We start from the raw sequence: 72,089 nt of genomic DNA on the forward strand, positions 1-72,089 counted from the left end.
GCTGATGCGGATTAGCATGCTTAGCGTAACATGCTTGGCATTTGGCGGAAGCCACTAATCACTTTAATTCATAATTTTTTCACACTACCTAATAAGCTACTCCCTGATATCATCATATTCAGAAAAACACAAGCAAGCGCCGCATGGAATACTGTATTATATCTTCAGTGTCGGCAGTGAATACGTGAAATTCTTTCGGTTCATATATCTGCAGCGATTTTGCTGAATTTGCAAGGTACTATCCATTGATCGGCATTGTCCTCCTTGTCACGATCTGAAACCACCTCAGAGTGTACCATGCATATCTTGTTGACAGGAAGATTCTCACTTTGATCGTGTGGATGCTGAAAACCGTAGCTGGCTTGAGCTCGACAACATCATTTCTATTAATCCATTTGTGTGGTGCTGATCATATGTGGTTAATCTGTAACTGTGATTGGTTATGATGTGGGTGACCGTCGTTTTCTCTCCCCGGTGGCAGTGCTGCGTGGTTGCTGTCACATTTTGTTTGTTTTCAGGGACCGGCGGTGCCGTCCGATAGACCGGATCCACAGCATTTAATTTTTTCGCACGCACATGTGGATTGCCTCTCTGACTGCAAATGAAGATATGTCTGGAAATCAAATGATAGTACTCCCTTCGGTTTTTTTAGTTCGCATATAAGATTTGACTGAAGTCAAGCCTCGTAAAGTTTGACCAGCTTTGTAGAAAAAAGTGTCAACATTCATAATCTGAAATCAATACCACTAGATGTGTCATGACTTAAAGTTTCATATTATATAACTTTAGCATGGCAGGTGTTGATATTTTTTCATATAAATACGGTCAAACTTTGTGAAGTTTGACTTTAGAGAATTTTAATATGCAGAGTAAAAAGGACCGGGGAGTATCAGTTTCAGGGATAGGTGGATTAAAATGCAAGGACTGCCGAGCCGGCCAAATTATAGTTTAGCAGAGTAGTTTATCAGAGGCTAGCTAATCGTTTGCTTGATCGGTTGGTGGCCAACCGACGGCATGCAGATTTGTCGAGGGTGTGGAGTTGAACAAATGGAGGTAGCCAGGGACCATCTTAGCTAGTATAGGAGCCGGATTAGCTAGCTAACCTTCATTGAGTAATTCAAAATGTTTGTAGCAGCACTCGGTCTAACTGTCCCAAAGTGACAGAGCACCACCCCATTTAACATTTACTTCTTTCTGATTCTCGTTTTCTTTTTCTTTGAAAGATTGCTAACAACGCGCGATGCCGTAGCCAAGTAAGAATGAAAATGGGCCGGCCTGCTCTAGCATATTCAGTTCAGAGATATGGAGCCGACCAAATGACCCAGCAACGGCCGGTCTCACGTCCCGCTGAACAACATGATACAAGTATATGACCCATTCAAATGCTAGGTTTATACTTCATACCAGAACAAGGATAAGTTACACAACAATGACACTTCGAATATCATCATTTAGCAACCGATATTTTAGAGTAGCAAATTTGAATATCTAGAGTTTATTCATTTAACGAAAGAAAGCATAGATCCAACGCCGTTTTAATTTCTAACATGAATCCTTTAATATCATGAGTTAGTTTTTTTATAGCAACTATAAGCACAAACGAACAACCTTGTCAAGGCATGCTATTGTAAGGACATATTACAACCCTAGACAACAAATCTAGGTCGCCCCGACAGGACAGTGGCGACCGGCTTTCCGGCATCAGTTTCCATAGAGCCAACGTAAAGGACCCATTGACCTTGAATTTTTTGATCGGCCGCGTCCCAATAGGTACCATTCCCGTAGCCAGCCGCCACATGTTGTGCTGCTTGGTTGGTTAGTGGAACTACATACTCCTTTTCAGTTGGAAATGTGCTCAGAGAAAATCTGTACTCAAAAAAACATGCAAAGCCCTTGTTGGAAATGTGCTCAGAGAAAGAGAGAGGGGCGGTCAGCGGCAACCCGTGTGGCACGCAATGCCACAATGGAATGGTGGCTGATGGGATGTACCGCCCACTCTCCCACTACCCAATGTTCGTCTGACGATGGCGACGGTGACGCCGGCGATCCATCCATGTATATCCGGGTGGACTGCACAGCCACCGGCGGAGACGTCAAACCGATTGCCTGTACCATCGACAAGCAGAAGCCTCCATGCATTTAGGCGAAACATGAAAGAGACAAAGATGAGAGCTACGTACGGCAGATCATATCCACCAGCAAAAAGGTGGCAGCAGTGGCTAGCCGCTTTGGCATTTTGGGTTCATTCCTAGCAAGGCACGTATGAGTATCACCAGAAAAAGTGATGTTTTCGGTGGCCAAGTGCAGGTGACAGCACTGCATGCCCACTATAGCTAGATGTCACATCTTTCTCCAGAGAAAGCTAGCCAGATCTTATCCTTTTCAGCCACTGCGTCTACCCTTCCTAGCATAGCGCATGGTGCAATAATCAAAGTTTTGATTCTATATATCCATGTGTAGACCAAATACAACTTCTAAGGAGAGGAGCGCAGAGCACGGGAAAGAAACACGTTCATACCGATCTTTCCCAAAAGGCACAGGAAAAACGAAAAAAAGAGAGGATTGTGGCGCGAACGAGTGGGCACGCGGATTTCAGACCGCATGATTGCCGATTACGGCCCTGTTTGGTTCATAAGTTCTAGGACTTTTCTTAGTCCCAACTTATAAGTCGTAAGTCCCTAAAAAGTCCCTACCTGTTTGGTTCCTGTGACTTATAAGTCTCTATAAGACCATATTACAACTATAAGTCCCTATAAGTCCCTCCTTGAGAGTCTTATTTCATAAATCCCAAATGCCCACTTTAAGTCCCTATAAGTCCCTCCTGTTTGGTTTAGATGGGACTTATAGGGACTTATTTAAGTCCCTAGACCAATAAGTCCCTGGAAACAAACACCCTCTGCGTCGTGATTCGTAAAGTGGGTTGGTCTTCTGAATGTGTTTTGGGCATAATTATTGCAATAGGGTTCATGCATGCAGCTTTTGGCATACACTTACATGCTTCATCCACCCCTTCCTCCATTATTTTTCCTTTTCAGTTTCGAATTTCTATCTATTGTATCTTTTGAACCGGAAGTCCGATTTATGTTCGTTTGCATACGTGTGTTCCTTGCGATGAGAGCTTTGAACAAGACCACTCTTGAATAAGTTATGACAAGATTTAAAAAGTTCACCAAATTTATAAACTATTAAAACTGGATAAAAGTAGAGGATGAAATTCACCAAGTTACAAGTACTACAACTTAAACACTACACTATAAGCCCCAAACCCCAAAACCTAAAAGCAAATGGAACTTGGTAAAACTTAGTTTTATGATTTTTTTTAAAAAGTTGTCAAAATGTATTCAAAAGATATAAAAATAAAACTTAAATTTGAGAGTCCTTGTCTCAAGAAAAACAAATATAAGAAAGTAGGTGGATGGAGCGTGCAACTCTTCCAAACGCTTGCATGCATAGACCCCCTATAATAATTATGCCCTAAACACATGCACTTCCGAATCTTGACGCAAATGCGGGGCTGACATAGTACATTTCCCCTGCCCGTGCCTGTCCACACAAATTTCTTAGAGAAAAAATAGTAGGCTACATACGCATGGAGACCAACCTAAGCATCTAAAAACCATCATCAAAGGTCTATACTGTGCAACTTATTTAATGTCGGTTTTGCCTTTTTCTACTAATTAATTGCAAACATATCTTTTCAGATGAAACCGCACATGTATAATATTAAAGTATTAAATAGAAATATCTATAAATATATTTGTAGTCCAACCTATAAATGCTTAACTTTGACCCTCTATGTTCAAAATGACATATCATAAGATTCCCTGAAGAAATTCTCTTTTCGTTACAAAACTCACCGGGTCCAAAAGGCGAAAATAAAAAACTACATATGTATATGCCCACTAGTACTGTGTGGTGCACGCATCTCAGAGTACGTCGCCAGCTATCTATGTGCCATGTGTGTGCTGCAAAATGCCCATGAAACAGACATTGCAAGAACGATCGAGACAAACCCGAGCATATATCTCTTCCATTTCGTTATCCAAAAGTGCAAATGCTATCATCTTTTATATAGAGATAGAGCAACCACACATACAAAAGGCGAAAGTATAGTATATTCTCCTCCCGTTCCTAGCATTGTCATACTCAACTTTAGATTGACATAGATAGATATTATTCCCCGGATGAAGCAACTTGGCACGTAAAATATATGCATGAGATTGACACCGTAATTCTGCATCTACCCTTTCAACAAATGGCGTTTGATCGATTTGATTAGTCCAAGTGCTTCCACCACTACAAATAAACAACAGATGAAGACCTTAAATAACTGAGATTGATGCTCCGTGATTAACAAGATAACAGATCAATGAATATTTATTTGTTTTTTTATGCTTCCACGATTCCAGTTTCCAAACACTTTGTTTATGTACACTTGTGCATCGATGCCATACATATTCACTTTTTGCTAGCTCGATTCTTTTGTCAAATTAAATGAAGTTTAAATAACCAATATTTCTGATGACGTATTAAAAAATTTAGAGAGTAGCTTTCGCTCGATTCCCACTCTTATTGCTTTGGTTGATTAAAAATTACGTACTAGCTAGGTTGATGGATGGATCGGTCTCACCTAGCACACGTACTGTTACTGTACTTGCTGGTTGTACGATAGAGATGGGGTTGGATCTCATCTCGTGTGGATGATGATTGACGCCGGAGAGGGTGGAGGGCCATCGAGCATGCATGCAGCAGCACGCGTGCTGCACGTGATGGAATAATGCCTGCCTGATGGGATGTAGGGCTCTCCCCCACTGAAAACGGTCTGCCGGCGACGCTGTCAACCGAGATATATGTGGACGCACCGGCAGAGACCGACGGATCACCTACGATCGAAGAGGGTAAAGGTCATTGACTCGAACTCGATCGACTGAGGAAAGGGTAAAGGTTGTCAGAATCGGGATTCTGTTTTACGATTCTACAACTTTACGATCCAAAGTAACCTCTTTGATTCTACGATTTTAGTCTCTAAAATCTACGTTTCTATGATCCTAATAGTGAAGGTTCTATAATTTGCGGTCCTAGCAACGAAGCTCTGACCCGATTCAGAATCACAATTCTAACAACCTTACTACTATGCATATATGTACGCACCATTAGCAAAAATAGCGAAATGCATGTGTCAGTGTGGGTGGTGGGTTGGTGCAGGTGGCAACACTGCGTGCCCACTTAAGCAAGATTATATAATTGTTTTCCCATTTAGGTTAGGAAAAGGTGGCTAGCCAGATACTCCCTCCATTCCATTTAGGGAAAGGTGTATTATAGAGAAAATATTGTTGATGCTTGGTCTTTTCGTTACACCGCCATGCTTTCACAACTTGGTTTCGGTTCCTTCTCTGAAGATGCGGACAGCTGAAGAAACTTGCTCCGCCGCTAAATGTCTCATTGCTTCAAAAAACGTTTGCAAGCCTAAAATCGCTGGTGGTGTAGGCATTAAATTTTGCTTCTCCTAAACAACTGTCTCCTCATGAAATTTGCTTTCAAACTTCTTCAAAAGCCCGACTTGCCTTGGGTTAACTGGCTCTTTCAACACTACTCCCTTGACTTTGCCAACAAACCCCACAACCCCTCCTTCCTCTGGAAAATTGTGAACGACCAAATTCAACCCCTGCAAAAAATCTCCCTTGTCCTTACTAACAGCGGCACTTCCACCTACTTCTGGCTCGATACCTAGCTCCTTCCTACTCCGCTCGCCGACACCTACCCCCTCACATTTTCTCCCACTGCACTTCACCCTCAGTTCTGGTGTCTCGGATCATGCATTTTAGTTTACTAGCTAACGTGCGGAATCGCGTAACCACTGTGGCTTCTGTCGAACTTGCTTCTGTTTTGTCTTTGTTGCGGGATGATCAAGTCAACGACGCGCCCGACGATAGGTTCCTTACCCATGGCTCCGCGTTCTCCTCGAGGTTCGCCTACTCGTTGCTCTCCTCCGACCACGAGATTGATCTCAATGAAGGGCATATCTGGAGCTCCAAGGCACCCATCAAGGTCAAGATCTTCGGTTGGCTTCTGTGGCATGACAGGGTGAGTACGAAGGCCAACTTGCTACGTAAAACCATCTCCTCGGACTGCTCTTGCCCTCGGTGCTCCCACGCAAGGGAGGACGCGACTCACCTCGCCATCCTTTGCCCCTATGCAACACGGATTTGGTCCATTTTGGGCCTCCAGACTCCTCGCTCCATCGACCATATTTGGGACAATCCTACGCCGGTTGGCCTCGATATAAACATTTGGCCTACCGTTGCCCTCGCTATCCTGTGAAAGTTGTGGGACTCTACGAACGCTCTTGTTTTTCGTAACGAGCTTCACTCCCCCCTTGATACCCTTTGTAACATTGTTTTGGACTTTACTCTTCGAGTCTTTAGATTTAAGGACCCTGTCAGTAGGGAGGCACCCGTGTCTTGGCGCCTTTGCTTGTCCTCACATTGTAATTTATGATGTAACTCGCCCCTTGGGCATTTGAGTAATATATTCAGGTGAGAATCCTCTCCCCCGGTGATTGTTAAAAAAAAGTATGTACTCCTACTATAGTATCTAGTGGCAAAAAGGCTTCGGTCCTTGACACGCACGTACTACATATGTACGCACCATTAGCAAAAGTGGCAAAATGCATGTGTCAGTGGGGGTGGTGGGTTGGTGCAGATGACAACACTGCGTGCCCACCTAACTAAGCAAGATTATATCATTGTTGTCCCATTTAGGAAAAGGTGGCTAGCCACGTACTCCCTCCATTCCATTTAGGAAAAGGTGTATTATAGAGATTTTTTTGCGAAAATAGAGAAAATATTGTTGATGCTTGGTCTTTTCGTTACACCGCGATGCTTGCACAACTTGATTTCAGTTCCTTCTCTGAAGATGTGGACACGTGATTTCAGTGGCAATCGACAGCCGATCCGCAGAACACGCACGCGGGAGAGGCCGGGTCAGTGCATGCATGCACGTCTGTGCCACGCGCTGGAATAGTACTGTGCCATGCAGGCATGCAGCTGCTGATGGGATGTACAGCCCTCTCCCACTGAAGCTGTCGATGGCGACGCTGGCAATACATCAGGGCATCCGGCGGTGCCGATGACCGAACGCCGGCCGGGGAAGCCGCACATTTTTGTCTTTTCTTTTTTGATGAGTTTGCTTAAAGGTGTACCACCATGCATGCATGGGAATAATTAAATAAAAAGGAGCCACGTATCATGCAGATCAGTCGACTGAGAAAAAGGTGTAGTACTGCTGGCTGGCTGTATTGGGTTTGTTTCTTGACACGTATACCATCAGCAAAAGCGCTACACTTTAGCTGTTTTTGGTGCTTCACTCTTGCATATCGGTAGTTGTGGGTAGGTGTAGCTGGCTAGCGCAACCACCATGGATATCATCTTTTCCTAGGCAAAGCAAGCCAGATATTGCCCTTCTCGACACCATCACGCAAGGTAACTAAACATGGCAATCTTGTGCAAGGGGCTGTGTGCATTATTTATTTCATTAATTAAATGCACACCTTATAGTCTACCAAAGATCAACTCGTTGTTTTGATTACTGATAAGAAGATTTCTAAAATGCAACTCCGGTCAGCAATTCCTCTTGTAACGGTACACTTACAAGATCCCAATAGAATCACACGTTGTGAATTGTACTTTAATTTCCGAAAAAGTTTCACAAGTATGATATGATTTGATTGTTTTGCAAAGATATTTACAATAGAAGCTTTGGAAATATGTAAAGAGGAAAGGCCATGTATGTAAAGTCTCTGGTTGGCGTGCGCCTAGAATATGTGAACAAGCTACGTGTTGTGTGTGTGTTTTTGTCTGTTTGAGATTGCTTTTACCACACTTATGCACCATGCAACATACAATGGTACGAACGATCGAGACAAACCTAGGCATATGTGCTTGTTCCATTTGTTCTCCAAAAGTGTTGCAGATAGCGTCTTCTCAGTATAAAAAGCAAAAAAGATATTCTCCTTTCGTTTGTAGATATTGCCCTACTGCCCTACATGGCTTTAGATAGGTAATTTTCCCCCATTGGGCCAACTTGGCTCTTAAAGTATATTAGATCAATGCCTTTTGCATCTCCCTTTCAACAAACCGCATTTGATTTGATTGATTAACTCATGTGCTGCCACCACTCCGAGTAAACAACAAATCAAAACCTTAATGAAGATGCGAAGTGCATATCAAGATAACAGATGAATATGGAGTGTGGCGATTTGGCACATGGGACTTGGGAGGGTGCGCTCCTGGTTTTTAAAATGTGTTTTAAACATATTTTGAAATGTCAAAAAAATTGAAACAAAAACTTGGTGCATACATCTCGATATACATGCTCACAAAGTCGTTTCGCGAAAAACCGACAACTTATGTGCCGCGTGTAAAAAGACAAAATCCTGTGTTAATAAATGCTTTTCAGAAGACAACATTTTGTCTTTTTACACACGCCACAAAAAATGTCGGTTTTCTCCGAAACTTGACGTACACACATATAATGTCAAGATGTATGCGCCAATTTTTTGTTTGGATTTTTTTCACACTTTGAAATATTTTTTTTCACGTGCAGGAGCACGCGCTCCCGAGAGCACCAACGGATTTCCGATGAATATGTCATTTGTTTATGCATGCCTTATTCCAAGCACTTTGTTTATGTACACTTGTTTCGGTTTTTGTTACTTAGGTGCGTCACATATATTCCTTCCCTCCTACTCAATTCATTTGCCATTTAAATGTAGTAGTTCAACAATTAATGAAACCCATAATCGATCACTTGTTCAAACTAACCAGCAAATGACAACTACCCAACTGATAAATTTAACCATTGATTAAGAATTTCATTGTTGAGATTGATAGTTATAATACGTGACTAAGCGATAACTGTAGTATGGAAAATTTAAATCATATTCTTATTATGGTTTGTACAAGCAACAGCCGGGACATACTCTAGAGTGGCATGAATTTAAATCATATCCTTAATCAGTAAAAGTGCTCCCCACTTTTGTTGTCCCATTTTTGCCGTGGCACGCATTTGTATGATCAGTGTGTGTTGGTGCATGTGACAGCACTGCATACGCACTAACTACTTAAGCAAGTAATCTGTTCCGGCCCCATGCATCTAGGGAAAGGTAGCAAGCATGGTAGTGTTCCTCAAAAGGGCAGTTTGAGTTGCTACGGTGTGCTCATATGATCCAAGCAAAATCGCCATTCATGAAAGTTGCTACCTTTCGCCAAAAAGTTTCACATGTATGATTTAAATTTATCGACTGTTTTGCACAAGAAATTATAATCAAATCTTTAAAAGAAATGAAGAGAAAATGCTACACTCCTACCTGGATGATGTGTGCGCGTAGGAATATGTGCACCAACTACGTGTCAACTGTGTTGCAAGATCCCCCATGAGACGGACAAGAGTATGATCGATCAGGACAAACCCAAGCATATGTGCCTCTTCTATTTCTTTCTCCGAAAGTGCAGCGGATAACATCTTTTAGTATAAAAAGTAAAAAAAGATATTCTCCTTTCGTTTCTAAATGATGTCCCGTTGCACTAAATAACTTTAGATAGGTAGACATGTATTATTCTCCGGATGGGCAACTTGACCCGTAAAGTATATGAGATCGATGCCTTGCATCTTCCTTTCCCAACAATAAGATAGGTAGACTTATTTTATTTGATTGATTAACTATGTGCTGCCACCACTCCAAGTAAGCAACAAGAGATCAAACCCTTAATTAAGATGTGACGCACTATCAAGATAACCAAGGAATATTTCAGTTGTTTATGTGTGTCTTATTCTAATCACTTTATTTATGTAGACTTGTTTTGGTTGCTTGATGCGTCACAAAATTTCCTACCCTCGTACTCAATTCCTTTGTCCTATAAATTTAGTTGTTTAATAGTTAATTAAACCCATTACTTCATCCAACTGTTAGTTAACTAGCCAAGTGATAATATTTTTTATTCATTTAATGTATCAAACTACCAATGTATTTCGTCCAATCGTTAAGTAACTAAACCCATTAGTAAATTAACTAAACTATTAAACATAGTAAAAAAGATATTATTTGCACTAACCAACAAATACCAGCTGCCCAACTAATAAATTTAGCCATTGATTAAGATTGTCATTGTCGACATGGGTAGTTATAGTCTGTGACTAAGCAATTACTGTAGTATGGAGATTTAAATCATATCCTTATTATAATTTATACAAGCAACATCCCTAACATAGTTTAGAGTGGCATGCATTTTTATTAATTATCACCACGTATGAGTGTGCTAGCAGTAAGCTATTGCTAAATTGATGAATTAGACAAAAAGAAGCTTTGATTGTTTTGAACTTTTTCCATCCCACAACCAGGGTTTGGAATGAAATATTAATCAAATTAATATTGTGTCCAGTATGCAACTTTGGATATATTTTTATGTTTTCAATCACACTCCAGCCTAACATGATTATGAAGTATTCTATAGATAAATTTACATAGACAACCTTTGTGTGTCCAATTAATCCGAATATTCATAATGGATAAACAATCAAAGTTCACAAACTTCTCAAATTAATTTCTACATGATTTTTAATGCACCAATTAAAGTAAATATTTTTAAAAATCAATAATTATTTGTAATACAACTACTGAACCATTTCAATCTAGATGGTTGGAAGATTGTTATCACGATAGAATCTAGGAATTGAAGCATATACTCCTATAAGAAAAGTATCTTCACCCGATATCTGTTGTTGTCCATAATATGCAATATATTTAAAAGGTAGGAAGAGTCAGATGTAGGTGCTCATTTTAATCCACATCATGTTTGTTTTCCCTTAATTACTATGCATAGTACCTATTTAGTGCATACTGGTCAGCAGGAACACAAGGACCAACACAAAGTGTTATCGAGATAACTGTTTTTTAAAGGAGGTTGAATCCTTGGCCACTACATCATTGTGATACACATGAACATTGTTATTCATTATTAATCAGAGTACACCGTAAAGGCAAGTACGACAGAAACATTACAAGAAAAAATGAATAAGACACCTATGACTAAGTCGACATTCTTTCGCAGCAACGTCTTCAAGGAGGGGTACATGTCCTGACGCTGTCATCACCACATCCGACATGGATACATGAATAACCGACCAAATTGTCCGATTCAAATTTCCAATACAGTGGGTGGTGATGATGGTCGATGCTTATGCGGCTGGACACCATGAAATCTTTTTTTTGTTAGCATTACTTGAAAAGCAATATGTATTGACTTAAATGCGTGATATCTCCTTACTTAATCTCTACATGACGAAATAAGACTTTACTACTATGTGCAACCCAAATTAATCTTGTCCTTGGACAATTGCCAAAAGCTCCGCAAGCCTTTTGCGTGAAGAAAAGACACATATGTGTGCATGTATAAGATATTTATCCATCGATGATAGCGTTAATCGTTGGACCATGTCCTAATCATGCACTAGCATTAGTGGCATTGTTAACTTGATCCTAAACCCTATCTAAGCCTTAATCTAATCCCTCTGTTGGCCAATGATATGATGCCGACCCTTGCTTTGGATATCAATTAACGTCTTGGCTCTTGCACTACGTCCACTGGCATGTGGGCCCCATTGTTCTGATCTTTTTGTTGAAAGAGGAGTTTTAACTCGTGATGGGGTGAGCCAAGTTGACCCACTGTGTCCCAATAAGATTCATCAAACGGGATAAATAAATCAACATATGTGTAACACTAGAAGCAAGCTAGTAGTCAAACAACCACATGTGTGTACCTAGTCATAGATACATGTATCTTCACGGAAAGGAGAAACATCTTTAGGGAGTACTATCATAGATGGTCCCATGTTAGTTTCTAGGCAGCAATATGATTTACCGTTTTAGCCAGGCTGCCAAATTTATGGCATGTCAACACTCTTTTGTCAACTTTATTTCGTTTTTCCTGCCAACATTGATTAAAGAGGGGTAGCCAATTGCTAGCTAAAGTTTCGATGGGTTAGCTTATACTCGAATCAACAAATTGATTCACCTTGCAAGAATATAGATGGGCTTGTGTGGCATCTCCCAAGATAAAATAAAATAAAATATAGGGTCATCTAGATCTTGACAGGAGCTACTTAGCAGATATTGCAGTAAATCCGGGCTCATCTAAATTTGTGGCAGCACAGTTCACCGCCAGTTAATTGACAACAATAAAGTCCCAATCCCATCATTGAGTAGTTTATCCCGCTAGTTTTCACATGATAGCTACAAAAAAGTTGGGCCAAGAGCTGACCGATCGACGACACTGTACCGATGATGTATGATCAATCGGTCGACAATAACCTTCCATACCATGTATAGATTGATTGTTTGTTGACACATACTTAAGTAACATCAACAAAAGTGTTGTATGTACGTACTTTTGTCGTTTAATTTCCATGGGTGTAGGTTACACTACTGCATGCGCACTTGCTACCTATCATGTTTTTCGATCTAGTTAGGGAAAGTTACTAGCTAGATCGATATTCTTTTCCGGCACTATCATGTTTCTGGTCCCTCCGGTTCCACAACAAGTGAATTTTAAAAAATTGGTGTAGTTCTGACATGTCATTTCTACTGCGGTGTACGCATATCAAATTCTAAAAAATGGCAATGTTTTAAATTTTTGACTAGGGTTATCTCAATAATGGCACTTATTTATAGACTAAAGGAAGTACACTATGGCAATCTCCACTACTTATAGAAGGGCAAGTTTATTGGATCCAAATAATCTCCTCCGTCGAGAGGCCTTGATCTACCGCTCAATATCACTCTAATGATGTATGATGTGCTTAAAACATTTAGTGCCCACTGTACCATAATTATTGGCCCGTAATTATTACTACCATAATTACTACCTAGCAGCATTTGGATTAATTTCTTGAGACGAATGTACCATTAGCGGAAGTGTTCCCTCCACTTAGAGGTTTTCGGTCAGTGACAATATCTGTATGTCTGTGTAGTTGTGCAGGTTGGTGCAGGTGACAGCACTACATGCGCACTAGCTACCAGATTAAGCAAGATATCATCCTTTTTTTGTTTTCCCTTCTAGAAAAAGGTAGCTAGCCAGATATTGTAGTATATGCCCTTTCCACAAAATAGCCAAACATGGAAGCGATCCTGAAAGGGTGTGCATGCGCATTATTTTATATATATTACTAAAATGTACTTACTCCTTGGTCCCTCAAAGTCCAATTCTTTGTTTCATCGTTGACATTATCTTCGAAACGCAACTTTGGTCATCAATTTGTGTTGGTACAATATAGTAACATGTTATTTTTGTGGGATATTCACGAAGGTAGTACTTTTTTTCAAAAAGTTTCACATGTACGATTTAAATCGATAGTTCTGCAAAAGTACTCATGGTCAATTTGTTTAAAAAAGTGAAGAGGAAAAGGGTTGTGTGCTTACATGGATGGTGCGCACACCTTGGAATATGCGCACCATCTACGTGTCATGTCTGCTGCAAGATGCCCCATGAAACGGACAAGGTTATGATCTATCAGAACAAACCTGAGCATATGTGCCTCTTCCGTTTCTTTCTCCGAAAGTGTGGCGGATAGTGTCTCTTCAATATAAAAGGGAAAAAATATACCCTCCTTTTGTTTCTAAATACTGCCCTACATAACTATATATATGAATTATTCTGCAGACGGGGCAACTTGACCCGTGAAGTATATGCGATCGAGGCTTTTGTACCTCCATTCCCAACAAATCACATTGATTGATCCCAGTGCCAGCACCACCCCCAAGTAAACAACAGATCAAATTCTTAATTAAGATGCCAAGTACATAGCAAGATATTGAAGGATTGAATATGAAAAGCTTTTTTAGATCAAAAGGCCTACCTGACTGCATGGTCAAAAACATTAGGGACAAAATCTGGGGTAATCTCTCAAAACTTAATGACCACATAGAAAGATGAGTTTTGCTACACCTACGTGAGGTTACGTCATGAGGGGGTTACGTGCTGATTTGGCAATGCTTAATTGGACCTTAGTGGGGGCGCAGGGCCCACCCTGAAATTCAGGGGTGTTGTGTTTGGTTAGATGAAGAGAGGTTTTGTAAGCGTATGGAAATATTGAGCATTGTACGGGCCAGAGTTATGCATTTGCCAAACCATCTGATCAGGCCACAGATAAGTTACCAAAGCCTTAAGAAAACAATCATTATACATTATAATTATGAATATCTTAAACATGTTAGAAGCGAAGCAAAACAAAATCATGGGCATTCTAATAAGCAAGTTGAGTTCATTGAGTTTTTCACTTATGTCAATGACCACAAAAAGGGTGTAATTAAGAATGTTATTTTGATGCATTTGTCTCGTTGTTGCACCATACTTTCACAACTTAGTTTTTTTTACCATGCAGGAGGACTGCGTGTATAATTAAGTTAGAGAGAAAAAATACAACCGACCACTAGTCCACATGATCCAGCTTACAACAACATCCAAATGACCATATACTCAAGACTAAAGAAACATACCAAGCCTACAATAAAAGACCAAAACTAGAAGCAGTAGCTAGTGAAGAACAAAACAATCCATGCTCGCTTCTGCCCATAGCTTGGCATCAGCAATAACTTGATCAAAGATCTTCATGTTTTGATTGGCATCCATAGCATGGCACGCTTCTCTACCACACTTTCATAGTCACATACCACGCTTGTTATAGACTGAATTGCTAGCCATTTTTGCCACAAATGTGATGATCAATTCGATCACCACAAAAACGGTGCCATGCTACACTTATTATGACACAAAAGTGTGACAAAACGTGAAGGGCGACCAAATATGCCCTTAATAATTGAAGAACAGGTAGAGATGGCTTGGAAGCGTGGTCTGATCTCAATGGCGGTCGATCCAGAGAACACGCGCGGGAGAAGAGGAAGGTCGGGTCAGCATGCAGCATCAACGCCATCACGTGTGTCGCGCGATCAAATAGTGAGCCCTGCTGTTGGGACGTACTGCTACTAGTGCAGCCCTCTGCCACTGAAACTGTCGACGGTGATCGACGCTGGCAATGTATATCCGGTTGGTACCATGACGTGACGGGTGCGTACGTGGATCGAACGTGTACCTATGGCCGTACCCCGGCCGGGCAAGCCACACATTTTCCCGGTTGCATTTTCTGGATCATGCAGGTCAGTCGGCTGAGGAAAAAGTGTGCTTTTTAGCTAGACGTAGAGTAATTGGGTTAGTTTCTTGACACGTACCATCGGTGAAAGCGCTCCACTTTTGCCGTTTTCGATCGGTGCTCCACTCGTGCATGCTTACCGGTGTGGGCAAGTGCAGGCGACACCACTGCATGCGCACTAGCTTGGTATGTTATTTTGATGCATTTGTCTCGTTGTTGCACCATACTTTCACAACTTAGTTTTTTTTACCATGCAGGAGGACTGCGTGTATAATTAAGTTAGAGAGAAAAAATACAACCGACCACTAGTCCACATGATCCAGCTTACAACAACATCCAAATGACCATATACTCAAGACTAAAGAAACATACCAAGCCTACAATAAAAGACCAAAACTAGAAGCAGTAGCTAGTGAAGAACAAAACAATCCATGCTCGCTTCTGCCCATAGCTTGGCATCAGCAATAACTTGATCAAAGATCTTCATGTTTTGATTGGCATCCATAGCATGGCACGCTTCTCTACCACACTTTCATAGTCACATACCACGCTTGTTATAGACTGAATTGCTAGCCATTTTTGCCACAAATGTGATGATCAATTCGATCACCACAAAAACGGTGCCATGCTACACTTATTATGACACAAAAGTGTGACAAAACGTGGAGGGCGACCAAATATGCCCTTAATAATTGAAGAACAGGTAGAGATGGCTTGGAAGCGTGGTCTGATCTCAATGGCGGTCGATCCAGAGAACACGCGCGGGAGAAGAGGAAGGTCGGGTCAGCATGCAGCATCAACGCCATCACGTGTGTCGCGCGATCAAATAGTGAGCCCTGCTGTTGGGACGTACTGCTACTAGTGCAGCCCTCTGCCACTGAAACTGTCGACGGTGATCGACGCTGGCAATGTATATCCGGTTGGTACCATGACGTGACGGGTGCGTACGTGGATCGAACGTGTACCTATGGCCGTACCCCGGCCGGGCAAGCCACACATTTTCCCGGTTGCATTTTCTGGATCATGCAGGTCAGTCGGCTGAGGAAAAAGTGTGCTTTTTAGCTAGACGTAGAGTAATTGGGTTAGTTTCTTGACACGTACCATCGGTGAAAGCGCTCCACTTTTGCCGTTTTCGATCGGTGCTCCACTCGTGCATGCTTACCGGTGTGGGCAAGTGCAGGCGACACCACTGCATGCGCACTAGCTTGGTATGTTATTTTGATGCATTTGTCTCGTTGTTGCACCATACTTTCACAACTTAGTTTTTTTTACCATGCAGGAGGACTGCGTGTATAATTAAGTTAGAGAGAAAAAATACAACCGACCACTAGTCCACATGATCCAGCTTACAACAACATCCAAATGACCATATACTCAAGACTAAAGAAACATACCAAGCCTACAATAAAAGACCAAAACTAGAAGCAGTAGCTAGTGAAGAACAAAACAATCCATGCTCGCTTCTGCCCATAGCTTGGCATCAGCAATAACTTGATCAAAGATCTTCATGTTTTGATTGGCATCCATAGCATGGCACGCTTCTCTACCACACTTTCATAGTCACATACCACGCTTGTTATAGACTGAATTGCTAGCCATTTTTGCCACAAATGTGATGATCAATTCGATCACCACAAAAACGGTGCCATGCTACACTTATTATGACACAAAAGTGTGACAAAACGTGGAGGGCGACCAAATATGCCCTTAATAATTGAAGAACAGGTAGAGATGGCTTGGAAGCGTGGTCTGATCTCAATGGCGGTCGATCCAGAGAACACGCGCGGGAGAAGAGGAAGGTCGGGTCAGCATGCAGCATCAACGCCATCACGTGTGTCGCGCGATCAAATAGTGAGCCCTGCTGTTGGGACGTACTGCTACTAGTGCAGCCCTCTGCCACTGAAACTGTCGACGGTGATCGACGCTGGCAATGTATATCCGGTTGGTACCATGACGTGACGGGCGCGTACGTGGATCGAACGTGTACCTATGGCCGTACCCCGGCCGGGCAAGCCACACATTTTCCCGGTTGCATTTTCTGGATCATGCAGGTCAGTCGGCTGAGGAAAAAGTGTGCTTTTTAGCTAGACGTAGAGTAATTGGGTTAGTTTCTTGACACGTACCATCGGTGAAAGCGCTCCACTTTTGCCGTTTTCGATCGGTGCTCCACTCGTGCATGCTTACCGGTGTGGGCAAGTGCAGGCGACACCACTGCATGCGCACTAGCTTGGTATGTTATTTTGATGCATTTGTCTCGTTGTTGCACCATACTTTCACAACTTAGTTTTTTTTACCATGCAGGAGGACTGCGTGTATAATTAAGTTAGAGAGAAAAAATACAACCGACCACTAGTCCACATGATCCAGCTTACAACAACATCCAAATGACCATATACTCAAGACTAAAGAAACATACCAAGCCTACAATAAAAGACCAAAACTAGAAGCAGTAGCTAGTGAAGAACAAAACAATCCATGCTCGCTTCTGCCCATAGCTTGGCATCAGCAATAACTTGATCAAAGATCTTCATGTTTTGATTGGCATCCATAGCATGGCACGCTTCTCTACCACACTTTCATAGTCACATACCACGCTTGTTATAGACTGAATTGCTAGCCATTTTTGCCACAAATGTGATGATCAATTCGATCACCACAAAAACGGTGCCATGCTACACTTATTATGACACAAAAGTGTGACAAAACGTGGAGGGCGACCAAATATGCCCTTAATAATTGAAGAACAGGTGGAGATGGCTTGGAAGCGTGGTCTGATCTCAATGGCGGTCGATCCAGAGAACACGCGCGGGAGAAGAGGAAGGTCGGGTCAGCATGCAGCATCAACGCCATCACGTGTGTCGCGCGATCAAATAGTGAGCCCTGCTGTTGGGACGTACTGCTACTAGTGCAGCCCTCTGCCACTGAAACTGTCGACGGTGATCGACGCTGGCAATGTATATCCGGTTGGTACCATGACGTGACGGGCGCGTACGTGGATCGAACGTGTACCTATGGCCGTACCCCGGCCGGGCAAGCCACACATTTTCCCGGTTGCATTTTCTGGATCATGCAGGTCAGTCGGCTGAGGAAAAAGCGTGCTTTTTAGCTAGACGTAGAGTAATTGGGTTAGTTTCTTGACACGTACCATCGGTGAAAGCGCTCCACTTTTGCCGTTTTCGATCGGTGCTCCACTCGTGCATGCTTACCGGTGTGGGCAAGTGCAGGCGACACCACTGCATGCGCACTAGCTCGGCTACCATGGATATCACCTGGAGTACTTTCTTGTAAATAGCAATCCAAATATTATGCTTTTCCGCCACTATGACGCAGCGTAACCAGACATGGCAATGATCTTCAAAGGGCTGTGTACGTGCACTATTTTACTACTGAATACACTCCTAGGTTTCCCAAAGCTTACTTGCTTGTACCGAACAAAATCGCATGCCATCAAAGTTAATTTTTTCCCGAGAAGTTTCACATGAAACATGTAGGCAGGTTGAGTCGCAAAGATATTTACAATTGAAGCTTTAAAAATAAGTGAATAGTGACCACTTATGTAAAGTACTTACCTGGATGGCGCACACCTGGAATACGTGCACCAGCTGCGTGTTAAGTGTGCTGGTGGATGCCCCATGAAACGGACAAGGGTATGATCAATCCAGAAAAACCCAAGCATATGTGCGCTTTTTCTTCAAATGTGCAGCGAATAGCGTCTTCTCGATACAAAAAAGCGAAAAAGATATTCTCATTTCGTTTGTAAATATTGCCCTACTGGCCGACAAAACTTTAGACAGGTAGACATGTATTTTCCTTTGAAAATGGGGCAACTTGACCTGTAAAATGTATGAGATCGATGCCTCTTGCATCTCCCTTTCCTAACTAATCATATTTTATTTGATTGATTAACAGGCGATGCTGCCGCCACTCCAAGCAAGCAACAACAATTCAAAATATTAACTAAGATCCCAAGTACGTTGCAAGATAACAAAGGAATATATGAGCTATCTGTGCTCCAAGCACTTTGTTTTATGTCTACTTGTTTCCAGTTTGTTGCTCGCATGCGTCACGTATATTCCTTTCTCCTACTCAATTCCCCTAGCCTTAACATACAATTAAATAATTAATTAATCCATTTATCCTGCTCAATTCCTTTGGCCTTAAGATACAATTAAATAATTAATTAATTTGTGTCTCCTAGTCAAGTCCTCTGGCCTTTAGATACAGCTAAATAATTAATTAAACCATTAAGTTTCTAGCCATTTCATGATTGTATATATGTATGTTCCCACTAATTAGTTGTTCAACAAGAGGTGGATGGACAACCGAGGAAGTTAGTTTAACTGTTCATATAGTAACAGCATCGTAGCGGTGGGTTGCTATAGTTCGTAATTAACTAAGCAATTACTTTAGTAGTATCAGAAAATTAAAATCGTCTCATTATTTTGCTACTAAAGTAACATCCATATATGTACAATTACATGGAATGTATTTTTTTCTTAATTATCATCATGTATGGTTGTGCTAGCAAGTTGAAAAATTTACACAAATTTTGGGCATCCGAGAGGAATATTCATAAGACGGTAAGTACACAGACTTCAAATTAATATATACATGACTTTTAATGCACTGATTCAATTAAATATTAAAAGATACACCTATAACCAATGGTAATACAACTAGTGAACCAACATGTCAATCTAGATGGTTGGAATTATTTCCGTGATGGAATCTATTGGGGGTCCGAAGCATATACTAACACTAGCAAAAATATCTTCACCCAATGTCCGTTGTTGTCCATACTCTACAATATTTTATAAGTCTAAGAAGAGTCGCTAAGACGCGAGTACGATTTTAAATTTTGCATCATCATTGTTTTTCCCCTTAATGACTATGCACACCTAATTTAGTGCAGAGTAGTTAAGAAGAACACACGGATCAACACAAGTCATCAAGAGACACATGAAGAACCCGTCCAATTGTCTAAATTCCTTCAAGATGGGTAGTTATGCATGAGCGATGATGATCGATGCATAAGCGCCATAAAATGTTTGCTCCTGACCTTTTTTATTCTTCTTCTACATAACTCGTAAGCAATATGCAATCATTAATATTGCTTGCTGATGAACCATAAGCTTTCTTAATCGGGTTGGCGCGGTGTGCCATGATTTGGTACTATGTGCAATCCAATTTAATTTCCTCCTTCGACAAGGGAGAGAAGATACTTATGTGTGCATGCATGAGACCATATCCAAATCATGTGGTATTAATGGCATTGTTAACTTCATCCTAAACCCTATCTAACCTTAATTTAACTGGCCAATCCCTTTGTTGGCCAATATATGATGTTGACCTTTGTTTGGAATACCAATTATCTTGTTACCTCTTGTGCTACGTCCACTGGCATGTGGGCCCCATGGTTCTGGTCTTTTCGTTGAAAGAGGAGTTTTCACTCATGATGGGGTGTGGCAAGTTCACCCAATAGGATGCATCGAACGGGATAAACAAAGTGAGATATGCATAGTATATTAGAAACAGGCTAGTTTCCAAACAACAGGATGTGTGTACCTGGTCATAGATGCATGTATCTTCACACAAAGGAAAATTGTTTGGGGTGGAGGTGGAAGGGTACTATCATAGATTGTCTCGTATTAGTTTTTAGGCCGCGATATGATTTGCTGTTGTAGCTAGGTTACCAAATTTTTCGCAATGCCAATGCTCCTTTTCCAATTTTAGTCCATTTTTCTTACCAACATTGGTTAATCATGGGCAGCCAAAACATGAACCAAAAAATAGCTAGCCAAAGTTTTAAAGCTTTATAGTCAGAACTTTATAAGCTTGGCTCTCTCTATGTTGAAAACAACAGCCTGTAAGGTTCGAGGGAGTATAGGAAAACACCAACACCTACCCATGATTCCAAAAGGTGCAAAAGAGAAATCTTGTATGGTGTGAGCGCTTCGGAATATGTTCACCAGCTACGTGTCATGTATGCTGCAAAATGCCCACGAAAAGGACAAAGCATGACCAATCAAAGCAGATCCAAAGAGTATTATCTCTTCCATTCTTTTTCTCCGAAAGTGCAAAAGATAGTGACTTTTCTGTATAAAAACTAAAATAAAATCTTCTTCTTTTCTAAGTCCTGCCATATGTAACTTTAGATAGACATATATTTTGTGTGTGGGGCAACTTGACCGTAAAGTATATGAGATCGGTGCCTTTTGATTACTCGTATTTAATTAATCCAGGTGTTGTCACCACTCCAATATGAGCAACAGATCAAGGCGTCAATTAACTCAGCAATCGATGTGCAGAATCGATGCGATGTAATTACAGATTAATGAATGTTTAACCCTGAAAAAAGATCGGTGAACATAATTTATTTTGGTTGATTAGTTCCTTATTCCAAGTATGTACACTTGTTTCGGTTTTGTTGCATGTGTACGTCTGCATATGTATTCATTTTCTCTTGCTCAATCCTTTGGTAAAATAGATGTATTTTAAGTAACCATGAACTGCCACAAGTTGGTCTAATCTGTTAGGTAGCTAACCAGCAACTAATTGCAAATTTCTTGTTGGTAGCTAACCAGGCTCGCCGTTTGGTGTTTACCATCCAACTGTCATCTGTGCTTCCTAGCTGATGTTAATTGTATGCCATTGTGCATAGTGCGCACATCTGCAAAAGAAATTGCTTGCACAAATTTAAATCTTGGCGTGTAGCACACAAGTGGCAGGATGGCCAACTGAGAAATTAACCATTGTTTGCAATGTCGCTGTCACAATGGACCAGTAAACATATAACTACTTATTCTAATTTAATAAAATTTAGAAGTCTATCATTGCATGGATCTGTGGTTGCTAAATTCATTTTTAGAAGAAAAAACTCACTGCTATCTAGACTAATGAATTAGGCAGAAAGTTTTGTCTGTTTCCGGTTTATCGTTTAATCTACCGTTTCGCAAAAAGCATATATGTACGCACTCCTGCCAGCAAGTTATCTTCGGAGATGATGTCTGTTGATGTCTACCGTGTATGTATTCAAAGGTAACAAAACTGGTCTTTGGGATGCCGGCAGTATCATATCTTACAAGTTCATATCATCTGATTTGTTTTTCATTGCCAAAGCATACATAATTTAACCGCCTATCAACAACACAACAACCTATGAGGAGGTTTATTATTGAGACGGACGAGCAACCCATCCAAATAGTTCCATTCCAATCTCCAATGAGATAACGGTGGCGGTGGTGATAACGACGATGACAATGGCGATTAATATAATCAACAGACGGTAAATTACATGCCATGAAATATGAGCCACATCCTTTTCTTCTCCTCCATTACCCTGGGTTACCAAATATAGCAAACTTTGCTTCCTTAATCTTGCTCATTTGTTAACGATAAGGGCGTGACTAGATCTCAGTCAATTGAGATTTAATCAAGTTTCAATTGAGTGACAGAACATACAAAAATAAACTAAACAAAATTTTACACAAATCTCCATGTAAGATCTAATGGATATAGCATCGACTGAGACTATTGGCTAAGTCTCAGTCAACTGAAATTTATAGCAATCTCGTAATAATAATATGTCTTGATTAAGTCTGAGTTTGCGGCATACCATGTTTGGTTTTACCGCGACTCCTAGCCAAACATCTCTTCATTTGACGTTGCACAAAAACTCTACACGGCTCCGCGTTAAGACAAGGGGAGCACAATTGAAGATTACCGTCGAGGAACACAAAAACGAATATATATACATGCATGCATGAGATCCATATCGATCCATCAATCCTGCCGACTAATTTGTTGGATCATATGTTAAGGACGCATGTAGTGTCAATAGTTAACTTGGTCCTAAGCCTGATCTAACGGGTTAACGAAGCCACTGTTGGGCAGTGATATGATGTCGACACATGCTTGCTCATGCGTCCATTCCGACCACTTGCATGTGGGTAGTGGCGAGGGAAGGAGCTGTAGACATCTTTTTCTGTTGAAGGGGATAGTTTGACTCATGATGAGTGGATGCAAGTTGACCTGCCGAATGCCAATAGGATATACAGTGTGCCTCGAATGGGTTAAACAACAAATGCCGAGACAATGGAATAACGAAATGAAATTTACAATACTACCACTCATAAGTTTTGGTTACTACTCCCTCTGTACGAAAATACTTGTCATCAAAATGAATAAAAGGAAAAAAAATTGATGACAAGTATTTCCAGACGGAAGGAGTACAATAATTGCAAATGGAAAATTCTTCTGAGGAGGGTTACATGGTCCCATTCGTGACAGTTTAGTTGCACTGTTTGTGAAAGAAAATTATGACCATCCTTGTAGAGGACGCGGCTCGTTTGACGTACGGCCCACACACTGACGTGTGGGCCCGGACCCACCCGTTAGCGGCCCAACGGCAAGGGATCTGGCTCCCCTTGTAGAAGGCACGACTTTTCTTCGAAAAATCCAACAAGAGCACTGACTAGTTGTTTTGAAATTAGAAACATGTACTTCCCCAGTTCCAAATTTTTTGTCTTAAATTGTATAAATACGGATGTATCAATTCATGTTTAAGTATTAAATATATATGTATCTAAAAAAATTTAAGGCAAGAATTTTGGGACGGAGGTAGTTTATACAACAAAAACAATGAACATACTAGGCAGAAACTGTGCAGGTCGTACTCACTCACACCCCCGTTCAGAGTGCGATGTATCGTTGTTCTTCTTTGCTGGATGATATATCTTGACGAGCTCTAACCCGGACATGTTGTCACGTACGTGGATGATTTAATTAGCAAGAAATACTGTTCTCGTTAACAATAATAATACTGTTGTCGTTTAATTTGGAAAACACCGTCAGTCTAGATCGCACAAAAGAAAAGGAAAAAAAAAGAGTTTATTTAGTAGTATTGCCTCCGTCGTCCCTGATTTAATTGGCTGCATCGTATGTTGTTGGCCATAGATTTTACTAGCAAATTAGAAGTTACATTCACAAAACAAAAACAAAGAAATGCAAGACCGGACTCATGTTCAATAGTAGAAGTTTTGAATGGTGTAGTTCTATTGACATATAACATCTTTTTTGGTAATTAAATTTTGATGACACGGATAAAGAGGGTAATAACAAACCCGGACGACGCAAGTAGACTTACCAGTCTTCCCTCGGATCCTAGTTTAGTGGGGTGGGCGGTGTGTGGGTGGTAAAAAATAGTAGCCGCCCCCTGCTGCTGCCTGCTGGCCCGCCGGATGGATCCTGGCAGGAGGTAGCTGACAGATCGGCCAAAGCCAAAGCCAAAGGCAAAGCGCAAGTAAATCTGCCACAGTGCGCTACTAGTACGTATTATTATTGAATATAAATCAAGTCCCAGTCCCATCATGGACTAGTTAATCATGCAGGCGGGCAGGCAGCTCAGGTCAGTGTATGTAGTTAATTATTAATCCTAAAAGATCCAGCAACAGCGGCGGGCGAGGGAGGACTAGTAGTACTAGTACAAGGGCAGCAGTACTTTAGCCGCATTTCACACTCACGTCCTCATTCCCTCTCCGCTGGATCGATCAGCCCAGCGGCCCCCTCCTCCTCAGGCTCACGCGTCGGCGTCGTCTTCCTCCGCGCTCGGAATCCCCATCCCCGGCTGGTGCCCTGAATCCCCCGGCCGCAGCCCCTGTCCTGCAACGCGGCCTGCAACCGCCCGCTGATCCCCGCTACGCTACGGTACGGTACGGCAACCCCCTTCCACCTCCCCGCTCGCTTACGCCTCGATCCGCCTTCGCCTCCTCCGCACCGTGGACTCATGCGAAACGCGCAACGGAACGGGGGCTCGTCGTGCCGGCCGGGTTCCTTCATCCAATCCCCTCCCCTCCCCTCCCCTCCTGCTCCTTCATCCGCGACCACGGCAAGCAAGCCAATCGTCTGTTGATTTGGTGCGGGTATCGATTGATCCCCGTGACGGACGGATTCGGTTGGATTGGTGGCACTTGCTCTGTTTTATTTAGTTTTATTTAAAAACTACTACTGCTGTGGTGTGGGGTTTGCTCGTGGATGACCACTGGTAATACGCTTTCTCGGATAATGTTTCCTCGCGGATATGAACAAATATTGGTTGGTCCGGTGTGATAGATCGGTGGTGGGCCTCCATCACTTGGCTCCATGTCTATTTCAGCTCTTTGTTTCCGTCCATGGGGGATTTGTTTCTGGATGAGCACTAATAATACGCTTTAATGTTTTCCATTCAGACATAAATGATACCGTATGCATGATCCAATCATGGATTGCTGGATGGGTGGCTGGCCCTACGCTCCTCCATCACTTGGCCTCCCCTGTTTCTAGTCTAGCTATTTGTTTCTGGATATATTAATTGAACACTGATACACTTCGATGTTTTGGGACCTTTTTGGTACGGATATACTATGATCCAATGATAGATAGATAGATAGATAGATAGATTGGTGGGTGGTGGACCTTTGATCCTCCATTCAGTTGAAATCCCCTCTGCTTTCTTTCTACCTAGCTTTTTGTTTTCGTCTTCTGCACGGATTTATTTATCCGTGCTCTGAATTTGATTCATTCCCTCGCTACATCATCAGTCCGGCTTCTTAGCTTGATCTTCAACCATGGCAAATCGCGCGCAGCAAGGGCCGACTGCCACTCCTGTGTACATAGTGCAGCTTTTGCTCATGTTTTTTATGCTGGATTGTGCGTTGCAGCCCTATCTCTTGGTTTGACTTCCGCCCGATTATGTGGTTGACCGAATTGGGTATGTTTCAGTTAGGCATTCAGGGGACAGTGCGTGTCTTTCAGAATTCAGACATGTGTGTTGTGCTCTTGTACAGATTCTGCTGAGGGTTTTCACTTCTCAGTGCCCGCTTTACCGTTGCAGCCTCCATGTACACTCAATCTTACTGTTCGTCGTTTCACTGGACCAGATGTTAAGTATTACTCACTGATGTATTTTGTCTAACTTCTGTGCAGATTGTGGTCTGAATCTATCTTCTCCCTTTCTGTGGGCGAGTCCTGCTCTGGGGTATGCATGACACCCCCGGTGGCCCTTCGGAACGAGCTACAGGGGGTCTCCAGTTCAGCAAGGGCTGATCTGTTCCGAGGCGCCAGCTGCAACATCGAGAGTGAGGTGCTGGCAACTTTGGCGAATGGCCAGGACCCACATGCTTCAGGAACAAACACCGGCTTCAGAGTCAGACACATTAGGCTCCCCAGCGGGGATACCTACTCCGGTACATTGTTGGGAAGCACGCCGGAGGGTTCAGGGCGGTATACCTGGTCAGATGGTACTATTTATGATGGCGAGTGGAGGACGGGGATGAGGCATGGGCAAGGAAAGACGCTGTGGCCTTCCGGGGCCAGCTATGAGGGCGAGTATGCCGGTGGGTACATATATGGTGAAGGCACGTACACTGGACAGGATAACATCGTCTACAAGGGACGGTGGAAGCTGAACCGTAAGCATGGTCTCGGATGCCAGACGTATCCTAATGGAGACATGTTCCAAGGTTCTTGGATTCAGGGAGAAATACAAGGTCACGGAAAGTACACATGGGAAAATGGGAACACGTACACCGGCAATATGAAAAATGGCAAGATGTCTGGAAAGGGAACATTTACTTGGAAAAACGGTGATTCGTACGAAGGCAACTGGTTAGATGGCATGATGCACGGGTATGGTATCTATACATGGAGTGATTGTGGGTACTATGTCGGAACCTGGACCAGGGGATTGAAGGATGGGAAAGGTACATTATATCCTAGTGGTTGCAGAGTGCCTGCTGGTGATGAGCTGTATATAAAAAACCTGAGGAATAGAGGTGTGCTGCCTGACCCTAGAAGGCAGAATCATGGTTCACGCATACTTCACTCTTCGTCAGTTGACATGGGAAATATGAAGGTTGGCATAAATCGGGACTCTGCCTCGTCTAGAAGGAACTCAAGTGATTCAAGAAATGTGTCCTTGGAAAGAAGGTGGAGTCTTGAGGTAGCTATTGAGAAATTCATCGGAAATGAAAATAGTGAAACCTCTGAAAACATTGATGATTCTGAGTTGCCTATACTTGAAAGGGAATACATGCAAGGTGTTCTAATCAGCGAGGTAGTACTTGACAGGAGTTTTTCGGGCTCATCCAAGAAGGCAAAGCGCCGGCAGAAGAAGACGGTGAGAGAGACTAAAAAACCCGGAGAGGCAATAATTAAGGGTCATAGAAGCTATGATCTAATGCTAAGCTTGCAGCTTGGAATCAGGTAATGCCTCCAGTGCTGCTCCTCTCATTGAATGTATGATTTGAAGCGTTGATAAATAGCTTGCTTTTCATGTACTGCCTGGTAAATGAGTCTAGTCATCTACCTTGTAATTGCATTTATAGTGCGATTCTAGCAAAAGTTTGACAACAAATTATTATTTCTCTGCTGAAAAGTAACAGTGGAAGACTTCGCTGTGCTAGCTGGTCGTCCTTACCAGATCTCTAGTCCAGCAGCTTTTATTGCCTCTTAGGAACTGATGGAACATGTGCATTTTAAATTGATAACAGAGCATGATGTTGAAACATCTGGCATTCACATGTATATGTTCTGTAATGTTCATTTTGCTATTGTGTTTAGGTACACAGTTGGAAAGATAACACCCATTCAAAAACGTGAAGTTCGTGCTTCAGATTTTGGTCCAAGAGCAAGTTTCTGGATGAACTTCCCAAAGGAAGGATCACGACTTACTCCTTCGCATCCTGCAGAGGATTTTAAATGGAAGGACTATTGTCCCATGGTTTTCAGGTTCGTCATACTGATTGACCTTTCATGCCTGTATGTATGTCTGAGTGAGATGCTGATTCATGTAGTCTTTTGAATTTTTGTTTACTTACCTAACATAATTTTGTTATTTGGACTTCTAAATCACGTCGTGAAGTTATTTCTGCTCATTATTTTTCTAATTCGTAATCTTCTTTCTGCTGCATTCATCAACTATAATCATTTATGTAGAAACTTGAGAGAGATGTTCAAGATTGATGCTGCCGATTATATGATCTCCATATGTGGAAATTCTGCACTTAGGGAGCTATCTTCTCCTGGAAAGAGTGGAAGTGTATTCTTCCTATCACAAGATGATCGGTTCATGATTAAGACTCTCCGGAAATCTGAAGTGCAGGTACCTTTTTCTATCTGGACCTCTCATTATATAAGCTTGTTCAGTGATTTACTGATTTATATATCATGCAGTGCTAGTGTGATTTGAATGTTTGATGACTGATTCTGCAGGTTCTTTTACGAATGCTTCCAAACTATTATAATCATGTCCATACTTACGAGAACACACTCATAACTAAGTTTTTTGGCCTGCACAGGGTAAAACCTTCTAGTGGTCAAAAGGTAATAATCATCAACTAATGCACACCTCTTTTGAGGTTTTTCGTGTTCACATTCCTATTTATGGAGTAACAATCCTTGTTTATTGTTTGCAACTTTGCAGTTCCGTTTTGTTGTAATGGGAAATATGTTCTGCACAGAATTAAGAATTCACCGGAGATTTGATTTGAAAGGTTCATCCTTAGGCCGTTCTACTGACAAAATTGAAATCGATGAGAACACAACTCTGAAAGATTTGGATCTGAACTATTCCTTTTATCTGGAACCTTCTTGGCGAGAGGCTCTACTTAAGTGAGTGCGGTTACTCTGAAAATCGTCTTTTCTTACTAAGATATGGTTTTGTGGCATAACTGCATTGTATTTGGTGATGTGTTTCCCGTTGCGTTGTTGTTCAGCTAGTATATAATAAATATAGATGTTGAAATTAAGTGTACTGTTACTTGCTGAAATATGTCATCACCTTGTTAGCAAAAGATAGAGATGATAAATATAAAAAATATTATGAAGATATTTCTCTTAAATATGCAGTTAACGTCCAGTACAGTGTGTGTTGTAGTCATTTTTCAGATTTCTGTGCAGAATTTTTGCCTAAAAGTAATTTTGCACCAATTGACCAAGAAATGTGCAATGTTTCTGCTCTCATTTTGTATCATAGCATTATTGTGTTTGCTTTTCTCCCTGAGAGCACTTATGTAGTATGATCAAGTTTCACCTTATTATAGTGTTTCATGCGTTGTCGTTCTTCTTCTTTTCAGGCAGATAAAGACCGATAGCGAATTTCTGAAGTCACAACGGATAATGGATTACAGTCTACTGCTTGGTGTCCATTACAGAGCTCCTCAGCATCTACGAACACGTGCTTCATATCGTCGAACCATGACAGCAGAGAGATTGACAGTTCTTTCAGAGGAAGGTAAAACACACCTTTACCTGCCGGTTAATGGGTTCTATCAACATGTTACTACTTCTATGGGATATATGTTATTTTTTTAAGTTCCAGTGATCTTCTTTGCGGGTATAATAACATTGCAGCTATTCATAGTACTAACCCATTTGCTTTAGAGTAGATCCGCCAGTGGGTGTCATAGTGTCACTACCCGATCATAGCATGTTTTGTGCCCATTCGTCGTGTCACTGGGTTTTTCAGCAGGCCGTCACTGATGTTCTGGATGAGAGTGCTTTCATTGAGCTGTGCATGTGGTTCATGATCCATAAAAAATAACCCAACAGACCTGTGCGCGAACTTTGTACCCGTTGTCCGTGGATAGATCTCGTTGAGTCAGGTTGCTGTCAGTTGTGTCTTCCAAGGGATACATGCTGAGACGCACAAATTAATTTGATACTTGCTCCTTCATGTGATATGCCATGTTCTTTTTCTTTTTTCTGTTGTATATTTACCGCCTGCAGTTCTATGTTCAATTCTTGTTAATGATATGACCGGGAGAACATATTTTCATCGTCCACAATGATCTTTCTTGTACAGATGCCCAGGAGGATGATGCTTTTAACTACCCAGAAGGATTGGTTCTGGTTCAAAGAGCAAACGACGAGAACAGTGTGGTCGTTGGGCCTCATATAAGGGGAAGCCGATTGCGGTCGTCGGCTGCTGGATTTGGGGAAGTGGATCTCCTGCTTCCTGGCACAGCTAGGTGAGGGTCATTTCTATCACTACTCCTGTAACAGATATGGCTCTGAACCAACACACACAGAGTGGGAGCTTTTGGTGACTGGGCACCTCCCTTTTTTTTGGCAGGGTTCAGATCCAGCTGGGCGTGAACATGCCCGCGAGGGCGGAGCAGATCCCCAAGGAGGACGACAGCAAGTCGTTCTACGAGGTGTACGACGTGGTGCTCTACCTGGGCATCATCGACATCCTGCAGGAGTACAACATCACCAAGAAGATCGAGCACGCCGTCAAGTCGATGCAGTACGACTCGGTCTCCATCTCCGCGGTCGACCCCGAGTTCTACTCGGAGCGCTTCCTCAAGTTCATCCAGACCGTCTTCCCCGAGAACTCGTAGCGCCTCGGCCAACCATCACTCCGGCGAACGCTCCAACCCCAGGCATGGCATGATCTTCCACCACTGGCGGGCCTGTGTACAGAACGAGGAATGAGGGCATCCGCAGAGAGTCTTCTGGAGGGCTGGATTATTTTCAAGCATAAGCACAAACCATGTCTTTATTCTGGGAATAAAGGTGGCATGGCTGGGTTATGGAGGATGGAGAATCCACCGACGTCCCGCTGTGGAAGAGCATCTGAGCATCTGACTTTCTGCGCGAATATATGTGTCCGTCGAGATCAGGAGCAATGTGCTGGGCATCTGGAAGATGTCGGGAATAGATTCTTGGTCTACTAGGAACACACCTGTATAAAGAACCACTACCCAAAGATGAAAACTGAATTTCCAACACGATTGCTGCCACTGGAAATGCTCTACCGTTCTTGCAAGAGGATGCACAGGGTTTGGACTCCAGACTGCCTCCCTACATGCTTCCTTGCCACGACGGCAGGAAGAACTTGAGCTGTTGTGTAAGCACCCAAAACTAAATAACAGGGCAAGATATGGAAGCAGATTTGTAGCACCCGGGTGCTCCACACCCCTATATGGACATTAATTTTTTTTTAAAAAAATACCGCTCCACACCCCTATACGAACATTAAATTAAAAAAATACCGGGAAATTAAAAAAATCTGAGATTTTGGGATAGAGAACCTGGGGTCCCGATCTACTTCCACGTGAAATTTCGTTAAAAAATCCATGAAACATGTTGGTGGCAAGAAAAAACAAAAAATTCCAATGTATAGAACAAAACTGTGGATGGATTTTTGTTCGGACAATATTTTCTTCGCCATGTATACATTTCCTAGTATTTTTTCGCAAAATTTCACACGGGAGTAGGTTGAGAACCCACGTTTCATATCCCCAAATGTTAGATTTTTTCCATTTTTCTTGTTTTTTAGATTAATATTCGTATAAGGGTGTGTATTTTCCAGCAAGATATGACCTACATCGGCAATCTCTAAAACAGAGCTCCGCCCTGCCATGTCATCGTAGGAGCAATGGACTCAAAGGAAGAGACGAGACGAGAGGAACAACGTTCATGCAAAAACTCCCTATCATTCCCTCTTCCATGGCTTCATGGCAATCAAACAGAACCAAAAAATTGGATGCTTAAATGCAAAAACTGTTATCCAGAAACATCGACAATCTTCCGTTGCTGTAAATGCAGACAACACTGATAAATAGCCGGCCGCATCCAGCATTGGTGCCAAGAGACGGAAAATCAACACGCCAAACAACCAAGAGATACCATGTTTATAATCAATGTTACATCTTTCGGGTTTCCAAACACTCTGAGCAGCGACCAAATAAACAGAATAAATTACAGGTCCTAGGATGAAGCACAAAGGTCCCAGCACCGAGCGCGTGCAAAGCGACCGGGCTTTCTCCAGTTCAAGAGCTTATTGCTTTACTATACCTTTCACCAAGTCAGGATCGTATGACATGACAAACTAAGTGCGTAAAAGTAAAACTGTCTTCCGAGTCGTTTGCTCCCACGCCGTCGTCGAGGGGGCGCCATGTATAGTTCCGCTAAACCAAAATAAGAACGGCCCCAAGGGCGGGCTCTTAACTTACCTGCTGTAGATGCAGGACCCTACTTTGAAACTCAACATGAGGATCATGGCCGAGACAAAGAAGAGGTATAGGCCGCCGCGCAGCACCATCGGGACGGTGCTCACCCGTGTAGCAGCTGGCTCGTCGTCGAAAGTAATGGACTTCGTTGACATGTTGTTCTCCACGGTGAAAGAAAGGAGCAGGTTGAAGACTCCGTTCTTCTGCAGGGGCCAGCTGCCCTCGTTGCCGGTGAAACTGTGGTCGCCGAGCTGGACGATGCCCGCCGTGACACGAATCTGACTAGGCCCGCTGAGTGCAGCGATGGATTTTCCTGTGGTTGGCGGGAATTCAGAAGCCATTGCAGGTGGGGCTGGGTATGAACCCAGCATGTTTGTGAAGTATCTTTTGCCAGCATTGTCATCCATTGGCACATCTGGAGCAACAAAATACACAGAATTTTATAAATGGTGAGGTCGTCCAGTGTGTATACACCGATTGCCTAAGAAGAATCTGGAAGCACAGAACTGAATATCTTAAAACTGTACCTGGAACCATGGTGTCTGGATAAAGGTTCTCACGGGAACCAGACGAAGACGCGCCATATTGAGCCTTTGCTTCATCCTGCAGAGAAGTAGCACCATAGGTGAACACGGAAGTTCCAGTGAACACCAGCAACTAATTATTAGCCTAGACTTTTTGTTTAGGAATATAAAGTAGGAGAAACTTGTTACTGTTGTGAAGCATACCTTTTGGTCAAAGTTCGATGCTGCTGGAAGTTGAGAATTAGATCCGTCAACTGGGCCCAAAAGATCTAAACTGAAATCGTTGTCTGAGGCATTTAAGAGAGCCATGATATCATCATCCTCAAAGAGAGAAATGTCATCCACATTTACATAATCATCCTTTCCATTTTCCCATTTGTGATCGCTTGATGCCTCATAAAACGGCGCGTTGTCATCCATTTGCTGTGGAAATGGCAGACCATTGGTTGGCAAATACAAGTTCTGCTCATCTGAAGGACAAGCTTGCTGCAGTCCTGAATACAAGTTCTGCTCATCTGAAGGACAAGCTTGCTGCTGTCCTGAATACGCATTGGTACCATTTCCTGTGTCGGAGAACTCCTCGGCACTAAGAGCCCGATAGGCATGGTTTCGATTACCATAAGTTCTCATTGGATAATATGCCTGATCACCATTTGATGGGTCACTAAACATGATAGGGCCAGCCTGACGTACATATCCATCATCTTGATTTGGGCATCCAGACAAATCCGCAAGACTGAAATGATCATCAAGGGGACTCTGCTCTTCAGGTTCACCTGTATTGTCAGCACTGACATCTGACACAGGCTCCTGCAAAATCTCGTCCAGAGGAACATCACCGTCAGCATAGCTGACCATGCCAGTCCCATTAAAATCTTGAGCTTGGGGAGGAGCGATTGCTTGGAGAGGAGCAATTTCTTGTGGGATGAGCACTTCTGGGGTCTGAATGATGGAAAACAGTAACAAAGTAAATATTGGTGTGTTCAAACACAATCAATAGAAAATGGTTCACAGAGCACTGGATAGTTGGTAACAGGAACAATTTCCATACAATAGGCGGAATGGTACCTATGCACAGGAAAATGTCAATAATGAAAAAGAAAAGAATTTGTATGATATATGTAACCTAATTAGTTTTCAGTGCTCAACTTGAGTGAAGACTGGGTTCAGCAGCCAACTAAAGAGGCATACATGTAATATAGTTAATTAGCTAAACTATTATCGTTCGGTCATAAACAGATACGGTAGCATGTGAACTGGGCTCTAGTTTCCGATTCTAGCTAACTAATATCTCACAGAAGGATAACAAAGACATGATCTTACTTGCACACGCTCATTAATTCCAGAAAATATGTGCTCATCTTCCACATTTGATTCCGCACTAGCAGTATCTGTGATCGCAAGCATTTCAGTGGATGTACCACTGGTAGGTGTATTCTCAATTGCATCATCCTCATTTTCCCATTCCTCCTCCATGTATGGTGCACCATACTGTGCTCCATTCTGAGGCCCAGATCCAACCTTCTGGAAGATTCTACACACCACATGCATATCCTGCGCACCCAGAAGGGGAATAAACATCATAACATCAGAGGAATTCTGCATTTTAACCGCACACAAAATGGGAAAGCTCCCAGAAACATGTGACAATAGCATGCGCACAATAATGCGTGCTACAAAGTTATTGTTCAAGAACCAAAGAGAAGGACAAACATTGTCTCAGATCAATGTTGTCAAGTACAAGGAATATGTGCAGTGAGTTAAAGTAGATTAAAGAAAACTAATCAATATCATCATGACATAACATTAAACAAGAGAAGCAATTAACTGCGTGCAAAGCATGTTCCGAGCCATCTAACCATGTAAAAACAAATTTGTCATCTGCAAAGATCATCTCCTTCATTATGATACTACTGATGCTACGGAAGTGGAACAAGAAAACTGACGCAAAAGACCTCCTCTACACTTCCATGCAACAAGGAATGCCCTTGCTTACATAGCCACAGATAAGCTGATACACTACCCCCTTGTATCCAAAGAGATGATGATTTAGTGAGGGGTCTTCACCTAAGATTGAGATTTCAGGAAATACCACTTTGATTTGGAGTGATATTTGCTGAATTCCCCTCCCATGGTGAGGCTCCACTCCATGCAAGATAGAGCTAGATAGTGAATCATCATCAAACTAAAACCCACTCTGGCAATTATACAGGATCCATCCTCTGAAAAACACAATCTTCTGGTTAAGAATTACTACTAAGATTGTAGAGCTAGGCAGTTGACAATCAAAGCATAGCCAACTCTGGTAAGCATATCAGGTCCATCCTCATCGCTAATATTAGCACCGAGACTAGCCGCACGGCACAAACACAAGCTTCTGGTCAAGAATTACCAAGATTGTTGAGATAGACAGTTCATCCTCATCGCTACTAACACCTAGACTATCAAATTCAGTGTGGATTCACATTGCAGGCTACAGCAAACTTAACACGGCATCCCCTGCTTTCTCAGGGGATGATTATTTAGGAAACGATTGCTAAATCTGTAAACTTTAGATTGTCAACTAACCACCCACGACCCACTCTAGCAAGTAAATCAACCAGGTTCATCCTCAGACAGGGCTGCATGACAACAAACTTAGCAGCGGCAACAAGACGAGATTGGGGGGGCGACGGAGGCACCTGGGGCCCGTCGTTGTCGAGGAGGCGGTACTCGTGCATGACCCAGTTGGTGCGGTCGCCCTTGGGGGCGCGGCCGGCGTGGAAGACGAGGGTCTTCTTCATGCCGACGGCGCGGCCGCGGTGGAACACCTCGCGGTCCTTGCCGGTGGTCTTCCAGTAGCCGCGCGGGGTGGCGCGGTTGGTGCGGTTCCCGGGGCCCCCGCGGCCGCCGGCGCCGGCGCCGGCCACCTTGCGGTCGAGGCGCGCGAAGAAGTACCACTGCGCGTCGCGGCTGCGGATGCGCGAGAGCGGCGGCAGGTCCCAGGGCTCGAGCCGGTAGAGGTCGACCTCGGCGATGGCGTCGATCCGGAGGCGGCGGCCGAGGACGCGGCGGCGCAGGTAGTAGGAGACGAGCTCCTCGTCCGTCGGGTGGAAGCGGAAGCCCGGCGCCATCGGCACCTCCTCCGCCGGCGGGGGCGAGCCGGCCATGGGATCCAGTGATCGATCTAGCGGGGAATTCGGGCGTCGGGGGCTTAGGATCGATCTAGGGTTTGGTTTGGGTTGGTTGGAGGTGGAGGGGAGCGCGAGGAGGCAGGGAGGAAAGAAGAAAGGAAGAAAAGTCGGGTTCTTGGGTGGGGAGGAGGCGTGGAAGAAAAGGGGACGCGTCCTCTCCTCCCCCCCCCCCCCCCCCCCCCCCCCCCTTTTTTTCTTTTTTTTTTATGATGAAAATTTACGTCTGGTGCTTGTTGTTCTGGAAGGCTCTCGTGCGTTTTGCTAGTACGGTTTGATTTGATTGGAACGTGATACTGTCTTCGATTTGGATGAGGACTGAGTTGTTTTATCTGTGTGTCCTTTTATATGTGATACAAATATAAACACTGAGCAGATATTACCCCCTCCGTTCCACAACGTAGTGCCCCCGTGTTTTCCAAGATTTAAATTTTTGTTCCCGCCGCAGTCGGTCTTCGTTGGTTAAATTCAAAAGCACTAAGAACACATGAAGAACACATCATAAAGCACTAAGTGGCACTACAATAATCCAAATAAATCACTAACAAGCACATGTCTTGTCTCATATGAAGCGGAAGCCCGGCGCCGTCAGCACCTCCTCCGCCGCCGAGGGCAGCGACGACGAGCTCATCGGGTCCAGCGGGCGTTCGATCAGTCGATCTAGGGCTTTGGGGCGGTCGGCGGGGCTGGGATCTGGGTCGATTGCTCGTGGGGTGCGGGGATTCTAGTCTAGGCTTTGGTGAGGAACGAGGACGGAGGAGGCGTGGAAGAAAAGGGGCCGAGTAAATCGTATTCTACTTGTTCACGAAGCTTCACGTCTTCTTTTTCTTTTTTCTACTATATGAAAGCCTCACGAGCGCCTGCCAGCGAGGAGAAGGGGCCCCGCCGTCACCGGCTCCGCTTGGGCTTTGCCCATCGGAGACCATCGGCGATGGTGAGATAGAAGGAGAATGGAAGGGGAGCGCTGGAGTGGCGTGTGGAGTCGCCGCCGCCCGTGTCGCCCCGGGAGGGCCCCGCGTGGGGGGCGAAGAGATTTTTTCTTAGGTTCGAAGAAAAAACAGTGTTGAAATACAACCAGAACACGTGAGGCTTCCATATAGTAGAAAAAGAAAAAGAAGACGTGAAGCTTTTTTTTGCGAGGTAATACGTTTCTCATTTTATACACGTAATCACCGACATTACAGTACTGAAAGGATAGGATAATCCTACACAAAAAACCAGCGCATGTTCCTCTCCTTCGGCATCAACGAAGCGACCACCAAGAGAGAGAAGACAAATCACCTCTTCACCCGAGCTCGACGCGGCTCCATCGCTGATTTGCAGCTTTACGGACCTCCAAATAGTTTGCCAAAAGCAAAACCATTGCCATTGAAAGAATCAGACCGGGGCAACGTGTCCCCGGACACGCTATCGAACTCCAGACCTGACATCCCCGCACGACTACAACGTCGGAGGAGAAAACCAGAGCTGTCACCCTCCAACCACACACCCATCACAGGATGCACCATCTTCCAGCTGTCAACTGCGCAGGCCGCCGTCTGCGCGTACTCCCGGACGACAAAACCTCCCTGCTCCACCATGACGTCGGAGACAACGCCACAGCAACAGGGACAAAGCAGAAGGAGAGACACATCTGATGGAGTCACCACCACCGCCTCGTCGACACCATCCATGAACCCTAACTTCGCCGATCTGAAGGATCGCCAAACACACGATGCCATCAACTCCGAGACGCCGCCATGAAGGACACCGCTGGCGTGGGAGTGGAGCTGAGGCAGATTTATTCGTCCGGACGCCGCACCCACCACCGCAACGATGCACCACGACATACAAAACCAAAACCTAACTACAGAGCGGAGGAACGGGGTCCCCCCTCCCTCCCGCCGCCGGAGCAGCAGACGGAGGGAGAGGGGACCAACGATCTCGCCGGTGAAGATCGGTAGTAGGTTGGTCGCCTGCCTGGTCGCTGCTCCTGGCGGCTAGGTCAGGGAAAACGATTGAAGACGTGAAGCTTCGTGAACAAGTAGAAGACGATCATTGGGTATTGTATAAACTCTTGATTTCTTTGCACCTTGAAGGCTCACAAGTGGCTCCTAACCATCTAGGAGGCACACACACCCTCCAAGAATAATAAGCAAAGAAAAGTCACTTGGATGAAATCATCGAAAGATCTTCAATCGATTGTCTTAACTTCTCAAGAATCCATAAGATTCTCTCGCACGCGCAAAGGATAGAACAAGAGAGATTTGGCACAAACGAATGAGTTCAGGAAAAAAAGGCGAGCTTTACCTGCAAATTCTCAATTTTATGCTTTGGAAATTGTCTCAAGGCGTCCACCCACTCAAGGAGTGTGGGGGCATATTCATAAAAAAGAGAAAGTTGACTGTTACACGGGGAAAATCAACTATCACAGAAGTACCAAACGTTTTTAGTAGAACAAGACTTGTTCAATATTTGAACGGTCGCAGCTCCGGGCAGTGTCTCGGGGCTGCGGTGCTTCTCTTCCGGCTGTGTCTCCGATGGGGACCTCGCACTTCCTCACCTTGTACATGTCGTGGTGGAGCGGTACTTCATCTCACTCATTGATGGTGGCGAAGATCGGCGGCATGGCGCTGTGGAGGCTCGCCGCCCGATGCGCGGAAATGGACTCGCGCAGGAGGAGGTTGCTGTCTGGCGTCATGGTGACGTCGATGGCAGAGTGGCCAGACAAGGTAGAAGCATCAATATGATCTGAAGACTGATCTGTGGAAGATGGCGGCGACGACACACGAGTGCGTCTGACCGGATTGTGCCCCAGACCCGGTATGTGGCTCGGCTGGGGCTTCCGAATATGTTTCGGTTTCCGGCTTTTTGATGTTAGGCTTAGGTGAGTGGTTTGGGTAGTGGCCCAGCTAGCACCCCTTCATCATTTTGGATAAAAGTAGCGGCATGTGTTGTCAAGATGGTGGATTCAGACTCATTATTGTAATACTTTGTAAGGTCCTCGAGAATAATCAATAAGGTGGCCGGTCATCCTCCTTTTCTAAAAAAAAGTATGAAAAATAACCTTCCCAAAAGTTTTTGGAATTGGGCGGTACTGGGATGTCTATAAGGCCTCTTGCGAATCCAAATATTCCGAGGTATAGAAAACAAGGAGCTCGTTCGTGCATGAAGGAGTAACTTACTCGATGATACATACCCAGAACACTATTTCCGACGAAGTTTTCTTCACCACGTCTCACCACTTGGTTGATTGGAACTTGGGGGCCTATGTATTGCAGGCACGTGTATTATTTTGGGACCCCATGGGGTAGAATTGGATAGTGACTCTATCATCTCTTCGTATATTTTTTGAACGTGCTTCCTACTTTCAGGTGTGCATCTAGCTATTTTACATACTAGCAAACATGTACGTGCATTGCAATGGAAGAAACAAATTGTCGCACATTCCTATCCCAATAATAGACAAAATCAGATGAATCACCTAGTTAGAAACGAGTCACAAAGGTATTAGGGTCGAGTTGGCCAGAGACCTTATAGGTTAAATGTACCGCTTTGGCCAGGAAGATATCGACAGCCCTCAGACCACACGCCACGACAAACGGCCGCCCGCTTCCCAAGCAATGAGAAGTTGTGAAAGCCAGTGGCGAGACAGAATGATGGAGAAGGAGATTTCTAGGTGGTCAATGGAATTTTGAGTCAAGTATACCACTAGTGCAGCGACACCATCAAAATTATCTGCCATTATGATTTGTAAATTTTGTTGTTCTCTTTTTAAATATAAAGAAAATATGTGGGGCCTTCCCTACCATTTCTTAGTAACAACAAAATCTAGAGCATTTGTAAAGATATTTGAGAGACATGTACACTTTAAAACTCTCTACCAACTATTGTTCAAAAAATACTAATATGGATACCATGACATTTGAATGCATTATAAGACATCTCCTGATACATAATTTTCCACACAAAAATCCATTTTATCTTTACTATTTGTCTTATATCTAAGTGAGATGGAACTAAACAAAAGGGTTTGTAGGAAATGTCTCAAACTAAAGTCAATGAAAGACACTAGAATAACATTTGTTGTAAAAAAAGTATGATTTCAATTTGGAACCATTGTGTTTGTAATTATATATACACATACATATTCTTTAACACACAACACTATGTTAGTATTTAGTGACACTAGTATGTGATTAGTTATAAAAACCGTGAAAGAAAAAAATATAGTCAGGTCTTAACCGAGATAATTGATCATAAATGGATAAAAGATTAGTATAAAAATTATAGTTAAGTCAACTGAATATGAAATCGATGAATTTGGAACTGTATACTGCAAGTTATATTGGGTGGCATCGATCCAGAGGCGCCGGCCGAGCACGGCCATCGGAACCGATCGATCGGGTCGGGGGCTAGGATCTAGGGTTTGGTTGGAGGTTGGAGGTGGAGGGGAGCATGCGCCAGGGAAGAAAGAAGAAGAGAGGAAGAAAATTCGGCGCTTTGGGTTGGGAGGAGGCGTGGAAGAAAAGGGCACGCGGCCTCTCTCTCTCTCTCTCTTTTAGCTTTTATTCTGCCACTGCTTGTTCTCGAAGGCTCCTGTGGTTTTTTTACGGTGATTGGAACGTGATCGCATCGTCGTCGTCGTGTTTATTCTTTATGATTTTTGAAGGCGTCCACGTGTTTATTCGAGGGCCACATCAGCAAAAAAAGGGACGATATGTTGAGAACGGACGCGGATTCAAATACCGGATTACAGGAATTCAGACATAGTTAGATGCCTCTACGGACAGATTGATCTACCTCGAGATATGTATGAGTCTGTATGAGTTTCCACCCGAGGGCTTGTATGAGTTTGATCTACCTTGAGATTGTATGAGTTTGTATGAGGTAGATCAAACTCGAGGTATTTAAATACCTCGTACAGATTGATCTACCTTGAGATTGTATGAGTTTGTATGAGGTAGATCAAACTCGAGGTATTTAAATACCTCGTACAGATTGATCTACCTTGAGATCTACCTCGTACAGATTCATCTACCTCGAGTTTGTATGAGTTTGATCCACCCGACGGCGACATAGTTAAATACCTCGTACAAATTGATCTACCTCGAGATTGTATGAGTTTGTTTAAACTCTAAACCTTGCGAATATGGATGCCTCTACGGACTAAACCCCACGGCTTATATAGACGACGGGGGTACCTAGGGTTTACACATGGTCAGTTACAAGGTAGGGATAGCATGCCAACTATTCAAAATACGCTCCAAGTGCACACCAAGCCTCCAGGAGATCTTTGTCTTGTTTTCGCCGAGGGTCAGGGCCAACAAGGCCCATTCATTGGTCCTTGGTGGGTCCTCAGCCTGGCCCATAACCGGCAGACCGACGTGGCAAACACCCCCTAATTCGGGATACCAACAATAGTCCCTGAATTTGTCTTAAAGTCAAGGATATTGGATTTCTTCTCCGAGGTAACATTGTGAGCTTGAATCTTCGGCTTCGTAGGCAAGTTCCATCCTCCATGTTGGCTTCTGATTCCGAAGTCATATTCGGCTCCGAGGTCTTCTTGACTTCCATGATCATGACCATGCATGTGTTCTCGTGGCTAGTTAAACAACACGAGATATCTGTTCAACAGACCCTTTTTCTCGGCATATCTTCAGCCGAAGCACTCTCTCTTTTACTTAATCGCGAAGGCTCGCCGTGAATAAGAACTGCCTCGGTCCATGATACGGCTGGCATTAACTGATGATGGCTTGATTCGGCTGTTGACCTTTGGCTGCCCTTTGTGGCTCAAAACCGAAACGCCACCGCGGGCGGCCGAATCAAGCCATCATCAGTTAATGTAGCCGTATCATGGACCGAGGCAGTTCTTATTGGCACGTCCCATCAATACTGAGATCGTGCTCCAAATTTTTAGCAGTGACATCAAACAAGAGCGCCTTAATCCTTGCGCGCATATACTACATGACGCATCGGGAACCGGCGATTTTATTGCGGCGTGGGTTAACTCTTGGCCTTTTACTGACCTATAAAACGGAAAAGGGCACATTAGCTCCCTTCACTCCTCCATCCCTCCGCCGCATTGCTCCCTAGCTTCCCTTCAGCTCCAGCGCCCCGAGATCCATTTTCGATCCCACTTCTTCCCAACCTTCTCCTCCATCATCAATGGCCGGAGAGGGAGACGACATCGTTGCTCTAGAGCTCGAAACGCCAACACAAGGGGATAGTGGATTCAATACATTATCACCGAAGGCACCATAGTAGAGCTTCAGGCGGACGGGTACAGCTCGCCCACGGCGAAGTACCGTTCTCCCATCCAGAGGACGTCGTTCCCTCGACCTCTGCTATCCCCACTCCTCGCGAGGGGGAGCGAGTGGTTTTCATCTCTCATTTCCTTCGAGGCCTCGTATTTCCTCTTCACCACTTTGTCTGAGGTCTTTTATTCTTCTATGGACTGGATTTCCAACACCTCGCCCTGAACTCCATCCTTCACATCACCTCCTTTATCACCGTATGTGAGGCTTTCCTTCGCGTGGAGCCCCACTTTGGGCTATGACTCAAGGTGTTCGACATTAAGACGCACAGTAGCAGCTCCAGACTCGTTGATTGCGGCGGGGCCTTATACGTCCATTTTGCATCATGTTTTCCTACAATTATTTATTATGATTTGGGTTATTATTTCACTTTATGATGCAATCCTAATGCCTTTTCTCTCTTATTTCGCAAGTTTCATATGAAGAGGGAGATTGCCGGCAGCTGGAATTCTGGACCTGAAAAAGCTACAGCAGAGATAGATATTCTCCACAACTCCAAATGACCTGAAAATTTACGGAGAATTATTTTGGAACATATAAAAAATACTGGCGGAAAAAATACCAGCAGGGGGCCACCAAAGAGCGACGAGCTCAGGGGGCGCCCCCCTACGGCGCGCCCGGTGAGCTCATGGCCCCACCAGCAGGCCTCTGGGGCCTATCTTCTCCTACATGATACTATTTGCCCTAGAAATAAAATCAGAAGAAGACTTTCGGGATGAATCGCCGCTGTTTCGAGGCAGAACCTGGGCAGGAGTACTTTTGCTCTCCCGTGGAGCAATCCCGCAGGGGATACTTCCCTCCGGGAGGGGGATATCGAAGCCATCGACATCACCAATGATCCTCTCATCTTGGGAGGACCAATCTTCGTCAACATCTTCACTAGCACCATCTCATCTCACACCCTAGTTCATCTCTTGTATTCAATCTCTGTCCCAAAACCTCAGATTGGTACCGTGGGTTGCTAGTAGTGTTGATTACATCTCGTAGTTGATGCTAGTTGGTTTATTTGGTGGAAGATTGTATGTTCAGATCCTTAAGTATATTCAATACCCCTCTAATCTTGAACATGAATATGATTTGTGAGTAGTTACTTTTATTCTTGAGGACATGGGAGAAGTCTTGTGGAAAGCCTCAAAAGATCTTTAATCATCTCTCTCTCTCTCTCACACACACACACAATTGAAGGATAGAACAAGGGAGATGAACACACAAAAGAAGGTGAAAGGATTGAGAAGAGGTGTGTAGAGGGGGGGTGATTAGACACTAAGTGAGAAAAGTTGCAGTTTTTAATTTCTTTAAGTTTAAGTGGAGTTTTGGCACAAGTTGTAACATTCACAATACATAACAAGCAAGCATGCAAAGAGTATATGAGCAGCGGAAAGTAAAGCATACAACTTGCAAGAATGTAAAGGGATGGGATTGGAGTGTGCAAATGCAATTGGAGACACGAATGTTTTTGTCGTGGTTCCGATAGGTGGTGCTATCGTACATCCACGTTGATGGAGACTTCAACCCATGAAGAGTAACAGCTGCGCGAGTCCATGAAGGGCTCCACCCACGAAGGGTCCACGAAGAAGCAACCTTGTCTATCCCACCATGGCCGTCGCCCACGAAGGACTTGCCTCACTAGGGTAGATCTTTACGAAGTAGGCGATCTCCTTGCCCTTACAAACTCCTTGGTTCAACTCAACAATCTTGTTGGAGGCTCCCAAGTGACACCTAGCCAATCTAGGAGACACCACTCTCCAAGAAGTAACAAATGGTGTGTTGATGATGAACTCCTTGCTCTTGTGCTTCAAATGATAGTCTTCCCAACACTCAACTCTCTCTCACAGGATTTGGATTTGGTGGAAAGAAGATTTGAGTGAAAAGCAACTTGGGGAAGGCTAGAGATCAAGATTCATATGGTAGGAACGGAATATCTTGACCTCAACACAAGTGTAGGTGGTTCTCTCTCAGAAAATGTATGTTGGAAGTGTAGGCATGTTCTGATGGCTCTCTCCATGAATGAAGAGTGGGTGGAGGGGTATATATAGCCTCCACACAAAATCTAACCATTACACACAACTTACCAATCTCGGTGGGACCGAATCGTGAAACTCGGTCGGACCGATTTAGCAAATAATGTGACCATTAGGATTTTCGGTGGGACCGACATGTCAACTCGGTGGGACCGATGTGGTTAGGGTTAGGGCATAACGTAATGTCGGTGAGACCGATTACACAAACTCCGCCGGGGAGGCCGCCGCTTTTGCATCATGATTTTTGAGACCTGCCATGTTCTTCATCCCGCCGACGATAGTTGCCTTCTGTGACTGCTGTGTAATCTTGGAGCGCTTCGGTTCCTGCTTAGGTGGTGGACTAGGGGGGACATCCACACCTGCACCATTGTTCTTCTTGATGGGAACAAGCTCTAGGCCAGTTGTGGCCGCTGCAGAAGCTAGGACACCCACGACCTCCTCAGAAGCCCTTTTGCGACTTGCATCGTTCTCCCCCATAGCAGTAGCTACAGCTTCCATTGCATCCTCCTGTGGTTTCAGACCGGATCCACTTCCTCCTCGCCCGTTACCCCAAGCTTTATGTCCCTTATTGCGACGCTTTGAGCCCCAAGCAGTAGTGGCCGGAGCCCTCAAATTCTTGAAAACCAAGGCTGAGGGAGGATGCACACCATCCCCATATTCCTTGAATTCATGGCCCATTATACCACAAACCTGACACCAATCCGGAAGCCGCTCATATTTTACCGCAAAAATCTCTCTTTGGCCACCTCGCATGATAGAAGTTGCTTTCTTCAGCTGCTTACGCACATCCAGCCGGATTCTAACACGGTAAAAGTTTCCCTCAGAGTGAAATGATGCAGGCTCTGACTCCACGAACTCACCCAGCTTTGCCGCCAGCGCCTTAACCTTGCCATGGTAGGCAAAAGGGAGGTCAAGAATCCTCGCCCAAATTTCAAACCTAAACATCTCGATCGACGTGGGTTTTGAGTAACCATCATAAGGCTCAATGATAACAGGGTTACCTCGGAAGTGCCATGGACCTCCAAGAGTCACTCTTTCCCAGTCCCCTAGGCACTCGAACTGCATAATGAACAAATTATCTTCTAGGGTTTTGATCTTCACTCGCCTAGCGAGATCCCAGGCTGACCTCATGTTGCGAAAGAACCAGTAGGTGCTGAAGGTTTTGTCGATATGAACTCGAACCAAAGTCATCCATCGAAGATCCTCCTCTGGTGGCGCATCTTCGTCCTCAAAAACAACGTCATCTAGATCATCCTCGTTCAGGGCTAGCTCCTCCATGAGATCCTCAAGCTTGCCCTTCCCTTTGCTCCCAGATGCATCCGGAGCGCCTTGCTTCGCCATAGTCACCAAAAGTCGGGTCCGATCTCGCGGACTCCCGCCGCCAGAACACCAGAACCCTAACGCGAACCCAGCGCCTAAAACCCCCCACCAAGGCCGGGAAGCAGTACTAGACTGCCCCGTGATCAGCCCGAGCGGAGAGGTTCAGGTATGGCGTCCACGAAGGACAAGATTTCTCTACGTCGCCAGTGGCGGCGAGAGGAAGCCGAACCCTAGCAAGAGGGAAAAAACTCGCTTGGATGTCTGTTTCTCTTAGCTGCTAGGTATCTACAAACCCTGAATTGCTGTGAAGATACCAACGTAGCAGACCAGTCAAGCTAGGCTCGTGGGCGTGCAAATTTGGGCGTCTGGCTCCTTAACATAAAGAATAGAAAGCAAGCTACTCGGGCCGAGGGAGTTGAGCGCTTGATGGGCACGGACGGGCGTTGTGGCCCACGGGGCGGACAACACTAGTGCAGAACCGGGCAATAGCACCGGTTCATAAGGCCCTTTAGTGCCGGTTTAGGAACCGGCACTAACATTTCGGCACTAAAGCCCCCCCCCCCTTTAGTACCGGTTCAGCACGAACCGGTGCTAAAGGGAAACCACGTGGCACGAGCCAGCTCCGGGGGCCGAGAGCCCTTTAGTACCAGTTGGTAACACCAACCGGTACTAAAATGTTTGGGGGTTTTTTGGTTTTATGATTTCTTTTTCATTTAATTTTGTGTTTTCCATTTTAATTCTTTTTCGTTTGCTGGTATTTTACGGTACTACACATTGTACACGTTATGCATATATATATATATAAATAGAATTTCTAGTAGAACCAATCATATATATATCATCAATGTCTCACAAACCACCATATTAATTTACACATACACACATGTATAGCTATATACAATTTCTCCTACATATGCATGTTGCCTTCGGAGCCAGTGGCATTAGCCTAATTGGTGCCTTCAGAGCACGATGACAATTGGAAGTGGTTCATGACCTGTTCGATGGGGGCGGTAGCGGGTAATAGTATTCTCCTTTCGGATTTATAACCTGGTCGAGCAAAAATCCCGCTATTTCCTCTTGAAGTGCTTCTACGCGCTCCGTTTCTAGGAGCTTGTCCCGCACCTCTTTGAACTGTTAAGAAGGAGATCAATATGCATGTGTATTAGTTGTGTGACTAGATATCGATAATGGTGTAAAAATTGTGAATAGTGTTCTGACAAGTGTACCCATTCCTGTCTTTGAGATCTGCTCCTTTCGGACGCCATCATGCGAATGTTGTCGCAAACGCAGAATGCACACAGATCAGTCCCCTGCGCCTGCTTCAGGGCCTTTATTACGAGAATGGAATTTAATTTGATCAGATAATAATTAATCAAGCATGATAATTAAAGAGATGGCAGCTAGCTAGCTAGCTAGTACTACTTAATTACTTACCTTGGATCGAAACCATTTCAGCTGTGGTTTCCATTCGCCTTCCGTGACGCTGATGAACCTTGCCCAAGCCCTGCCCGCCGACAAAGAAAATGAATAAAGGGGTTAAAATCTTCGGATATCATATCACCCTCTCCGGTGTTGTTTAGAAATTCGGAGCCGTCAAAATCTTCTTCATTCTGATCATCATCTGGCCCGCGTATGATATTGAACATGGTCTGTTCTCTCTCTCTGTCGGTATTGTCCGCCATAGCTTTTATTTAACTATGCCAAAAGAAATATAAAACAATTTAGTATAATCTCGAATAATAGATATAATCTCGAATACATCGTCTCGAATAATAGATATAATCTCGAATACATCGTCTCGAATAATAGATTTAATCTCGAATACGTCGTCTCGAATAATAGATATAATCTCGAATACATCGTCTCAAATAATATATATAATCTCGAATAAATCATCTCGAATATTATATATCGAATACATCACTAGGTAGCTAGCTAGCTAATAAAGATCGAATACTAGAGAGTAATCTAGGCGGTGGACAACCAAAGTGAAGGAACCATCACTGGATCATAGCTCGGGTGATCTCCCCAAAGAACCTGCCAGGTATTGGAGAACCTGACGTCCATAGAAGCCATGTAGAGATGGACGTGCTCGTCCTCCTCCCTGACACGGCGACGTACCACCTCCGGCGGGGCCGGCTCCCTCCGCACCGAAAGTGGCCCACGCGAATGCCACCAAAGGAGATGAGGGTCGACGACGGGACCCGGGGCCGGGTTCCTCACCAAGCGTCGCGCCCCTGAAGGTAGCACCTCCCAGTGCCAGCCCGGCGGAGCCCAGTCCCGGACATGGGTCCTCTGAAGCAGGACGTCGTCGCGAACGGGTCGACGGCGAGGATGCGGGCCGGGCATCGTCGACAACAAATACTATATGCAAATGTAACACTAATTATGCTATCATTGCATATGTCAAAATTCTATATGCTATTTCATACTAATTAAGCATCTAACACTAAAAACAGAAAAAACAACTTCTATACATCCATTAAAAACAGAAAAACAACATTATATAAAAAAATTCCATACTAATTAAACACTAATTATATCCATCTAACATGCATTCATACATATATACTAGTGAAAAAATAAAAATCTGAAAAATCTAAACTAATTAAACATACAAAACACGTATATACTAATTAACTTAAGGAAATGTGCGTGTGTGTGTGTTCATCATGCTTGTGTGTGTGTATGGGCTCGGGGAGGGGCGGCGCCCATGGTGGCCACCGGGGGCGAGGGAGAGGGGTTAGAGGGGGAGAGCTCACAGCGGGGCGACGACGACGGCGAGGTGACGGCCCGAGGCGGCGACGGGCTGGGGCGTGACGGGGCGGCGACGCGGGGATAGCGCGACGGGGACGGGCCCGGGGCGGCGACGGAGACGAGGGCGGCGACGGCGATGGGGGCGGCGACGGGGACAGGGGCGGCGACGGGGATGAGGGCGGCGACGAGGATGGGGGCGGCGACGGCAACGGCGCGCGACGGGGGCGGCGTAGGACGGGGGCGGCGACGGCGTCGATCGATCGGGAAGAAACAGAGGGAGAATGAAATTTTTCGAAGTGATGTATATATAGAAGGCACCTTTAGTACCGGTTGGAGCCACCAACCGGTACTAAAGGCCTGTTTTGGCCAGGCCAAGCGGCGGGAAGCACCCCCCTTTAGTACCGGTTCGTGGAACCAACCGGTACTAAAGGCCCCCCCTTTAGTACCGGTTGTTGCCACGACCCGGTACTAAAGGGTGTGCGCTGCCAGGCGAGGGGCACAAAAGTTTAGTCCCACCTCGCTAGCCGAGGGACACTCGCACCTACTTATAAGCCCCGCCGTCGCTGCTGTCTCGAGCTCCTCTCTTAAGCAGGCCTTCTGGGCCTACCTCTTCTGCGATGCCCTGTTGGGCCTACTGGGCTAGCGGGCATGCATCCTGGCCCAACTTGAATTTGGGTTTCTAGTCGTATGCAGGCCGCTGTGGCCCAGTAGGTGGGCTTTTTTTGTTATTTTTTTTGCTTTATTTATTTTTGTGAATAACTTAACTTTGAAAATAGATTTTCCAGTGATTCTTTTTTCTTATGTTTAATATTAGTGTGTTTTATCATTATATTCAATTTGGTAATGCTTAGGTTATTTAAAAAATGAAATGCCTTTGTAATGGATGAGTTTTCGTCCGAAACCCTGATACTTCGAAACAGATTGTCCATTTTGTACACGAAGTGCATCCAGTTTTTGCGGTAACCCTCTCTACTTTTTTGCACATGCTATGTGGGTGAAATTATGATACCATGCCAACTTTCATCCTTTTCTGAGTTCATTTGAAATGCTTTTCAATTTCAGGGTCATTTAGCTGAAAAAATCAGTAAATGCATGAAAGAATTTGCTTGCACATAAAATTTCTTCGCGTTTCAAATGCCAAAACACATAACTAGCTACCCTAACTATTACAGAGATTCCCTCCTGGGTGTGAAACACAGAAGAAAGTGATGATAGTTAAGCCGATCACATCCCAGATCTTTGGGTGTGAAACTTTTTCTTCGCGTGTGTCCTTTTGCGTCGTAGCCATGGAAAATCTTCATCATTTAACGGGATGCTCGGGTCAATATTCACTGTGAATGGAGCAATTTCATCAAACTTTTCATAATCTTCTGACTTGTCTGTCTTGTCATCCACTCCCATGATGTTTCTCTTCCCAGAAAGAACTATGTGCCGCTTTGGCTCATCGTACGATGCATTCGCTTCCTTATCTTTTCTTTTTCTTGGCTCGGTAGACATGTCCTTCACATAGAAAACCTGTGCCACATCATTGGCTAGGACGAATGGTTCGTCTGCATACGCAAGATTGTTGAGATCCACTGTTGTCATTCCGTACTGTGGGTCTTCCGTTACCCCGCCTCGTGTCATATTGACCCATTTGCACCGAAACAAAGGGATCTTCAAACCACGTCGATAGTCAAGTTCCCATATGTCTTGTATATAACCATAATATGTTTCCTTTCCCGTCTTGGTTTCTGCATCAAAGCGGACACCACTGTTTTGGTTAGTGCTCTTCTTATCTTGGGCGATCGTGTAAAATGTATTACCATTTATCTCGTACCCTTTGAAAGTCATTATATTCGAAGATGGTAACTGGGATAGCAAGTACAGGTCATCTTCAATAGAGGTGTCATGCATGGTACGTGCTTGCAACCAGCTGGCGAAACTCCTGGTTTGTTCACGTGTAATCCAGTCATCAGACCGCTCCGGGTGTTTGGAGCGTAGCAAATTCTTGTGTTCATCCATATACGGAGCCACCAAGGCGGAATTCTGTAGAACTGTGTAGTGTGCTTCAGTGAGAGAATGTCCGTCCATACATATTATTTGTTCCCCTCCTAGCGTGCCTTTTCCATCCAATCTGCCCTTATGCCGCGATTCAGGAACACCAATCGGCTTAAGGTCAGGAATAAAGTCAATACAAAACTCAATGACCTCCTCATTTTGACGGCCCTTGGAGATGCTTCCTTCTGGCCTAGCATGGTTATGAACATATTTCTTTAAGACTCCCATGAACCTCTCAAAGGGGAACATATTGTGTAGAAATACAGGACCCAAAACGTTAATCTCTTCGCATAGGTGAACTAGGACGTGCGTCATGATGTTGAAGAAGGATGGTGGGAACACCAACTCGAAACTGACAAGACATTGCACCAAATCATTCTGTAACCTTGGGATGATTTCTGGATCGATTACCTTTTGAGAGATTGCATTGAGAAATGCACATAGCTTCACAATGGCTAATCGAACGTTTTCCGGTAGAAGCCCCCTCAATGCAACCGGAAGCAGTTGCGTCATAATCACGTGGCAGTCATGAGACTTTAGGTTCTGGAACTTTTTCTCTGCCATGTTTATTATTCCCTTTATATTCGACAAGAAGCCAGACGGTACCTTAATACTGAGCAGGCATTCAAAGAAGATTTCCTTCTCTTCTTTGGTAAGAGCGTAGCTTGCATGACCCTGATGTATGCCATCTTTTCCGTGCATACGTTGCTGGTCCTCCCGTGCCTCAGGTGTATCTTTTGTCTTCCCATACACGCCCAAGAAGCCAAGCAGGGTCACACAAAGATTCTTCGTCACGTGCATCACGTCGATTGCGGAGTGGACCTCGAGGTCTTTCCAATAGGGCAGGTCCCAAAATATAGATTTCTTCTTCCACATGGGTGCGCGTCCGTCAGCGTCATTCAGAACAGGTTGTCCACCAGGACCCTTTCCAAAGACCACCTTCAAATCCTTGACCATATCATGTACATCAGCACCAGTACGGTGGCGAGGCTTCGTCCGGTGATCCGCCTCACCTTTGAAATGCTTGCCTTTCTTTCTTACCGGATGCCTGCTCGGAAGAAATCGACGATGTCCCAGGTACACATTCTTATTAGCCAAATATATACTGTCGGTATCGTCCAAACAGTGCGTGCATGCACGGTATCCCTTGTTTGTCTGTCCTGAAAGGTTACTGAGAGTAGGCCAATCATTGATGGTCACGAACAGCAACGCCTTTAGGTCAAATTCTTCCCCCATGTGCTCATCCCACGCACGTACACCTGTTCCATTCCACAGTTGTAAGAGTTCTTCAACTAATGGCCTTAGGTACACATCAATGTCGTTGCCGGGTTGCTTAGGGCCTTGGATGAGCACTGGCATCATAATGAACTTCCGCTTCATGCACAACCAAGGAGGAAGGTTATACAAACATAGAGTCACAGGCCAGGTGCTATGGTTGCTGCTCTGCTCCCCAAAAGGATTAATGCCATCTGCGCTTAGACCAAACCATACGCTCCTTGCGTCATCTGCAAACTCCTTCCCATACTTTCTTTCGATTTTTCTCCACTGCGACCCGTCAGCGGGTACTCTCAACTTTCCGTCTTTCTTACGGTCTTCTCTGTGCCATCGCATCGCCTTGGCATGCTCTTTGTTTTGGAACAAACGTTTCAACTGTGGTATTATAGGAGCATACCACATCACCTTGGCAGGAATCTTCTTCCTGGGGCGTCGGCCCTCGACATCACCAGGGTCATCGCGGCTGATCTTATAGCGCAATGCACCACATACCGGGTAAGCGTTCAAATCCTCGTACTCACCGCAGTAGAGGATGCAATCATTAGGGCATGCATGTATCTTCTGCACCTCTAACCCTAGAGGGCAGACAACCTTCTTTGCTTCGTACGTACTCTCGGGCAATTCGTTGTCCTTTGGAAGCATATCCTTTATCATTACCAGCAACTTTCCAAATCCCTTGTCAGATACACCATTCTCTGCCTTCCATTGCAGCAATTCCAGTGTGGTGCCCAGCTTTTTCTTGTCACCTACGCAATTCGGGTACAACAATTTTTTGTGATCCTCTAACATGCGCTGCAACTTCTTCTTCTCCAAATCACTTGCGCAGTTTCTCTTTGCATCGGCAATGGCCCGACCTAGATCATCAACGGGCTCATCTGATGCCTCTTCTTCAGCTTCTTCCCGCATTGCCGGCTCAACTTCTTCCCGCATTACCGGCTCAGCTTCTTCCCCCATTGTTGTATCATCGTATTCAGGGAACCCATGGCCAGGATAGCTGTCGTCGTCCTCTTCTTCTTCATTGTCTTCCATCATAACCCCTCTTTCTCCATGCTTGGTCCAAACATTATAATGGGGCATGAAACCGGACTTAAACAGGTGGACGTGAATGGTTCTTGACGTAGAGTAATTGTGACCATTCTTACAGCGAGCACATGGACAAGGCATAAAACCATCCGCCCGCTTGTTTGCCTCAGCCGCAAGCAGAAAAGTATGCACGCCCTCAACGAACTGGGGAGAGCATTGGTCATCGTACATCCATTGCCGGCTCATCTTCATTACACAACACCGAATAGACCAAATTAATACAAGTTCATACATAAAGTTCATACAACACTTAAATGCAACAAACAAATAACTCTCTAGCTAAAGCATTTAAATGCAACAACAAATACGATCAAGATCACAACTAAGGTAACAATGGATCCAACAGCATAATGATACCAAGCCTCACTATCGATGGCATATTTTCTAATCATCGTAACAAGAAAATAAAGTTTCTACGATCTGATCGTGGAGGAGAATATTTGAGTTACGAGTTTGGTGTACATTTGAAAAATTGTGGAATAGTTTCGCAACACACGCCACCCGGAACACCACAGCGTAATCATACTTTACTAGATATGGTGCGATCTATGATGTCTCTTACTGATTTACCGCCGCATTCACGTTAAATAGGGCACCATCAAAATCCGTTGAGACGACGCCTTATGAACTATGGTTTGGCAAGAAACCAAAGTTGTCGTTTCTTAAAGTTTGGAGCTGCGATGCTTATGTGAAAAAGCTTCAACCTGATAAGCTCGAACCCAAATCGGAAAAATGTGTCTTCATAGGATACCCAAAGGAGACTGTTGGGTACACCTTCTATCACAGATCCGAAGGAAAGACATTCGTTGCTAAGAATGGATCCTTTCTAGAGAAGGAGTTTCTCTCGAAAGAAGTGAGTGGGAGGAAAGTAGAACTTGACGAGGTAACTATACCTGCTCCCTTATTGGAAAGTAGTACATCACAGAAAACTGTTTCTGCGACACCTATACCAATTAGTGAGGAAGCTAATGATGATGATCATGAAACTTCAGATCAAGATACTACTGAACCACGTAGATCAACCAGAGCGAGATCCGCACCAGAGTGGTACAGTAATCCTGTTCTAGAAATCATGCTGCTAGATCATGATGAACCTACGAACTATGAAGAAGGGATGGTGAGCCCAGATTCCGCAAAATGGCTTGAAGCCATGAAATCTGAGATGGGATCCATGTATGAGAACAAAGTATGGACTTTGGTTGACTTGCCCGATGATCGGCAAGCAATTGAGAATAAATGGATCTTCAAGAAGAAGACTGACGCTGATGGTAATGTTACCGTCTACAAAGCTCGACTTGTCACAAAAGGTTTTCGACAAGTTCAAGGGGTTGACTACGATGAGACCTTCTCACCCGTAGCGATGCTTAAGTCTGTCCGAATCATGTTAGCAATTGCCGCATTTTATGATTATGAAATTTGGCAGATGGATGTCAAAACTGCATTCCTGAATGGATTTCTGGAAGAAGAGTTGTATATGATGCAACCGGAAGGTTTTGTCGATCCAAAGGGAGCTAACAAATTGTGCAAGCTCCAGCGATCCATTTATGGACTGGTGCAAGCCTCTCGGAGTTGGAATAAACGCTTTGATAGTGTGATCAAAGCATTTGGTTTTATACAGACTTCCGGAGAAGCCTGTATTTACAAGAAAGTGAGTGGGAGCTCTGTAACATTTCTGATATTATATGTGGATGACATATTACTGATTGGAAACGATATAGAATTTCTGGATAGCATAAAGGGATACTTGAATAAGAGTTTTTCAATGAAAGACCTCGGTGAAGCTGCTTACATATTAGGCATAAAGATCTATAGAGATAGATCAAGACGCTTAATTGGACTTTCACAAAGCACATACCTTGACAAGATTTTGAAGAAGTTCAAAATGGATCAAGCAAAGAAAGGGTTCTTGCCTGTGTTACAAGGTGTGAAGTTGAGTCAGACTCAATGCCCGACCACTGCAGAAGATAGAGAGAAAATGAAAGATGTTCCCTATGCTTCAGCCATAGGCTCTATCATGTATGCAATGCTGTGTACCAGACCTGATGTGTGCCTTGCTATAAGTCTAGCAGGGAGGTACCAAAGTAATCCAGGAGTGGATCACTGGACAGCGGTCAAGAACATCCTGAAATACCTGAAAAGGACTAAGGATATGTTTCTCGTATATGGAAGCGACAAAGAGCTCATTGTAAACGGTTACGTTGATGCAAGCTTTGACACTGATCCGGACGATTCCAAATCGCAAACCGGATACGTATTTACATTAAACGGTGGAGCTGTCAGTTGGTGCAGTTCCAAACAAAGCGTCATAGCGGGATCTACATGTGAAGTGGAGTACATAGCTGCTTCGGAAGCAGCGAACGAAGGAGTCTGGATGAAGGAGTTCATATCCGATCTAGGTGTCACTGAAGGAAATATGCGCTAGAGGCAATAATAAAGTTATTATTTATTTCCTTATAATCATGATAAATGTTTATTATTCATGCTAGAATTGTATTAACCGGAAACATAATACATGTGTGAATACATAGACAAACAAAGTGTCACTCGTATGCCTCTACTTGACTAGCTCGTTAATCAAAGATGGTTATGTTTCCTAACGATGAACAATGAGTTGTTATTTGATTAACGGGATCACATCATTAAGAGAATGATCTGATTGACATGACCCATTCCATTAGCTTAGCACCCGATCATTTAGTATGTTGCTATTGCTTTCTTCATGACTTATACATGTTCCTATAACTATGAGATTATGCAACTCCCGTTTACCGGAGGAACACTTTGGGTACTACCAAACGTCACAACGTAACTGGGTGATTATAAAGGAGTACTACAGGTGTCTCCAAAGGTACATGTTGGGTTGGCGTATTTTGAGATTAGGTTTTGTCACTCCGATTGTCGGAGAGGTATCTCTGGGCCCTCTCGGTAATGCACATCACATAAGCCTTGCAAGCATTGCAACTAATGAGTTAGTTGCGGGATGATGTATTACAGAACGAGTAAAGAGACTTGCCGGTAACGAGATTGAACTAGGTATTGGATACCGACGATCGAATCTCGGGCAAGTAACATACCGATGACAAAGGGAACAACGTATGTTGTTATGCGGTCTGACCGATAAAGATCTTCGTAGAATATGTAGGAGCCAATATGGGCATCCAGGTCCCGCTATTGGTTATTGACAGGAGACGTGTCTCGGTCATGCCTACATTGTTCTCGAACCCGTAGGGTCCGCACGCTTAAGGTTAAGATGACAGTTATATTATGAGTTTATGCATTTTGATGTACCAAAGGTTGTTCGGAGTCCCGGATGTGATCACGGACATGACGAGGAGTCTCGAAATGGTCGAGACGTAAAGATTGATATATTGGAAGCCTATGTTTGGATATCAGAAGTGTTCCAGGTGAAATCGGGATTTTACCGGAGTACCGGGAGGTTACCGGAACCCCCCGAGAGCTATCTGGGCCTTAGTGGGCTTTAGTGGAAAGGAGAAAGGGGCAGCCCAAGGTGGCTGTGCGCCTCCCCCTTTCCCCTAGTCCTATTAGGATTAGGAGAGGTGGCCGGCCCCCTCTCTCTCTTTCCCCCCTCAAGGAGTCCTATTCCAACTAGGATTGGGGGGGGGGAATCCTACTCCCAGAGGGAGTAGGACTCTCCTAGCGCGCCTCCTGTGGCCGGCCAGCCTCCCCCCTCTAGTCCTTTATATACTGAGGCAGAGGCACCCTAGAACACACAAGTTGATCCACGTGATCTATTCCTTAGCCGTGTGCGGTGCCCCCTGCCACCATATACCTCAATAATACTGTAGCGGAGTTTAGGCGAAGCCCTGCTGCTGTAGTTCATCAAGATCGTCACCACGCCGTCGTGCTGACGGAACTCTCCCCCGACACTTTGCTGGATCGGAGTCCGGGGATTGTCATCGAGCTGAACGTGTGCTCGAACTCGCAGGTGTCGTAGTTTCGGTGCTTGATCGGTTGGATCGTGAAGACGTACGACTACTTCCTCTACGTCGTGTCATCGCTTCCGCAGTCGGTCTACGTTGGGTACGTAGACAACACTCTCCCCCTCGTTGCTATGCATCACATGATCTTGCGTGAGCGTAGGAATTTTTTTGAAATTACTACGAAACCCAACAGTGGCATCCGAGCCTAGGTTATTTATGCTGATGTTATATGCACGAGTAGAACACAAGTGAGTTGTGGGCGATATAAGTCATACTGGCTACCAGCATGTCATACTTTGGTTCGGCGGCATTGTTGGACGAGACGACCCGGACCAACATTACGCGTACGCTTACGCGAGACCGGTTCCCCCGACGTGCTTTGCACATAGGTGGCTTGCGGGCGACTGTCTCTCCAACTTTAGTTGAACCAAGTATGGCTACGCCCGGTCCTTGCGAAGGTTAAAACGGAGTCTATTTGACAAACTATCGTTGTGGTTTTGATGCGTAGGTGAGATTGGTTCTTGCTTAAGCCCGTAGCAGCCACGTAAAACTTGCAACAACAAAGTAGAAGACGTCTAACTTGTTTTTGCAGGGCATGTTGTGATGTGATATGGTCAAGACATGATGCTGAATTTTATTGTATGAGATGATCATGTTTTGTAACCGAGTTATCGGCAACTGGCAGGAGCCATATGGTTGTCGCTTTATTGTATGCAATGCAATCGCGATGTAATGCTTTACTTTATTACTAAGCGGTAGTGATAGTCGTAGAAGCATAAGCTTGGCGAGACGACAACGATGTTACGATGGAGATCAAGGTGTCACGCCGGTGACGATGGTGATCACGACGGTGCTTCGGAGATGGAGATCACAAGCACAAGATGATGATGGCCATATCATATCACTTATATTGATTGCATGTGATGTTTATCCTTTTATGCATCTTATCTTGCTTTGATTGACGGTAGCATTATAGGATGATCTCTCACTAAATTATCAAGAAGTGTTCTCCCTGAGTATGCACCGTTGCGAAAGTTCTTCGTGCTGAGACACCACGTGATGATCGGGTGTGATAGGTTCTACGTTCAAATACAACGGGTGCAAAACAGTTGCACACGCGGAATACTCAGGTTATACTTGACGAGCCAAGCATATACAGATATGGCCTCGGAACACGGAGACCGAAAGGTCGAGCGTGAATCATATAATAGATATGATCAACATAACGATGTTCACCATTGAAAACTACTCCATCTCACGTGATGATCGGTTATGGTTTAGTTGATTTGGATCACGTAATCACTTAGAGGATTAGAGGGATGTCTATCTAAGTGGGAGTTCTTTAATTAATTTGATTAACTGAACTTAAATTTATCATGAAACTTAGTACCTGATTAGTATCTTGCTTGTTTATGTTTGATTGTAGATAGATGGCTCGTGCTGTTGTTCCGTTGAATTTTAATGCGTTCCTTGAGAAAGCAAAGTTGAAAGATGATGGTAGCAATTACACGGACTGGGTCCGTAACTTGAGGATTATCCTCATTGCTGCACAGAAGAATTACGTCCTGGAAGCACCGCTGGGTGCCAGGCCTGCTGCAGGAGCAACGCCGGATGTTATGAACGTCTGGCAGAGCAAAGCTGATGACTACTCGATAGTTCAGTGTGCCATGCTTTACGGCTTAGAATCGGGACTTCAACGACGTTTTGAACGTCATGGAGCATATGAGATGTTCCAGGAGTTGAAGTTAATATTTCAAGCAAATGCCTGGATTGAGAGATATGAGGTCTCCAATAAGTTCTATAGCTGCAAGATGGAGGAGAACAGTTCTGTCAGTGAGCATATACTCAAAATGTCTGGGTATAATAATCACTTGATTCAATTGGAAGTTAATCTTCCAGATGATTGCGTCATTGACAGAATTCTTCAATCACTGCCACCAAGCTACAAGAGCTTCATGATGAACTATAATATGCAAGGGATGAACAAGACTATTCCCGAGCTCTTCGCAATGCTGAAAGCTGCGGAGGTAGAAATCAAGAAGGAGCATCAAGTGTTGATGGTCAACAAGACCACTAGTTTCAAGAAAAAGGGCAAAGGGAAGAAGAAGGGGAACTTCAAAAAGAATGGCAAGCAAGTTGCTACTCAAGAGAAGAAACCCAAAGCTGGACCTAAGCCTGAAACTGAGTGCTTCTATTGCAAGCAGACTGGTCACTGGAAGCGGAACTGCCCCAAGTATTTGGCGGATAAGAAGGATGGCAAGGTGAACAAAGGTATATGTGATATACATGTTATTGATGTGTACCTTACTAATTCTCGCAGTAGCACCTGGGTATTTGATACTGGTTCTGTTGCTAATATTTGCAACTCGAAACAGGGACTACGGATTAAGCGAAGATTGGTTAAGGACGAGGTGACGATGCGCGTGGGAAACGGTTCCAAAGTCGATGTGATCGCAGTCGGCACGCTACCTCTATATCTACCTTCGGGATTAGTATTAGACCTAAATAATTGTTATTTGGTGCCAGCGTTAAGCATGAACATTATATCTGGATCTTGTTTGATGCGAGACGGTTATTCATTTAAATCAGAGAATAATGGTTGTTCTATTTATATGAGTAATATCTTTTATGGTCATGCACCCTTGAAGAGTGGTCTATTCTTGTTGAATCTCGATAGTAGTAACACACATATTCATAATGTTGAAGCCAAAAGATGCAGAGTTGATAATGAGAGTGCAACTTATTTGTGGCACTGCCGTTTAGGTCATATCGGTGTAAAGCGCATGAAGAAACTCCATTCTGATGGACTTTTGGAACCACTTGATTATGAATCACTTGGTACTTGTGAACCGTGCCTCATGGGCAAGATGACCAAAACACCGTTCTCCGGTACTATATAGAGAGCAACAGATTTGTTGGAAATCATACATACAGATGTATGTGGTCCGATGAATATTGAGGCTCGTGGCGGATATCGTTATTTTCTCACCTTCACAGATGATTTAAGCAGATATGGGTATATCTACTTAATGAAACATAAGTCTGAAACATTTGAAAAGTTCAAGGAATTTCAGAGTGAAGTTGAAAATCATCGTAACAAGAAAATAAAGTTTCTACGATCTGATCATGGAGGAGAATATTTGAGTTACGAGTTTGATGTACATTTGAAAAATTGTGGAATAGTTTCGCAACTCACGCCACCCGGAACACCACAGCGTAATGGTGTGTCCGAACGTCGTAATCGTACTTTACTAGATATGGTGCGATCTATGATGTCTCTTACTGATTTACCGCTATCGTTTTGGGGATACGCTCTAGAGACGGCCGCATTCACGTTAAATAGGGCACCATCAAAATCCATTGAGACGACGCCTTATGAACTGTGGTTTGGCAAGAAACCAAAGTTGTCGTTTCTGAAAGTTTGGCGCTGCGATGCTTATGTGAAAAAGCTTCAACCTGATAAGCTCGAACCCAAATCGGAGAAATGTGTCTTCATAGGATATCCAAAGGAAACTATTGGATACACCTTCTATCACAGATCCGAAGGCAAGACTTTTGTTGCTAAATTCGGAAACTTTCTAGAGAAGGAGTTTCTCTCGAAAGAAGTGAGTGGGAGGAAAGTAGAACTTGACGAGGTAACTGTACCTGCTCCCTTACTGGAAAGTAGTACATCACAGAAACCTGTTTCAGTGACACCTACACCAGTTAGTGAGGAAGCTAATGATAATGATCATGAAACTTCAGATCAAGATACTACTGAACCTCGTAGATCAACCAGAGTGAGATCCGCACCAGAATGGTACGGTAATCCCGTTCTGTAAGTCATGATGCTAGATCATGATGAACCTACGAACTATGAAGAAGCAATGGTGAGCCCAGATTCCGCAAAATGGCTTAAAGCCATGAAATCTGAGATGGGATCCATGTATGAGAACAAAGTATGGACTTTGGTTGACTTGCCCGATGATCGGCAAGCAATTGAGAATAAATGGATCTTCAAGAAGAAGACTGACGCTGACGGTAATGTTACTGTCTACAAAGCTCGACTTGTCGCAAAAGGTTTTCGACAAGTTCAAGGGGTTGACTAGGATGAGACCTGCTCACCCGTAGCGATGCTTAAGTCTGTCCAAATCATGTTAGCAATTGCCGCATTTTATGATTATGAAATTTGGCAAATGGATGTCAAAACTGCATTCCTGAATGGATTTCTGGAAGAAGAGTTGTATATGATGCAACCAGAAGGTTTTGTCGATCCAAAGGGAGCTAACAAAGTGTGCAAGCTCCAGCGATCCATTTATGGACTGGTGCAAGCCTCTCGGAGTTGGAATAAACGCTTTGATAGTGTGATCAAAGCATTTGGTTTTATACAGACTTCTGGAGAAGCCTGTATTTACAAGAAAGTGAGTGGGAGCTCTGTAGCATTTCTGATATTATATGTGGATGACATATTACTGATTGGAAATGATATAGAATTTCTGGATAGCATAAAGGGATACTTGAATAAGAGTTTTTCAATGAAAGACCTCGGTGAAGCTGCTTACATATTAGGCATAAAGATCTATAGAGATAGATCAAAACGCTTAATTGGACTTTCACAAACAACATACCTGGACAAAATTTTGAAGAAGTTCAAAATGGATCAAGCAAAGAAAGGATTCTTGCCTGTGTTACAAGGTGTGAAATTGAGTAAGACTCAATGCCCGACCACTGTAGAAGATAGAGAGAATATGAAAGATGTTCCCTATGCATCAGCAATAGGATCTATCATGTATGCAATGCTGTGTACCAGACCTGATGTGTGCCTTGCTATAAGTCTAGCAGGGAGGTACCAAAGTAATCCAGGAGTGGATCACTGGACAGCGGTCAAGAACATCCTGAAATACCTGAAAAGGACTAAGGATATGTTTCTCGTATATGCAGGTGACAAAGAGCTCGTCGTAAATGGTTACGTTGATGCAAGCTTTGACACTGATCCGGACGATTCTAAATCGCAAACCGGATACGTGTTTACATTAAACGGTGGAGCTGTCAGTTGGTGCAGTTCTAAACAAAGCGTAGTAGCGGGATCTACATGTGAAGCGGAGTACATAGCTGCTTCGGAAGCAGCGAACGAAGGAGTCTGGATGAAGGAGTTCATATCCGATCTAGGTGTCATACCTAGTGCATCGGGTCCAATGAAAATCTTTTGTGACAATACTGGTGCAATTGCCTTGGCAAAGGAATCCAGATTTCACAAGAGAACCAAGCACATCAAGAGACGCTTCAATTCCATCCGGGATCTAGTCCAGGTGGGAGACATAGAGATTTGCAAGATACATACGGATCTGAATGTTACAGACCCGTTGACTAAGCCTCTTCCACGAGCAAAACATGATCAGCACCAAGGCTCCATGGGTGTTAGAATCATTACGGTGTAATCTAGATTATTGACTCTAGTGCAAGTGGGAGACTGAAGGAAATATGCCCTAGAGGCAATAATAAAGTTATTATTTATTTCTTTATAATCATGATAAATGTTTATTATTCATGCTAGAATTGTATTAACCGGAAACATAATACATGTGTGAATACATAGACAAACAAAGTGTCACTAGTATGCCTCTACTTGACTAGCTCGTTAATCAAAGATGGTTATGTTTCCTAACCATGAACAATGAGTTGTTATTTGATTAACGGGATCACATCATTAAGAGAATGATCTGATTGACCTGACCCATTCCATTAGCTTAGCACCCGATCGTTTAGTATGTTGCTATTGCTTTCTTCACGACTTATACATGTTCCTATGACTATGAGATTATGCAACTCCCGTTTACCGGAGGAACACTTTGTGTGCTACCAAACGTCACAACGTAACTGGGTGATTATAAAGGAGCTCTACAGGTGTCTCCAAAGGTAGATGTTGGGTTGGTGTATTTCGAGATTAGGATTTGTCACTCCGATTGTCGGAGAGGTATCTCTGGGCCCTCTCGGTAATGCACATCACATAAGCCTTGCAAGCATTGCAACTAATGAGTTAGTTGCGGGATGATGTATTACAGAACGAGTAAAGAGACTTGCCGGTAACGAGATTGAACTAGGTATTGGATACCGACGATCGAATCCCGGGCAAGTAACATACCGATGACAAAGGGAACAACGTATGTTGTTATGCGGTCTGACCGATAAAGATCTTCGTAGAATATGTAGGAGCCAATATGGGCATCCAAGTCCCGCTATTGGTTATTGACCGGAGACGTGTCTCGGTCATGTCTGCATTGTTCTCGAACCCGTAGAGTCCGCACGCTTAAGGTTAAGATGACAGTTATATTATGAGTTTATGCATTTTGATGTACCGAAGTTAGTTCGGAGTCCCGGATGTGATCACAGACATGACGAGGAGTTTCGAAATGGTCGAGACATAAAGATTGATATATTGGAAGCCTATGTTTGGATATCGGAAGTGTTCCGGGTGAAATCGGTATTTTACCGGAGTACCGGGAGGTTACCGGAACCCCCCGGGAGCTGTATGGGCCTTAGTGGGCTTTAGTGGAAAGGAGAAGGGGCAGCCCAAGCTGGGCCGCGCGCCTCCCCCCTCCCCTAGTCCTATTAGGACAAGGAGAGGTGGCCGGCCCCCCTCTCTCTCTTTCCCCCTCAGCGAATCCTATTCCAACTAGGATTGGGGGGAGGAATCCTACTCCCAGAGGGAGTAGGACTCCCTTGGCGCGCCCTCCTTGGCCGGCCGGCCCCCTCCCCTTGGCTCCTTTATATACGGAGGCAGGGGGCACCCTAGGACACAAGTTGATCCACGTGATCGTTCCTTAGCCGTGTGCGGTGCCCCCTGCCACCATATTCCACCTCGATCATATTGTTGTAGTGCTTAGGCGAAGCCCTGCGTCGATAGAACATCATCATCGTCACCACGCCGTTGTGCTGACGGAACTCATCCCCGAAGCTTTGCTGGATCGGAGCCCGGGGATCGTCATCGAGCTGTACGTGTGCTAAGAACTCAGAGGTGCCGGAGTAACGGTGCTTGGATCGGTCGGATCGGGAAGACGTACGATTACTTCCTCTACGTTGTGTCAACGCTTCCGCAGTCGGTCTGCGTGGGTACGTAGACAACACTCTCCCCTCTCGTTGCTATGCATCACCATGATCTTGCGTGTGCGTAGGAAAATTTTGAAATTACTACGTTCCCCAACAGCCATCTCCGTGGACGACCTGCTCCGGCCGCCGCTCCACCCAACTACAGAACCGCTCTGCCTCCTCCTCGGCGCCATCAAACTTAGGGCCCCTGATAGCCACCTCCGTGGATCCGGGGATGCATGGTAGACAGAAAGAAGAAGGTTCGAGGAAGCAAGCTAGCGCCAGAGGAGCGGTGGCGGCTGAAGGAAATATGCCCTAGAGGCAATAATAAAGTTATTATTTATTTCCTTATAATCATGATAAATGTTTATTATTCATGCTAGAATTGTATTAACCGGAAACATAATACATGTGTGAATACATAGACAAACAAAGTGTCACTAGTATGCCTCTACTTGACTAGCTCGTTAATCAAAGATGGTTATGTTTCCTAACCATGAACAATGAGTTGTTATTTGATTAACGGGATCACATCATTAAGATAATGATCTGATTGACATGACCCATTCCATTAGCTTAGCACCCGATCGTTTAGTATGTTGCTATTGCTTTCTTCATGACTTATACATGTTCCTATAACTATGAGATTATGCAACTCCCGTTTACCGGAGGAACACTTTGGGTACTACCAAACGTCACAACGTAACTGGGTGATTATAAAGGAGTACTACAGGTGTCTCCAAAGGTACATGTTGGGTTGGCGTATTTCGAGATTAGGTTTTGTCACTCCGATTGTCGGAGAGGTATTCTGGGCCCTCTCGGTAATGCACATCACTTAAGCCTTGCAAGCAGTACAACTAAATGAGTTAGTTGCGGATGATGTGTTACAGAACGAGTAAACAGACTTGCCGGCAAAGAGATTGAACTAGGTATGGGATACCGACGATCGAATCTCGGGCAAGTAACATACCGATGACAAAGGGAACAACGTATGTTGTTATGCGTCTGACCGATAAAGATCTTCGTAGAATATGTAGGAGCCAATATGGGCATCCAGGTCCCGCTATTGGTTATTGACCGGAGACATGTCTCGGTCATGTCTACATTGTTCTCGAACCCGTAGGGTCCGCACGCTTAAGGTTACGATGACAGTTATATTATGAGTTTATGCATTTTGATGTACCGAAGGTTGTTCGGAGTCCCGGATGTGATCACGGACATGACGAGGAGTCTCGAAATGGTCGAGACGTAAAGATTGATATATTGGAAGCCTATGTTTGGATATCAGAAGTGTTCCAGGTGAAATCGGGATTTTAACGGAGTACTGGGAGGTTACCGGAACCCCCCGGGAGCTGCGCGCCTCCCCCTTCCCCTAGTCCTATTAGGACTAGGAGAGGTGGCCGGCCCCCCCTCTCTCTTTTCCCCCTCCGCGAATCCTATTCCAACTAGGATTGGGGGGAGGGGGAATCCTACTCCCAGAGGGAGTAGGACTCTCCTGGCGCGCCACACCTTGGCCGGCCAGCCTCCCCCCTCTAGTCCTTTATATACTGAGGCAGAGGCACCCTAGAACACACAAGTTTATCCACATGATCTATTCCTTAGCCGTGTGCGGTGCCCCCAGCCACCATAGTCCTCGATAATACTGTAGCGGAGTTTAGGCGAAGCCCTGCTGCTGTAGTACATCAAGATCGTCACCACGCCGTCGTGCTGACGGAACTCTTCCCCGACACTTTGCTGGATCAGAGTCCGGGGATCGTCATCAAGCTGAACGTGTGCTCGAACTCGGAGGTGCCGTAGTTTCGGTGCTTGATCGGTTGGATCGTGAAGACGTACGACTACTTCCTCTACATTGTGTCAACGCTTCCGCAGTCGGTCTGCGTGGGTACGTAGACAACACTCTCCCATCTCGTTGCTATGCATCACATGATCTTGCGTGAGCGTAGGAATTTTTTTGAAATTACTACGAAACCCAACAGCGGCGACGATGGGGTGGCAACCCTAGGCTGGGGAGTGGGGAGGAGGTTTCGTGAGATTTCTGGGAGAGGATGCGTGTGCGTTGGGTGAGCCGAAGGGTGGGGCTCAAGTCTCGTTGCCTTACCGATGTGGACAGCGCGAGCGAGACCAAACACCCTGCCCTTTCTAGTTGGCCAGCGTGAACCTCTCTCTCCATTGGTCACCCTTTTGTGATGACGTGGAACATGCGAGAAGATGCCATTTACGTGACTGTTAATGTGTGCCGACGTGGCTATCGCGAGGGAACCCCCTTGATGCATACCTTATTGTTTTGGATAGGAGGCGCCCAAGGTAGACAATGCAAGTGGACCTCTCTTTTCGTAGGCTCGTGGTCTCTCGATGGCTCTTTGCACAATAGTAACTTTCCCAGACCGGGCTTGGAAAAGCCCAATGTTCAAAGGGCAAGTCCAATCCCAGGCCCAGTCCGACATGATGCAAGTTTGCAAGATACAAGCCCAAAGCCCGACGCTGACAAGATAGCCCGGCCTGATTGGGCCGGGCCGAAGATTTTTGGGCCGCACTCAGTGAAAATGACGAGGGACCTCCTATTTGGCGACCTGCGCGACGGAGCATGCGATGCGCAGCCCCCTCCCCCCCTCCTGCTCCCCGGCGCACCCTCATGGGTCGGACCATATGTCGGGCAGGAAGCGGGAAGACCCTTGTTTTTTCTTTTTTTAAAATAGTTCAAGATTTCAAAGAAGTTGCGAATTGTGAAAAAAAATGTTCATGAATTCAAGAATGTCCATGATTTGAAAAAATGTTTGGGAAATCATAAATTCCCACGGCTTCAAAAAAAGTTGGTCTTTTCAAAAACTGGTCTTTTCAAAAAAGAATTGGTCTATTAAAAAATGTTCATGAATTTATAAACAATGTTCAAAATAATAAAATATCAGAATTCCGAAAATTGTATTCCAAAAATAATAAACACATGAACAATCTCTTTGAACCGGCCAACGTGTTTTTTGAATTTTTGCAACAATAATAAACACGTTCGCTGATTCAAAAAGTATTCATGAACTCAAAAAAATGTTCATCAAAAACAAAAAAAAATCATGAATTTCAAAATTGTTCCCAAATTTCAAAACACGTTGGCCGGTTCAAAGAGATTGTTCATGTGTTCCAAAAACTATATGCAATTTCAAAAAAATTTCCTGAATTTGAAAAATGTTCACCAATTTGTCCACGAATTTAAAAAATGTTCATGATTTCAATAAAATGATCATGTATTTGCGCAAGGTGCACAGTTTGAAAAATTGTTGACGATATCAAAAGATGTTATCAAAATTTAAAATAGAAAGATAAATAGGAATGGAAATAATAAAATGAAAAAAAAGAAAAGAAAAGGAAAAAATGGAAAGAAGAGAAATAGAAAACGGAAGAAAAAATCCGGTTCAGGGCGGCGGAGATAACATCTGGAAATGGGCCGGCCCATACAAAACCCCAACGTATGAGGGGGGTACACGCCAGGTCGCTCGTCGGCCGCAAGCGCTATGTCTCGCATTAAGCGAGGCGGTAGCAGCTCTCGCGGAAGTTTTTTCGTCCCCTAGCGTCGTATTGGGCCGGTTCATTCATGCGCACATACTGCGTAAAAAGTGCAGATGAAATGAGAGATGTGGGAGATGTTCATGAATTTGAAAGATGTTATCAAATTTTAAAATAGGAAGATAAATAGGAAAGGAAATAATAAAATGAAAAAATAAATAAAAGAAAAATAGAAAAAGAAAAGGAAAAAATGGAAAGAAGAGAAACAGAAAACCAAAGAAAAAACTCGGTTCAGGGCGGCGGAGGTAAAATCTGAAAATGGGTACAAAACCCGAACGTATGAGGGGGTACACGCCAGGTTGCTCGCCGGATGCTGCGCTAGCCACTCCGCCCAAGTCCCACTCATGGTAAGAACTAGGGGGGCGTCCTACTTGAGGCTATTCAAGTCGTTATCTTCAGGGTTTTTTTTCACCTTTTTCGTTTTATTTTTTCCTTTTTTCTTCTCCATTTTTTCATTCTTTTTTGCATTTTGTTTCTTTGTTTCTTTGTTTTCTTATTTTATTTTTTATTTTTTATTTTGTTTCTATTTTTGGTTTTATTTGTTCTTTGGCGGCTCCTAGGAATCAACCGGCTGATTTCATGGAGAAATCAGCCGGGGCACAGGTCGTCGGATTCGTCCCCTTGCAACCGTTTGATAGGTCAAGGCATCAAAGTGTCGTTCTCCTCTCATCACAGCGTACTCATTCGTTCTCCTCAGTCGCAGCAAAGCAACAACGCGTGTCACCATGAGAAATAGCGCTGCTGAATCGCAGTAGCAGCGGCAGCCCTCGTCGGCGGAGCTGGTCGTTGCACCCGCCGTACCCCTTGTCTCCTCTTGCATCAGTTGGTCGGCGGTGGCAACGAGTACTGGATCGCAGCACCCGCGCACCCCACCTGGCTGCAGAAACGGCAGCGCATTGATGCTCCATTGCAGCGCCACAGAGTCGCGATGGTGCTCCATCAAACAAATGGCTACCTATCACAGCTCCATCGCGATGATGCTTCATTGGAGTGCCAACACTGGCGCGACGGTGCTTCACCGCAGCACCAACGACACATCATGGCTCCATCGCAGCACTAACGGACTGAAGGAAATATGCCCTAGAGGCAATAATAAAGTTGTTATTTATATTTCTTTATATCATGATAAATGTTTATTATTCATGCTAGAATTTTATTAACCGGAAACTTAGTACATGTGTGAATACATAGACAAACAAAGTGTCACTAGTATGCCTCTACTTGACTAGCTCGTTGAATCAAAGACGGTTAAGTTTCCTAGCCATAGACATGAGTTGTCATTTGATCAATGGGGTCACATCATTAGAGAATGATGTGATTGACTTGACCCATTCCGTTAGCTTAGCACTTGATCGTTTAGTATGTTGCTATTGCTTTCTTCATGACCTATACATGTTCCTATGACTATGAGATTATGCAACTCCCAAATACTGGAGGAACACTTTGTGTGCTAGCAAACGTCACAACATAACTGGGTGATTATAAAGGTGCTCTACAGGTGTCTCCGATGGTGTTTGTTGAGTTGGCATAGATCGAGATTAGGATTTGTCACTCCGATTGTCGAAGAGGTATCTCTGGGCCCTCTCGGTAATGCACATCACTATAAGCCTTGCAAGCAATGTGACTAATGAGTTAGTTGCGGGATGATACATTATGGAACGAGTAAAGAGACTTGCCGGTAATGAGATTGAACTAGGTATTGAGATACCGACGATCGAATCTCAGGCAAATAACATACCGATGACAAAGGGAACAACGTATGTTGTTATGCGGTTTGACTGATAAAGATCTTCGTAGAATATGTAGGATCCAATATGAGCATCCAGGTTCCGCTATTGGTTATTGACCGGAGATGAGTCTCGATTCAGTCTACATAGTTCTCGAACCCGTAGGGTCCGCACGCTTAACGTTCGGTGACGATCTGTATTATGAGTTTAGGTGTTTTGATGTACCGGAGGTAGTTCGGAATCCCGGATGAGATCGGGGACATGCCGAGGAGTCTCTAAATGGTCGATACGTAAAGATCGATATATTGGACGACTATATTTGGACATCGGAAAGGTTCCGAGTGATTCAGATATTTATCGAAGTACCGGAGAGTTACGGGAATTCGCTGGGGAGTATATGGGCCTTATTGGGCTTTAGGGGAGAGAGAGAGGGGCTGCCTAGGGCAGGCCACGCCCCCCCAAGGCCTAGTCCGAATTGGACTAGGGGGAGGGGCGGCGCCCCCTCCTTCCTTCTCTTCTCTCTTCCCCTTCCTTCTCTCCTACTCCTACTACTTGGAAGGGGGGAATCCTACTCCTGGTGGGAGTAGGACTCCCCAGGGCGCGCCATAGTAGAGGGCCGGCCCTCCCCCTCCTCCACTCCTTTATATACATGGCCAGGGGGCACCCCATATACACACAAGTTGATCATTGATCCCTTAGCCATGTGCGGTGCCCCCCTCCATCATAATCCACCTCGGTCATATCGTTGTAGTGCTTAGGCGAAGCCCTGCACCAGTAGCTTCATCATCACCGTCATCACGCCGTCGTGCTGACGAAGCTCTCCCTCGACACTCTGCTGGATCGTGAGTTCGTGGGACGTCACCGAGTCGAACATGTGCAGATCGCGGAGGTGCCGTACTTTCGGTACTAGGATCGGTCGATCGTGAAGACGTACGACTACATCAACCGCGTTGTCATAATGCTTCCGCTTACGGTCTATGAGGGCACGTAGACAACACTCTCCCCTCTCATTGCTATGCATCACCATGATCTTGCATGTGCATAGGAATTTTTTTGAAATTACTACATTTCCCAACAGCGGCATCCGAGCCAGGTTTATGCGTAGATGTTATATGCATGAGTAGAACACAAGTGAGTTGTGGGCGATAATAGTCATACTGCTTACCAGCATGTCATACTTTGATTCGGCGGTATTGTTGGATGAAGCGGCCCGGACCGACATTACGCGTACGCTTACGCGAGACTGGTTCTACCGACGTGCTTCGCACACAGGTGGCTGGTGGGTGTCAATTTCTCCAACTTTAGTTGAATCGAGTGTGGTTACGCCCAGTCCTTGTTGAAGGTTAAAACAACACATACTTGATGAAAAATCGTTGTGGTTTTGATGCGTAGGTAAGAACGGTTCTTGCTCAGCCCGTAGCAGCCAAGTAAAACTTGCAACAACAAAATAGAGGAAGTCTAATTTGTTTTTGTAGGGCATGTTGTGATGTGATATGGTCAAGACATGATGCTAAATTTTATTGTATGAGATGATCATGTTTTGTAATCGAGTTATCGGCAACTGGCAGGAGCCATATGGTTGTCGCTTTATTGTATGAAATGCAATCGTCATGTAATTGCTTTACTTTACCACTAAGCGGTAGCGATAGTCGTAGAAGCAATAGTTGGCGAGACAACAACGATGCTACGATGGAGATCAAGGTGTCGCGCCGGTGACGATGGTGACCATGACGGTGCTTTGGAGATGGAGATCAAAGGCACAAGATGATGATGGCCATATCATATCACTTATATTGATTGCATGTGATGTTTATCCTTTATGCATCTTATTGTGCTTAGTTCGGCGGTAGCATTATAAGATGATCTCTCACTAAATTTCAAGGTACAAGTGTTCTCCCTGAGTATGCACCGTTGCGAAAGTTCGTCGTGCGGTCGTGCCGAGACACCACGTGATGATCGGGTGTGATAAGCTCTACGTTCACATACAACGGGTGCAAGCCAGTTTTGCACACGCAGAATACTCGGGCTAAACTTGACGAGCCTAGCATATGCAGATATGGCCTCGGAACATTGGAGACCGAAAGGTCGAGCGTGAATCATATAGAAGATATGATCAACATAGTGATGTTCACCATTGAAAACTACTCCATCTCACGTGATGATCGGACATGGTTTAGTTGATATGGATCACGTGATCACTTAGATGATTAGAGCGATGTCTATCTAAGTGGGAGTTCTTAAGTAATATGATTAATTGAACTTTAATTTATCATGAACTTAGTCCTGATAGTATTAGCATATCTATGTTGTAGGTCAATAGCTCGCGTTTAGCTCCCTTGTTTTATTTTTGATATGTTCCTTGAGAAAGCTAAGTTGAAAGATGATGGTAGCAATTACACGGACTGGGTCCGTAACTTGAGGATTATCCTCATTGCTGCACAAAAGAATTACGTCCTGCAAGCACCGCTAGGTGTACCACCCGCGCCGGCAACTGCAGACATTGTGAATGCCTGGCAGTCGCGCGTTGATGACTACTCGATAGTTCGGTGTGCCATGCTTTATGGCTTAGAACTGGGACTTCAACAACGTTTTGAACGTCATGGAGCATATGAGATGTTTCAGGAATTAAAGTTAATATTTCAAGCAAATGCCCAGATTGAGAGATATGAGGTCTCCAATAAGTTCTATAGCTGCAAGATGGAGGAGAACAGTTCTGTCAGTGAGCATATACTCAAAATGTCTGGGTATAATAATCACTTGATTCAATTGGAAGTTAATCTTCCAGATGATTGCGTCATTGACAGAATTCTTCAATCACTGCCACCAAGCTACAAGAGCTTCGTGATGAACTATAATATGCAAGGGATGAACAAGACTATTCCCGAGCTCTTCGCAATGCTGAAAGCTGCAGAGGTAGAAATCAAGAAGGAGCATCAAGTGTTGATGGTCAACAAGACCACTAGTTTCAAGAAAAAAGGTAAAGGGAAGAAGGGGAACTTCAAGAAGAACGACAAGCAAGTTGCTGCTCAAGTGAAGAAGCCCAAGTCTGAACCTAAGCCTGAGACTGAGTGCTTCTACTGCAAAGGGACTGGTCACTGGAAGCGGAACTGCCCCAAGTATTTG

The 72,089-nt window shown here is 44.3% G+C and overlaps 2 protein-coding genes across 4 annotated transcripts; one reads left to right on the forward strand and one right to left on the reverse strand.

Annotated features, from left to right (window-relative positions):
* The first annotated feature begins 24,649 nt into the window (after positions 1 to 24,649).
* Positions 24,650 to 30,968, forward strand: PIP5K9 (phosphatidyl inositol monophosphate 5 kinase). 3 transcript variants are annotated; one of them, XM_087529188.1, is made up of 9 exons: positions 24,650 to 24,911; positions 26,164 to 27,441; positions 27,799 to 27,966; positions 28,174 to 28,339; positions 28,450 to 28,560; positions 28,661 to 28,848; positions 29,313 to 29,470; positions 30,041 to 30,206; positions 30,311 to 30,968. In XM_087529188.1, exons 2-9 carry the CDS (start codon positions 26,222 to 26,224, stop codon positions 30,576 to 30,578), a joined length of 2,445 nt encoding a protein of 814 aa, XP_087385314.1. In that variant the 5' UTR covers positions 24,650 to 24,911; positions 26,164 to 26,221; the 3' UTR covers positions 30,579 to 30,968. The 3 variants fall into 3 exon arrangements, with proteins under 3 accessions (XP_087385314.1, XP_087385315.1, XP_087385316.1); XM_087529189.1 differs by having other exon boundaries at positions 24,679 to 24,906; XM_087529190.1 differs by lacking the exon at positions 24,650 to 24,911 and adding an exon at positions 25,954 to 26,078.
* An 874-nt stretch (positions 30,969 to 31,842) lies between these two features.
* On the reverse strand, positions 31,843 to 36,019 carry LOC147966948 (NAC domain-containing protein 78-like). Its single transcript, XM_087529191.1, has 5 exons — positions 35,398 to 36,019; positions 34,040 to 34,270; positions 32,921 to 33,658; positions 32,720 to 32,795; positions 31,843 to 32,607 (listed from the first exon to the last, which is right to left on the reverse strand). The coding sequence occupies exons 1-5, from the start codon at positions 35,863 to 35,865 to the stop codon at positions 32,192 to 32,194; spliced, it is 1,929 nt and encodes a 642-aa protein (XP_087385317.1). The 5' UTR covers positions 35,866 to 36,019; the 3' UTR covers positions 31,843 to 32,191.
* Between the last annotated feature and the right edge of the window lie 36,070 nt (positions 36,020 to 72,089).

This window comes from Triticum urartu, chromosome 6A (genome assembly GCF_056163025.1).
Source record: "Triticum urartu cultivar PI428250 chromosome 6A, HENAU_Tu73, whole genome shotgun sequence".
NCBI classification, from domain to species: Eukaryota; Viridiplantae; Streptophyta; class Magnoliopsida; order Poales; family Poaceae; genus Triticum; species Triticum urartu.

Excerpts from the sequence above, each read along its gene's own strand:
- PIP5K9 (XM_087529188.1), top strand. The coding sequence starts at position 26,222 with ATGACACCCCCGGTGGCCCTTCGGAACGAGCTACAGGGGGTCTCCAGT. Across the intron at positions 27,442-27,798 it reads AGCTTGCAGCTTGGAATCAG|GTACACAGTTGGAAAGATAA; the intron begins GTAATGCCTCCA and ends TATTGTGTTTAG. Across the intron at positions 28,340-28,449 it reads TCCGGAAATCTGAAGTGCAG|GTTCTTTTACGAATGCTTCC; the intron begins GTACCTTTTTCT and ends CTGATTCTGCAG.
- LOC147966948 (XM_087529191.1), bottom strand. The coding sequence starts at position 35,865 with ATGGCCGGCTCGCCCCCGCCGGCGGAGGAGGTGCCGATGGCGCCGGGC. Across the intron at positions 33,659-34,039 it reads GAATTAATGAGCGTGTGCAA|ACCCCAGAAGTGCTCATCCC; the intron begins GTAAGATCATGT and ends TCCATCATTCAG. Across the intron at positions 32,796-32,920 it reads CATCGAACTTTGACCAAAAG|GATGAAGCAAAGGCTCAATA; the intron begins GTATGCTTCACA and ends ACTTCTCTGCAG.